Source organism: Hemitrygon akajei, unplaced genomic scaffold, assembly GCF_048418815.1.
Source record: "Hemitrygon akajei unplaced genomic scaffold, sHemAka1.3 Scf000095, whole genome shotgun sequence".
Taxonomy (NCBI): domain Eukaryota; kingdom Metazoa; phylum Chordata; class Chondrichthyes; order Myliobatiformes; family Dasyatidae; genus Hemitrygon; species Hemitrygon akajei.
Genome location: NW_027331981.1, coordinates 1636821 through 1708909, shown reverse-complemented (window position 1 = coordinate 1708909; position 72089 = coordinate 1636821). Strand labels below are relative to the sequence as shown.

The 72089-nt window shown below is 42.1% G+C and overlaps 1 protein-coding gene across 1 annotated transcript; it reads right to left on the bottom strand.

Annotated features, from left to right (window-relative positions):
* Positions 1–25486: 25486 nt before the first annotated feature.
* On the bottom strand, positions 25487–49821 carry LOC140722957 (scavenger receptor cysteine-rich type 1 protein M130-like). The gene is made up of 5 exons (XM_073037578.1): positions 49611–49821; positions 46510–46824; positions 28775–28903; positions 26424–26738; positions 25487–25809 (listed from the first exon to the last, which is right to left on the bottom strand). The coding sequence occupies exons 1-5, from the start codon at positions 49819–49821 to the stop codon at positions 25487–25489; spliced, it is 1293 nt and encodes a 430-aa protein (XP_072893679.1).
* Positions 49822–72089: the final 22268 nt, after the last annotated feature.

Sequence of the window (72089 nt, the reverse complement as noted above, 5' to 3'; positions counted from 1 at the left end):
CACCAGACTACTGTAGGAAGCGAGAAGGGGGATTGCTGAGACACTGGCGGCGATTTATCGGCAGCAAGAACGGGACAGGAGCCATTGTATTGAAAGGTTGCAAAAGTTGTTCACGTGTTCAAGAAAGAGAGAAGAGATCGGAAATTATAGATCAATGAGTCTTGCTTCAGTGGTGGGCAAATTATTAAAGAAGATACTGAAAGGCAGGATTTATGAGCATCTGGAGAGACATAATTTGCTCAAGCATAGGCAGCATGGCCTTTTCAAGGGCAGGTGCTTAATGAAACTGACTGAATTATTTTGAGGATGTAACAAAGCAGATTGATAAATGTAGAGCAGTGGATACTCTGAGGATTATAACGATTTCAGTAACGCACTTGCTATGGTCCCCCATGCGAGGCTCATTCAGAAAGTAATGAGGCGTAGGATCAAGGAGACATTGCTTTGTGGATCCAGAATTAGCTTGCCAAAAAAGGGAAGGGACTGTTTTCCATGGTTCATAATCTGCATGGAGGACGGTGACCAGAAGTGTTCTGCAGTGATCTGTTCGGGAACCTCTCCTCCTTGTAATTATTGTAAATGACCTGGATGAGCAAGCTGAAGGGGGAAGCGGGGGTTAGCAAGTTTTCTGAGGATACAGAAGTTGGTGTTGTTGTGGATAGTCTGGAGGTTTGTCAGAGGTTACAGCGGCATATTGATAGGATGCAGAACTGGGCTGGGAAGTGGAAGGCGGAGTTCAGCTAAGATGTGTGAAGCGGTTCATGACGGTAGGCCAAATTTGAAGAAAACATACTATTAATCATAAGAGTCTTGGCAGTGTTGCGGATCAACGAGAGCTTGGGCTCCGTCCCCACAGGACAGGCAAAGCTGCTGCGCATGTTGACAGTGTTAATAGGGCGCATAGCGTGATGGTCCTCATCAGCCGTGGGACTAAGTCAATTGAAGAGCCTTGCGGTAATGTTACAGCAAGGGAAGACCATAGTTAGACTCCACTTGGAGTACGACGTATAGTTCTGATCACCTCGCTACAGGAAAGATGTGTATACTATGGAGAGACAGTAGAGGAAGTTTACAAGGAGATTGCCTGGAGTGGAGTGAATTCCTTATAAGAACAGGTTGAGTTAACTTGGCCTTCTCTCCTTGAAGCGAGGGAGGAGGAGAGGTGACCTGATGGAGGTGTAAAAGACGGTGAGAGGAATTGATCGTGTCGATAGCCAGAGGCTTTTTCTGACCCAGAGCTGAAATGGCTACCATGAGTTCGCATAGTTTTAAGGTGCTTTGAAGAAGGTAGACAGGAAATTTCAGAGGTATATTTTTCACACAGAGAGTGGCGGGTGAATAGAAAGCAGTACCAACAAAGGTGGGAGATGCTGATTAAATAGGTTCCTTTAAGAGAGATAAATAGATGAAGCTTGGAAAATAGAGAGTCATGCGGTAGGGAAATTCTCGGCAGTTTCCAGAGCAGTTTATATGATGGGTGCTACACTCTGTGCCAAAGACACTGTAATGTGCCGTAGATTTCCGAGTTTCTATGTTTTCATCAATACGTCTGTTACTGGCAATAGAGCAATAGAAAATAACAATCTGAAAATCTGCATATTCATCATTCTGGATTGGAGAAAAGGACATGTTGTCAGTGTACTACATTTTATTTGATGTAAAATCAATACTGTTAATAGTAGAAGAAGTTGTGCACTTGTTTATAAATTTGGCCTGCTAAATAAATCGAAGTTATTTCTTGTTGTATAAAAGGGATTGCAATTAAATGCCAATACCGATAGGAATATTGATTTCGTGCATATATTTAAGTGTCTAGGTTTTAAGTGTGCAATGTAATCGCACTGACAGTGACATTAACTTTAAAATGGATTACAAGCATCGCTAAAGTATGCTACCTCAATAGGAATGTGCAATTTAATTCAAAACCATCACATGGAATTCTTCCCTCATTTATTATAGCAGTTCCAGAGCCTGTCGCTAATACTTGACTACGGCACACTTTATTGTGCCTATATTGAACAGCGTACTTCACAGACAATAACATATAGAACGTGCAAGCAAAAGAGGGCACAGTTTGTTTTTCGGTCTTCATCAGGTTGATGAGAAGTATGGGAATGAACCGTCGACGATTCGAGCTGCAAGTTACTTGGAAATCCTGAACTGTTGTCGTTCATTTCATCATTGCTGTCAATCGAAGAGAAAACATGGAAAGCCAGATGCAAGCGAATCTACGACTGGGGCTCTGTTCGAGAGAAAATGAATGGAATCAAACTCAACACAAAAACACATTTTCACTAAAAAAAAAAAGACACACACAGACTGCTGGTGGAACGCAGCAGGCCAGGCAGCACCTAAAAGGAGTAGCACTGTCAACGTTTCGGGCCGAGACCCTTCGTCGGGACTAACTAAAAGGAAAGTTAGTAAGAGATTCGAAAATAGGAGGGGGAAAATGCGAAATGATAGGAGAATACCGGAGGGGTTAGGATGAAGCTGAGAGCCGTGAAGGTGATTGACAAAAGGTATACAGAGCTGGAGAAGGGAAAGGATCATGGGACGGGAGGCCTCAAGAGAAAGAAGGGGGAGGTGAGCACCAGAGGGAGATGGAGAACAGGCGGAGTGATGGGCAGTAAGAGAGAAAAAAAGCGGGGAATCTAAATATGTCACGAATAGGGTACGAAGGGGAGGAGGGGCATTAACTGAAGTTAGAGGGCAATGTTCATGCCATCAGTTTGGAGGCTACCCAGTGGTATATAAAGATTGGGATTTGTCTATCTGATATCTGATATATCTATCCATGGCCTCCTCTACTGTCAAGATGAAGCCACACTCAGCTTGGCGGAACAACACCTTATATACCAGCTGGGTAGCCTCCAACCCGATGGTGTGAACATTGACTTTTCCAACTTCCGTTAATGCCCCTCCTTCCCTTCGTACCCCATCCCTGACATATTTAGTTTTTTCCTCGCCTCCTTTTTTTTTTCTCTCTTTTTGCCCATCACTCTACCTGTTCTCTGTCTTCCTCTGGTGTTTCCCTCCCCCTTTCTTTCTCCCTAGGCCTCCCGTCCCATGATCCTTTCCCTTCTCCAGCTCTGTATACCCTTTGCCAATCAACTTTACGTCTCTCCGCTTCACCACACCCCCTCTGGTCTTCTCCTATCATTTCGCAATTTCCCCTCCTACTTTCGAATCTCTTACTATCTTTCTTTTCAGTCCTGACGAAGGGTTTCGGCCCGAAACGTCGACAGTGCCTCTCCCTATAGATGCTGCCTGGCCTGCTGCGTTCCACCAGCATTTCGTGTGTGTTGTTTGAATTTCCAACATCTGCAGATTTCCTCGTGTTCACCAAACAAAGTAATCTTTGACGAAGAGCACATTGGGAGAATGTTCAATGTGGAGGGAAAACAAATAATTTCTTTGAAATAGCCATTGTTGGCAGCAGACGGTCTTCAATATTTCTGCTTTGCACAACCAGTTCGCTTTGACTTTTAATAAATAGTACATTAAAAGAATATGTGAAGTGTGCAAAGCCACATAGTTCGCTTTAAGCTTGGTGATCATGTTTTGCACGCATAAAAACAGAGCTTCTCGTAGGCCTCTGACGGAAACAATATATTTGTGGAAACAGAGTGTGAAGCAGACACAAAAATGCATCAGTAAATACAAGGCAATCAATGAATATATATGTCTGGTTACTGTGGATAGGCTAGAAGGAAAGAAAGAACTCGTCTTGTTTGTTCTGAACAACATCGGCAATAGAGGGTTGCAGAATATCAGGACAACCGCTGTCCGTCACATTCACACAGTCTAAGGAATAAATTAAGGCACCCACAGCATCATTGCGATCGTCAGGAACCAGATCAGGGAGCGATTATATATAAAACATTATTTCTGCCGATTGCCGTTGTGCAGCAAATTACTTGGGATAATGGCCGATTTTGTCATACTCCAAACATGCTCATTTATTTCATATTTAAAGGACTAAAACTCGAAGTGATTTAAAAGGGGTAAATCAGTCATTTATTAAATTGACTACAGGCTTTAATAACTTGCTTCTTGTAATCCAAGATCCTAACAAAACCACGAGATTGTTCAATCACATCAATACGCACAAGTTACGACAATTTTCTTTGCCGGTTTATGATCACAGACAGATTGAACTAAAGTACGGCAAAATGAAAATAAGTGTACCGACCGTGAATACTGGAAAACAAACCTTCAGGGTCTTGTGGAGCATGACATGTACTGTATAGATCGTCGTCGGTGTGACATTCGACTTCATTAATGGAATGAGTGGATCCAGTAACTAAAATTCAATGAAATAGATATTCAGATATTTGGTATTTTTCTTGTTTTTGTAATGAACACCTCATTCAATCATCGCGTCAATGACAGTATCATCTCTACCATACATGGCATAATCGTTGAATACTGTTCATAGAAGGTTAAAGGAAGATGTGTGCTCCGCCTTGAATTGATAATAAAACAATCGATACGTGTACATGGAATCGATTTTATAGCTAACTCGTGTGTGCAGTCATTTTTGAAACGCTATCGTTGACGGATGAAGGTAATTACGGCAATCCTGCTGGAGGAGAATGAGGAAATATATAGAAAGAAATATAGATAGATTGACAAAGTAATATGATGAAAGGGTGCGTATCATGGCTTTCCTTTAAGCGGGGACAGTTAACGTTATCGGTTACAGTTCGGTCGATATATTAAGTAGAAATAAAGTAAGCTAAATTGACTGAAGTAGTCATCCAGTTAGCAGAACATGTTTAGAGAGATAATGGGTTCACGTTTCTATTTAATGTCTTCGTACTAGAATGTGAGAAGGTATGACCTTAGAAAGTTTGGAAGAGTGAGCCATAGTTCGTGGTGGGTAAATTATTCGAGACGATAGTCTGTGAAATAATTTACCTGCTTAAATCACGTTTAGAATATCACATTCACTTCTGGTCAGCTCATTTTTAGAAAGCTATGAATGCTCAGAGACGGTGTAGAAGAGATTTTACAGAATGATGTCTGAAGTAGGGGGTGCAATCTATAATTATAGATTGTTCGGGCTAGACCATTTCTCCTTAGAGCCTTTTCCAAGATCGCAAATGGCTAACATGAGGGAGCTACCTTTAATCTGGTTCGAAGAAAAAATGCAGCATTGTCAGTGGTAATTTTGCTAGAGAGATAGGGGTGAAAGCGTGGAACGCCCTTTCGAGTCTGGTATTGGAGATAGATATATTAGGGCCACTTAGGAAACTTTTTATGTGGCCACATGTGGTCAATTGCTTTATGTGAAAACAACTAAAGAATGTGTAGGATGGGAGAGCAAAATTGAACCTGTGTCAGTTAACAGGTCGGCACAACATCGTGAGCGTAATGAACTATGTTGCTCTATGTTCAATGTCCTCTGTTCTACATTCTGTTGCCGAACCGAGAAAAGTTTAGAAAGAAAGCACTTCGAAGTTGCTGAAAAAAGTGCTAGTTGTTTCATGAAAGAAGAAAGGGAATGTCTCTAATAGTCTGAAGTATTGGAGACTATATCAGCAGATGCTAGCAGAGTATGCTTCAGATTTGTATTATTCATTGATGTTCCGTACAATGATCGTGAGTGATATCATACCACTCCCTACTCCCTAATTGCTTGGTAAAAGTCAACAGGTAATCCTTGGCCACTCATTAGTGTACCTAATGAAGAGGGAGTTGAGATGAACATCGGCAACAACGAATTTGTACAAGAGCATTATGAATAGGTTAAAATTAATAAAAATGATCTTAGTCAAGGTGAAGAGTCAGTGAACGTGATCGTTGAATCGGACTCATGTCTGCATCATGTCCCTAGCCAATCAACCGAATAAATTTGACATCAGAAGGACAAAGGGAAAGGGACACAAGAACGAGTATATTTCCGATCATTGTTTCATAATGAATACACATCACATTTGAATCGATGACGAGTTTAATATTATTATTAGATAGATGTAGATGCCATCATATGGTAGCGGATGAAGACAGGATGGAAATTCAAACGTCACTCCAGCACATGACAGAGAAAGTTTGGCTGTGTGAAATAAATTTAAAAGCATCGTGAATATAGAATGATAAAATGATAAAAAGATGAAGAATGGGAGGATGAATTCTTTTACTTCGATTGGGAGAACCGAATCAGGATATTCGAGGATACACAGCAGATACTTGAAACTTATATGTCCTATAGTTCAGCGCGTGGATGTATTACAGTGAAATAAACAGTAAAGCAGTCACTTACCAAATCAGATTTAACCTTCAATTTCCATTACTACATAATGAAAATTTATCATAAATCCACGAACAATAAGGGACAGTGAAAGCCACCATTATAAATGTCTCACGGAAGTCAAATTAATTTCGAACTAAAGCGGTGAAAACATATTTAATTTAGTCATTCTTGCACAAAAATAATTTTTTGGGAATACTCCAGCAAACTGAAAACGTCACAATAAAAAGTCGATATAAAGATTGGTCCTCACCACTGATTGCTGATCGTCTCCATGCTATCGTGAACAGTATTAATAACTCAATGATGAATATAATTCCAAGAGATATGCAGACAGTAACCATGATGGATGGGGTCCAGCTTCCAAAATCTTAAAACAAAAAGTAAAAAATACATTTCGATAAACAGAAAGCAAACACTATAGATCCAATGCAACGGAATTTTGAGCAATGTTTAATGAATTTAATCATATATTCAGTTATCACCATTTTTGAAAGTTATATCCCTATACATTTCATGAGAGAAAGAGCGGAGCGGAGACACAAAGACCATTTCACAATAAAGCCTGATCTGTCAGAAGTATTCCCCAGAGCAATAATCGTTCTCTACAGCCACCTGGTATCAGATCAGGATAAACACCCCAAGAAACAACATGTTCAAATTCCATTTTCCCGCACATTGCTGGATCGGAACAGCAAGAAGAAAAGTGAGTTCAATTTTATGAAGACAATTCCAGAAAGAAATTATTTCAACGTACTTATCCTTGTATTTTTTTTTCTTATCCGCCTCTAATCAGCAAACAGAGATTTAGCTAATAATTAGCTAATAATTTAAAAAGAGTCATTCTTGGACCTTCACACCTTTCCTTTCTTCCACCACCCTCCACATTCCCCTCAGCTGTGGCGAGGAGGGAGGGCCACAGGGGTTAGGAGGGAACTGTGGGAGGGGAGTGAGGTGGGACATTGTGGGACGGGGTGAGGAGGGAATGCTGTAGGAGGGGAGTGAGCTAACACGATTAACTCAACCAATACGAAACGCAATGGATCCCGATAATGTTGGTAAGCTGCCGATTATTACCGCTGGCAGTCTGTATGTAACTAGCAGCTGTGGATTTTTTTTTTCGTTCCAGATATGCATTTATAGGCCAGGCCCACATAGCGATGTTGGTCTTTATGAAATCAGGGCAATACAGAGGAAATGGGATCTCATAGCTGTAATATATTTTTTCCTCAAAGGGTTAATGGAGGGTTCAAAAATAAGCATTTGCACTCTCACAGATCTTCACCAATTCTGGGATATTATTTCGGGTCCAAAATATTACTCAACTATACTGCCGTTGAGTACACATTACATGTTGCGCCGTCACAGGATGACTGAATACTCATCAGGCCATGCACTCTTAGCGCTGATGTCATCAAGAAGTATATACCGGAGCCTTGGGTCCACACAATTGGGCTCAGGAATAGTTATTACCTCTCAACCACCATGCTCCTGATAGTGTGCGTAACTTCAATTACTCCAGTGGTGAACAGATTCCACAACCTATATTTTCTTTCAAGGGTTACATAACTCTTGTGCTCAGAATTAATTTTTCCTCATCCATTTGTTGAAATTTTGTTCTGATTTTGCATTTGTGTACAGCGTTGCCTATTATTTTTCTGCGCTTGTTTTTGAGAATTTCTTTACAGATTCTGTTACGTTTCTATGTATGTACACTGAATGCCGTAAGTAAATGAACCTCGAGGCAGTATATGACTATTTATGGATATCTAATAACAAATTGCCTTTTAACTTTATTCTTTACTATCTGCAAACATCAAAACTTTCTCAAGAGTATCGAATGTGCAACTAGTTGAGTCACAAAATAATGCCTGAACGGGAGTGGAGTTCATGTTTTTAAGAATTCTGCATATTCCTGCTTAAAATAATTGGCGAGACGATCAGGGTCCCAAACAGTTTCTAAAGCATCCATTGTGAACTTAGCAATTAGGAAATACGAATAATCAATTCTTGATATCTGCAGCATTAATGCGATATTTAAGCGTCAAAATCCGTACCTGAATTGCTGCGTTCAGTAGGAGTCACTCTGGAACCTGTGTACATATTGAAAAGAAGTTTACACAGACGCATCTCTATTGGTGTTTATGTTTGATATTTCTAATTACGAAATTAACAAATCAGGTGGAGAGAAATTGGAAATGTCAGACAAAGCACAAAGCATACCAGAACAAAGAACGATGACATCTTCTTTGTGATCACAGTCGTGTTGACCAAATGATGAGGATCGACATCTGGACAGAGAAGATTCACTTCCGGTGCATTTTACTTCATCAAGCCAGACAGCACCGGCTACCTGGGTCATTTTAACATCTTCTGGAGGCCAGAGAGCAAGGCCACACCCTAGCTGTCTGCAGACCACATTGGCATCGGCCAGATCCCAAGAGTCGTCACACACCGTGCCCCAAATGTTACTAAACCGTATCTCAAGCTTTCCGGAGCATCTGTGACTGCCGCCAACAAGACGCAATGGAACATCTAGGTATGAAACAATAAAATGAATATTTTTTAATAATTAGTCTGGGAATCCGATGTTCGTCAGAGAGAAGTTAGAGCTAATTATAGAACGAAAGGACAGGCACCTCGGCCCATCATTTCTCAATCCAATACTATGCAAATTATACCACCAACAACATACACAAAATACTGGTGGAACACAGCAGGCCAGGCAGCATCTATAGGGAGAAACGCTGTCGACGTTTCGGGCCGATACCCTTCGTCAGGACTATCCGAAAGGAAAGATAGTAAGAGATTTGAAAGTAGTGGGGAGAGGGGGAAATGCGAAATGATAGGAGAAGACCGGAGGGGGTGGGATGAAGCTAAGAGCTGGAAAGGTCATTGTCGAATGTGATACAGCGCTGGAGAATGGAAAGGATCATGGGACGGGAGGTCTCAGGAGAAAGAAAGGAGGGGGAGGGAGCACCAGACGAAATGGAGAACAGGCAAACAACTAAATATGTCAGGGATGGGGTAGGAAGAGGAGGAGGGGTATTAACGGAAGTTAGAGAAGTCAATTTTCATGCCATCAGGTTGGCGGCCACCCAGCAGGTATATAAGGTGTTGCTCCTCCAACCTGAGTTTGGATTCATTTTGACAATACAGGAGGTCATGGATAGACATATCAGAATGGGAATCGGACGTGGAATTAAAATGTGTGGCCACTGGGAGATCCTGCTTCTTCTGGCGGACCGAGCGTAGGTGTTCAGCGAAACGATCTCCCAGTCTGCGTCGCGTCTCACCAATGTATAAAAGGCCACACCGGGAGCACCGGACGCAGTATACCACACCAGCCAAATCACAGGTGAAGTGTCACCTCACATGGAAGGACTGTCTGGGGCCCTGAACGGTGGTGAGGGAGGAAATGTAAGGGCAGGAGTAGCACTTGTTCCGTTTACAAGGATAAGTGCCAGGAGGGAGTTCGGTGGGCAGGGATGTGGGGGGGGGGGGACGAGTAGATAGGGGAGTCGTGTAGGGAGCGATGCCTGCGCAAAGCAGAAAGGCGGGGAGGGAAAAATGTGTTTGGTAGTGGGATACCGTTGGAGGTGGCGGAAGTTACTGAGAATTATACATTGGACTTGGAGGCTGGTAGGGTATTAAGTAAGGACAAGGAGAACCCTATCCCGAGTGGGGTGGCGGGTGGATGGGGTGAGGGCAGATGTGCGGGAAATGGGAGAAATGCGTTTGAGAGCAGAGCAGATGGTGGAATAAGGGAAGCCCCTTTGTTTAAAAAAGGAAGACATCTCCTTCGTCCTGGAATGAAAAGCCTCATCCTGAGAGCAGATGCGGCGGAGACGGAGAGATTGTGAGAAGGGGATAGCCTCTTCGCAAGAGACAGTGTGAGAAGAGGAATAGTCCAGGTAGCTGTGAGAGTCTGTAGGCTTATAGTAAATATCAGTAGATAGGCCGTCTCCAGAGACGGAGACAGAAAGATCAAGAAAGGGGAGGGAGTTGTCGGAAATGGACCAGGTAAATTTGAGGGCAGAGTGAAAGTTGGAGGCAAAGTTAATGAATTCGACGAGCTCAGCATGCGTGCAAGAGGCAGCGCCAATGCAGTCGTCGATGTAGCGAAGGAAAAGAGGGGGATGGGTACCGGTATAGACTGGGAACATGGACTGTTGCACAAAGCCAACAAAAATGCAGGCATAACTGGGACCCATCGAAGTCCATCTAGGTGTCACCTTAAATGCGTCCGTTAATATTTGGTATTTTTTTTACAATGATTCAGACTCTCTACCTGACCTGTCTCACCTAATGTTATGCATCTGTTAGGACTAATTTTAGGTCCGCAGAATGAGTCTGAAGTGTTTCCGTCCTTTCTTATCCAGGCAGACTCTGAGTAAGTCTCTTTTATAGCCCCCAGATGCTTCTTGAAATGCGACGAATGGCAATATAAATAATGTGAAACCATTGCCTTACATATCCACAAACACTTTTTGCAGTCAATTCACTGTTAAACGAACACGCAACATATCTTATTCTTACCATCAGTGTCCGATTAATGAAGGCAAGTCACAAACCTTCCTCTTCAACTAATAATTCATCAGGAAATGCTCAAACACACGATGAAGACACTATCAGTCACTGTTTTTCTGTCCTCAGTTCATACCGGCGAAAAAAATTAGTCGAATACAGCTCATGCATTTCTTTCAATTCCATCCATAAATTGCGACTTTGAACATACGTCGTCCTATGTTCTGTCTAGTTAACCACTCGTGTTAGTTTGGTAATGTAACACATAATGGCTTGATGTTTCCTTTCCTCATATTTTCAATTAAATAACTATCTTTATCTATGGATCGCAGCCTTTATTCATCTTTCTGTACTGCCCAATAGACCGACCGCATTTATGTATCCTGCGGTTTCCATATATTTACTTCATGTATTTTGATCAAACCATCAATGACTTTCTCCTTTGAATATCCCCATACTTTCCATCGTTCACTTCCCTCCTTCCCAGGTAATAGCGATTCCCAAGTCTGTCCAGCTGGTCATAAGACAATTACTGCATATCATTTATAATCTTGCCAGATAACAAATGCTCCCAATTAATTCCAATTAACTCCCTCTATGTTCTGTCTGGGAATGGAATTTTTCCCAAGACACTCCCATTTGGCAGTGCTCAACAGAGTCACGGAAAACCAGGATTCTAGTCAATGTGGACACAATTTCGTAGAGGGCAAAAGGAACGAAATTCATTTTTCTAATAGCGACATTTATACAAGGTTTTCTGATTTCAGCAAAGGCTTTTTCGAATTCGTTACCTTCTGAAGGGAAAGAGGAGAATGTGTTTTCTTGCAAGCAGGCTTTTTCAGTGAATCCTTCCGTCATTTTGGTTTCTGTTGGCAAAATAAACATTTTGACGATTTTATGCATAAAGATGTAAAACGTAAATAGTCTCTCTTATTTACCTTCACATGCAACTCCTCCGTCACGCGAATGATCACACTGGTGTTTTCCCCACGGTTGTGACTGACACTGCCAAAGGGTCGATTTGTGTGTAGTACATTCAATCTCATCCAACCATATAGGTCCATGACCCTTTCCGAATTGATAAATATACATTGTTGGCCCACATCTCATTTGTTTGCAAATCACTTCCGCAGATTTGGCATCAAGTTTCGTGGAGCACACTGTTCCCCAGGTCCCGTTGTACCACACTTCAATTCTTCCTTCGCATCGACTACCTCCGTCCTGCAGGCGCAACTTTTTGTGCTCTGATAAGGATGCATTTGAAACAAAGGTTATTGAAACTTAGAATACAATGTTAATTGCGTTTTTTGTACTTCTGCAACAGAAATTAGCCCCGTATGTGTGTGTGTGCGTGTCTGTCTGTGTACGGGCGTGCGTGCGTGTGTCTGTCTGCCTGTCGATATGTGGCGTGCAGAGCTAGGGTAAACATATAAAATGAGCACATTCAATAGGAAGTGATAGATTAGCAAAATTAACTGAAACCAGAAGCACGGAGTGATATATTGAGCTGAATTACTGAAAGGAGGGAAGGCGTTAGTGAAAACGGTACATAGTTAAATGTTTTGACTGTACCTCAGTACCTTATTCTTAAGACCGCACCTATTAAATCCGGACTAACAACAGACTGTGATGAAATAAAGGCGAAATTACAATATTATTTTCATGTATTCTATCCCCCGATTCGATAACAGTATTGGAAACTGATTTCTGTATTGTATTTTTAAAACCATTATATATATATATATATATATATATATATATATATATACATATATATATATATATATTCTAATGTGATCACCTGCACTATTTAATGGCATGCAAAATATCCGTGCTTTGAATTCGGAAAAGCTGACCTCACAAGAGCTTCTGGCTCTTTCCCACTTCACTTCATTATGCCACAAGTACTCTGATTGTGTTATCTGACGTTTATTCTTTTATGCAACATTAAAACTCAATAGAATATTCGTCTTCCCGGTACACATTACAACCTTGTAGTCTCAGTGTCAAATTTCTAACGTTGGCTCTTCTGGATGATTTTGTTTCGAGAGATTATTTACTTCAGATTTTTTTTCACCAGTTGCCCTAATAAGTGAGAAGGAGAGGTAAAGAAACATGGGGAGAAAGAAACAATGGCAATCGGGGTGGGGGGCACCGAATGCATGTTTTTGAATCTAATTGTTTTTTTTTTTATTTTATTACGTGGAATTTAGATCGATCCAGTTTGATAAATCGTATTGTTCTGTCTCTCCTGGTTTGGTTTGCTATGTTACGTCTCGTAACCAGCTGGACCTGCTTACTTGTATGTTCACAGCTACTTACTACTGCTTTGCTCAGTAATTGAATTTCCTCAGGATATCGGGCATTTAAGAATCGATCGAATATTTTAGTCAGAAGCACTTTCCTACGGGTCGAAAGAAATTGGATCAACATTTGGATTCAACAGTTGAATCTATCTTTTGTGAGAACACCTAGCAGCGCAGTTTTTTTCACAGCTCCTTGAGTGGTGTAAAGAGTCGGTGAACAATCAGTCAACCATCAAACTGTATCGACGCAGAGACTGGTGATTATTTGCTTGCCTAGCTTTAGTGAAGAAAACGGGGAAACACTGGAGCGAGGGCAGAAGAGTTCTTAGGCAGAATCAATACTGAACTCAGGATGATTAATGTTATGACATTAGTAATGGGAAATATGAGCATTCCATATACGTAGGGAATAAGTTGATTGTTTCTGCGTAGGTGTGCTCTCATGCATTATCAACATTTAGACAGTTCATCCTGGCCCAATGGTCTCCTTTCCTGCTTTACATTATTTATTACATCTCCTTAGTCACTGCGTGCTGCAAAGACAAAGACAAAGAAAAACAAATTTTAAAAAACTGTAATTTTCTTTACCAGAGCATGTTAATGTCACAGCTTCTTTTTGACTGCAGTCATGTTCGCCCCGTGGTGCTGATGGACATTCCCAGAGAAACGTTTCGTTACCCGAGCATCTCACTTCATCTAACAAAACTGGGAGAGAGCGTCTTCCGCAGTAAACGTGAGTTTTATCCTCCAAAGCATATCCACAACCCAGTTGTCTGCAGACCACGTTAGCATCAACCAGATCCCAGGAGTCATCGCAAACCACGCCCCAAGATCCACGGTAATAAACCTCTAGCTGACCAGCACATGGATCTTCACGTCCGGAGAGCCGTAACTGCAAGTGGCCTATCGATCAGTAACATGGAACGTAAATCAATATATTCTGGAATTAGTATTATTACTCTTAGAAAGAATTGTGCTGTGATGTAACAATTATTCCGGAATTCTAAAAAAAATGTTTGAAATTTAAGCACAAAATGTAAAAGTTTGGAAGAATAGAACATATCGAGAAGTGGAGAATTGCTTCTCTCATTAAGGACGGAACTCAGCGGCTGGTATTTGGACGTTTTATCACATCCGCTGCCTTTCCATTTCCCTGCCTTTTGCACAAACGAGGAAGCTACTCGCCAGTTAACTGATCTCAGCGTATGGAAATATATTGAAATCTATTATCAATGAGAATGCAGAAGATAAACAAATGCCTGACAAATCTGTTGTAATTATTTTGAAGAAATAATAAGCAGGATAGACAGAGGAGAATCGGTTAATTTTGAGGAACTTCGATCTTCAAACGGCCATCATCAACTTGCCACACATGTGGCTGCCTACCGAGTTAGAGCCCATGGTATAAAAGAAATATTCTAGGATGGATAGAGCAGTCGATGATTGGCAGTAGGCAAAGATCGGGAATGAAGGGAATGTTTTCTCGTTGGCCGCCGGTGACACGTGTTATTTTTAGTGATCTGTGTGTTACGGATTCAGGCAACAATAAATATATGAGTTACGCAAGGGTTTTTATAACAAGTAACACGTTTATTAAACACCGAAAGCAAACCCCCCAAAAGTAAACAAATCACTAACGTAACCGGAAATCAGCTGCTGTGCGGAAGCTTAAACAGTTCTTAAAGCAATGAAGCTTACAGTCCTTAAAGCGATGTTGCAAGAACAGTTCTTTAAAGTAGTATTGCCAAAAGTTCAAAATGCTCACAGTCCATTTAAAAGGAGAGATTTTTTAAGACGATTTAAGTTCTCTTTCACGTCTTTTTGTTTCAGTTTCCAAAGTCGAACTTTTCCCACGAAGAATTTCACGAAATGAAACGGCTTAAAGGCACTGACCTTTCCTTTAACACACTGTCCTCAATCTTTTCTGCTATTTCGCAGAGATTAACACGAGAACAGTCAGCGAATTCCTTCCGAATAAGGATCAAATAAAGTCGAACCCGTTTCACCGTCGAAATCGATTCTCCTCGATCTTTAACTCCCGAACTCCTATCTTCACTCTCCATTGAATCTTAACTAGCAGTATTGTAAAGAAACTGCTGGCCATGACCTTTTAAACTTTAGGCAATAGATAAAACTTCATCTTTCAACTGAACTGCGTCATTACATTAAATCACGCAGTGGCATGAAGTCAACATGACAAAACCAGCCACGAACTGCCCCTCCTCACAGGGAGGGGTCCTCCTTTTATACCCTGTAAAAAAAACCTGTTACATGATCTCCACTGGCGGGAAAATGACGTCACTCCACCATCACAAGACCATTACCTCATGTCCAGTATAACTTCAACCCCAATCACGTAACAAGGGTACCAGTGTCACGTGTCACGAGTACGTAACATGTGCTTGGACCAATTCCACTTAAGTTGTGTGTCAATGACTTGGATCGATTTGTTGAAGACTTTGTTCAGAGATTTGCAGACAATATGAAGGTCGCTGGAGGGTGAGTTAGATTTGTGGTGGTGATAGGCCACAGAATTACAAATATAGCTTAGGAGAGTGGACAAAAAATGGCAGATGCATTACAGTTTTGGTTAGTATGTGGTCATGCCCTTTGGTAGAAAAAAAGGAAATGTTTGTTTCCTAACTGGAGAGAAAATTGAAAATCAATCAATCAATCAATCAATCAATCAATCAATCAATAGATGGATGGATGGATGGATGGACGGATGGATGAATAAATAAATTAATATATGAAGCGCAAAGGTTCTTGGGAGCCCTTGCGCAGGTTTTTCCAATCGATAGTTCACGGGTGCAAGTCGATGGATAATAAGGCAAATGCAATAGATGTAATTTTGAAATTATATGAAGCTCTAGTGAGACCTCACTAGTAATACTCTGCGCAGTTTTGAACCACTTATCTCAGAATGGATCTGCTGAAAATGGAGTGGGTCAAAGGAGGTTCACTAGAAGGTATTTTCATAAGAAGAGCGTTTGATGGCTCCGGGTTGTGTTCACCAGAATTCTGAAGAATGAGGGTTGACCTAATCGAAACCCATCGGATGATGAAAGGTTTTGACAGAGTGGATATGCAGAGCATGTTTCCCATGTTGTTCGAGTCTGAGACCAAAGGATACTGCTTGAGAATATAGGACAATACAGTTGTGTCATTGTTGATTATCAGCGAGGAGTAGATTTTTTGTTCATTCTAACTGTGGTCCTCAAAGAGGAAGTCAATAATCCAGTTTCAGAGGGAGGAACAGAGACCCAGGTTATTGATCTTGTTTATTAGTTCTGCGTTTTCAGTGCAAAATAAATCCATTATCAAGGTACGTATATGTTCCCAAAAACGACGCTGAAATTCGCATATTTAGTAAATTGCTTTTCACTTCGTTTTGTAGGATTTCCCTTCAATAGAATTGAAGTTTCCATACTAAGCTGTGATATAGCTTGTTAATATACTTTCTAACTTTCTTTCGAAGTTTGCTAAATACCATACCGAATCTTCGAAATCACCTAAGTAACTCGGGACTCTGCTGCAGTTTCACTGTAATTGCAGTTATGTGTTGCACCTACGACAGGTTCGCCGAAATTAGAACAGGAGGTAATTGAAATTGCTGACCTTCTCCGCATCTGCTGCTCCGTTCAGGCCTGACTCATGGACTGGTGGTTTCCTCCTCCTGAACTCAATACCTACTATTTGTCATGCTGATTTGAGAAGGAGGTTGGTGCTGTGGCATCACTCCTCCTGATTTTTAATATCCATTCACAATGCAGTTGTGTCACCAACTTTGATTCGGCTTTCGTCAGTGGTGTGGTCAGCAAATTTGAGTATGGCAGAGGTGTCGTTTAAAGCGAATCACCAGTGCTGACGGAGATTTTAGGGTAGACCGTGTTGTCATTCAGAACATATTGCCGGGGTCTGCAGTGCAGGATACAATTGTATAAATAGTTATTGGGGTACCGACTTCAACTTTCTGATCAGTTGTAAGGGGATGGTGGCATTTTATGCTGAGCTGCAGTGAGGAAGCAACCCTGTAATGTGTGTATCTTTGCTGTCCAGATGTCCCTGGATAGTATGAAGAGCCAATGAAATGATATCTTTAGTGGAACTATTGCTCTGGTAGGCAAATTTGAGATGCCATGGTCCCTTCTGTCAATTCCCCACGTAGCTATTTACCTCCGGAATTGGGCCTCAGTCCCCTCGTTTAACTTCCAATCATTCCCAGGTTTCACTAACAACACACTCCTACTGTCCATCAGAAAATGCAGGATAAAGACAACGAAAGCGCTTGCAATTCGTTGGTCGACTCCGGTGTGACCTCGTTTTGCTGTTCATAGGACTGACAGTTCTAAGCCTAACATCGCTCCTGGATTCTCTCCAAGCCCTGGACTCCGGGTAAAGACTCTCTTGGATACTGAATTCACGCTCGCTACGTCAATAACGCCTCCCAAATCTGCCTCTGCGCCCGTGTTCTGCACTTGGTTTCGTCCACCGCCACGCCTGTGTAACACGGACTTGTCTCCTCTGAGGCAGAGGTTGATATGTTCCATTAACAAATTCTCAAAACACTTCCTCATTGTTGTTGCCATTGTAACTGACCGATAGATCTTCAGGCAGATCATCAGGTTCTCATAAGAAATCGGTATGTGAAGTTTACTTGTGGCTCTATCAGACTGCAGAAGCAAGATGCTGACGATCCCCCTGAGCACGCCAGGCAGTTGATCAGCTCAGGTCTGAACTACTTGGCCAGATATCCCTTCTAGTCCGGATGCTTTTGGTGACTTTGCCCTCATGAATGCTAATTGCATGTCAGCCTCTCAGACTCAAATCACAGAATTAAGGGGGGTTTCGGGAATTCTTGATTTCTCGTCCAGATTTTGACAGTCAAAGCGGGCATAAAATGGATTGAGACCATCTGGAAGCGAAGCTTTTTGTCCCCTACGTCGCTTGATTTTACTTTGTTCAAACCCTGCCTAACTTGTCAAGCTTCCTTCATGGATTTCAGCAAGGCATTTAGAAAGGTACACTAAGCAAGGCTTAATGAGAAAATAAGGAGACAGGAAATCCAAGGGGACATTGCTTTGTGGATTCAGAACTGGCTTGCCCACAGAAGGCAAAGACCGGCTGTGGACGAGACCTATTCTGCATGGAGGTCGGTGACCAGTGGTGTGGCCGAAGGAACTGTTCTTGGACCTATACTCTTCGTGATTTTTATAAATGCTCTGGGGAGGAAGTGGAGAGATGGGTTAATAGTTTGCTGATGGCACAAAGGTTGGGAGTGTTGTAGATAGTGTGGAGGGCTGTCAGAGGGCACAGCCCGACACTGATAGGATGCAAAATTGGGCTGAGGATTGGCAGATGGGGTTCAATCTAGATAAATATGAGATGGTTCATTTCGGTACGTAGATCAAATACAATAGCAGGATATAGTATTAATGGTAAGACTCTTGGCAGGGCAGAGGATTGCAGGGATCTTCGGGTCCATATCCATTCAACAATCAAGCTGCTGGACAGTTTGACTCTGTGGTTAAGTAAGATTACGGTGCATTTGGCGTTCATAAATCGTGGGACTGAGTTTAGGAGCCGGCAGGTAATGTTGCATCTACATAGGAAGCTGGTCATACCCCACTTGGAGGACATTTCTCAGCTCTGGTCGCCTCGCTACAGGAAGGATGTGAAAGCCATAGATGTTGCCTGGATTGGGGAGCATCCCTTATGAGAACAGGTTGACTGTTCTCGGTCTTTTTCCGTTGAAGAGCCGAAGGATGAGTGGTCACATGATTGAGGTGTATAAGATTATGAGAGGCTTTTTTTCCCAGAACTGAAATGGCTAGCACGGGAGGGCACACTTTTAAGGGACTTCTAAGTCGGTAAGAGGAGATGACATGTGTATTTCTTTTTAACGGAGAGAGTGCTGAGTGTGTGGAATGGGCTGCCGGTGACGGTGGTAGAGGAGGATACGTTAGCGTCTTTCAACAGACTACTGGACAGGTACATGGAGCTCAGAGAATTAGAGAGCTATAGGTAGCCCTAGGTAATTTCTAGGGCACTGCTTTGTGGGCCGAAGAGGCTGCATTATGCCCTAGCTTTTCGATGTTTCTGTGATTCGTGCTTAATATCCTGCTCACCGGTCTTGTTTTCCTCTTATCTGGCCCTCGCCAAATTGCGAATCTCATCTTTCATCTAATGTTTCGTTTTGCGAAAGATTCTGTGTGATCTTGTACGTCCACACTGGTCTATAATTAATTATATGAAGTATGTAAGAACCATGGTGTTATCATTCAGATCCACAGATAAGTTCCTGAACTCAGCTCAGTCCTCCGAAGAGAAGCATCCCGTAGCCGTCGCTCCTGCCTCCCTCGACGTCCCCTTTGCTGTCCAATTAGATAGCGCTTATCTACTTGTCTGAAAGTAGGAGAAGGGCGACCACTAAATCAGATTTACCGAAATCCGGTCTGGTCATGGAAAGATATTTTCCACAGTTATATATGCGAATATACAAGCTACACGTACGACACATTAGGAATTGCTCAGGTAGATCGCAGGAAGATTCTGGCAGCAGACCGCAGATGAGTAAAGGCTGAAATTTCTGGGCAGTATAGGTAGGATAGATATGTCCCTCAAATGAAGAAATACTCAAATGGCAGGGGTAGGCAACTGTGCCTGACTAAAGAAGTGATGGACTGCGTAAAATCCAAGAAAGTGATATATGATGTAGCAAGATTGAGTCAGAAATTGGATGATTGGGAAGATCTTAAATTCCAACAATAGGCATCCAACAAAAGCTCTAACGGAAACATGAAATATGAGAGTAGACTAGACAATAATATAAAAAAGGATACCGAAAGTTGCTGTTTTCTTTCAGTTGTCTGAAGAGGGAAAGGGAGATGAACACTTGTATTGGACCACGGGAAAATGACGCCGATGAGGTAGGAATTTGAGACAAAAAATGGCAGATGAGTTTAATCTGTATTTTGCATCTGGAGTGTATTATGAAGGCACCAGGACTGTACTAGCAACCAGTGGGTGTCAGGTCGCAGGAGAGAGTGATATTTCAAAGGAACAATACTTGGCAAACTCAAAGGTCTGAAAGTAGATGTCAACTGACGAAATGGACTAAATCCCGGAATTCTGAGAGAGTTTACAGAAGAGATAACAGATGCATTGGTCGTGACCTTACAAGAATCAGTTCATTCTGGCATGGTTTTGGAGGACGGGATGATTGTAAATATCACTCTAAGAAAGAAGGATGGGAAAGGAGAGAGAATTATAGTCCAGTTTACCGATCCACAGTGGTTTGGAAAGTGTTGGATTCTATTACATATGATGATGTTCCAAGGTATTTGGAGAATAATGATAACATAAGCCAATGTTAGTATGTTTTCTGCTGAGGGAAATCTTGTTAGATTTCTTCGAAGAAGTAATAAGCAGAGTAGACAAAGGTGAGGCAGTGGATGTCATTTACCTGGACTTTCGACGTCGTTTAATAAGGTGCCACACATAAGGTTGCTTAACAAGATTAAATCCTATGGCGTTTAGGAAAGGATCGGAGATGGATAACGGAATGGCTGATAGGCAAGAAGCATGGAGTGGGAATGAAAGCGGCCCTTTCTGCTTAGTTGCCAGTGACACACGGTGCTCCTCAGGGGTCAGTATTGGGACCGCTGCTTTTCACATTGCTTTCAGTGATTCAGACTATGAATTTGATGGTCAAAGCTTGCTGATATTACGAAGAAATGTGTAGTGGTAGGTAGTGCTGAGAGTGTAAAGTGCTGGCAGCAGGAGTTAGGCAAATGCGAAGAATGGGCAGAAATAATAGCAGATGGATTACAATGTAGAGAAATGTATGATAACACATTTCGATAAAAAGCAGCAATATGCGTACAATTATCTAACTGGGGAGAACTTGCAAACATTAGAGGTGCAGAGGGACATAAGAATATACGTGAAAGTCTACCAGAAATTAATTTAAAGGTTCAGTCTTTGGAAGCAAAAGACCAATGTATTGTTGACATTTCTCTCGTGGAATAGATTATAAAAGCAAGGAGATAATATTGTACCTTTATAAGACACTTGGAGTATCCTCAGCAGTTTTAGCCCTATCTCTCTGAAAGGGTGTGCTCTTATTGCAGAGAGTGCGGAGGAGATTGACGATGATGATTCCGGGAAGGAAGGTGTTAACATAAGAGGTGTGTCCGGCAGGTGGATCTATACTCACAGGTATTTCATTGAAATTTACTGAATGTTGACGGGACAAGATAGGGTGGGTGTGGAGAGGGTGCTTTCTATGGTGTGGGTATCCAGAAGTAGATGACGCAGCCTCATCTTTGAGGTGCGCCCGTTTAAAAGAAGGGTACAGAGGAATATGTTCAGCCATCTAGAAGTAAATATTTGTAATGATATGCCACAGACGTCGGTGGAGGCCAAGTCGGTACGGAGAGTTAGGGTGGAAGCTCATCGTTACTTGATCAGACAGAATATCAAACGATATGGTCAGAAGGCAGGTGCATGTTTTAGATTGGAATCGGAGGTGAACCTTGCGTAGCAGATTTGATGGCCTGAATAGCCTAATTATGTTCCTGTGTCTTTTTTAATGCGATAGCATCAAATTTGCTCACAACCTGCTGCAACTTTCAGGCTTAACCTATCAAAACTCAATGTGCAGCAAAATATCACTGATGGAACAAATGATGCATTCAAAAGTCAGTGTAGTGACGGCGACAAGTTATAAGTGAGTTAAACAGGAAGAAATCTATCGATCACACTACATGAAAATCAGCTAGAAGGTAAGACACACTTTCGCTAGATTCAACCCATGAAGACGTAAAGGACAGCATTTCTGTTACAATGGTGTTGAACGATGAAATGCAATCGCCAAACGTCAGCTGACCTGGGTATTGCTACCACTTGATGTGCGGACCTCGGTAAGTCTGATGCAATTTGCATACTGAGTGACGTCGCTTGTGATTGAACTATGTCACATCTCCAGTCAGGTTGATATTAAAAAGGGTTCTCAATTTAATTGTACAATTGGCAGATTGCGTCCTGCATTGCCAATGGGTAGCATATATCTGGGCATGGAGAATATCAGTAATACAACTGCATTTGTCACACAAGCTGCACTGAGCTACAAGCCAGTTAAGAGTCTATGCATTGTAGCGATGTATTTCGTCTCCTCTTTCTGTCACTCCCACGCCCTGTCTACCGCAATGAAATAAAATTGATTTTGCAAGGACGTATCGTTTAGGTAGCTGAGTGCGTAAAAAAGACAATACCTGCATTTATCATGATATTTATAACGGATTGTCCTATTAAAGTGTCATTCGTTCATAGTTCATTTTCCCTTTGTATACCAATTGATATTCATCACATTTATGCCTAGGGCAAGTATCACTTTTATATAAAAGAATAGCACTGAATGCACCAGTATACAAACAACCAATTTCATTCCATACATTGACACAATTAATGTTGGTTCATAATGAATATCACAAAATTGATCTCTTTCATACACTCCTGGTGACAATCTGACGCTCAAAATAATAATAATTCCATGAAAATTGTTATTAGTGCATGGACAAAAATATCACCAAATTACTCCATTAAAAGTTGTAGCGAAAAATATTAGAAGTAAAAGACAATTACTTCCGTCGTACTTAAATGTTTATTTGAGTCCTTATCTCTAATGGTTCCGATCAGAAATAATGTCAGACGTCAGTACCATCGCTTTGTTTTGCACTTTCCTGCAAATTTCTTCTTTCAAATTCCCCCTCCAGAATCTCTTCCTTGCGCAACTGAATGCTCAATTTCCATTTTTTGGAACATAGACCAAAGAACATAGATGTGCCCAGCGTGTAACCCACTCTATAAACTGCATATAAGTGCCCTAACACATAGCACTCTACTTTTCTAAACTCAAAGTATCTATTTAAGTCTCTTCAAAGACCCTATTGTATCCGCTTCCAACACTGACAGTGCATTTCATGCACCCACCACACTTTGTAAATACATCCCCTCTATATCTACTTCCAAGAACATTAAAACAATGCCCCGTTATAGTACCATATCACTCCTATGAAATGACCAAAGTACAATTCCTATAATCCTTGTATGCACCTCTATCAGGTAGAGTCATAGAACCGTAGGACCATAGAACAGTACGGCACAGTACAGGCCCTTCAGCCTTCCATGTTATGCTGACCCATATAATCTATAAAAAAGCACTAAACCCACACTAACCCATAACCCTCCATTTTTCTTTCTTCCATGTGCCTGTCCAAGAGGCTCTTAAATACCCCTAATGTTTTAGCCTCCACCACCATCCCTAGCAAGTCATTCCAGGCATTCACAACCCTCTGTGTAAAAAAACTTACCCCTGATGTCCCAACTAAACTTCCCTCTCTTAATTTTGTACCTCTGCCCACTGGCATTTGCTAGTTCTGCCCTGGGAAACAGGTGCAGAGTATCCACCCTATCTATGCCTCTCAAAATCTTGTACACCTCTTTCAAGTCCCCTCTGATTCTACGCTCCAGAGACAAAAGTCCTAGCTCTGCTAATCTTGTTTCATGTGAGTTGTTCTCCAATCCAGACAACATCCTGGTAATCTCCTCTGCACACTCTCCATAGCTTCCACATCCTTCCTATAATGAGGTGACTAGAATTGAACACAATACTCTAAGTGTGGTCTCACCAGAGATTTGTAGAATTGCAAAATGACCTCTCTACTCTTGAACTCAATCCCCCTGTTAATGAAACCTAGCAACCCATAGGCATTCTTAACTGCCCTACCAAACTGTGCAGTGTCCTTGAGGGATGTATGAGTTAGAACCCCAAGGTCCCTTTGTTGATCCACACTCTTAAGTAACTGACCATTAATCCTGTACTCAGTTTTCTGTTTTGTCGTTCTAAAATGCATCACCTCACACTTGTCCGGATTGAAATCCATCTGACATTTTTCTGCCCATCTCTGCAGCCTATCTATATCCTCTTGTAACATTCGACCACCTACAGCGCTATCTACAATTCTTCCAATCTTCGTGTCATCCGCAAACTTACTCATCCATCCTTCCGCTTCTACATCCAGGTCATTTATAAAAATCACAAATAGCAGGGGTCCCAGGACAGACCCCTGCGGCACAACACTAGTCACCGACCTCCAGGCAGCATACTTTCCATCCACAACTACCCTCTGCTTTCTTCCTTTAAGCCATGTTTTTATCCAAACAGCCTAGGTTCCACTTATCCTGAGCCTCATGACTTTCTGGATGAGTCTCTCATGAGGGCCCTTGTCAAATGTATTGCTAAAGTCGATGTAGACCCCATCCACTGCCCTACCCTCATCAATTTCTTTTGTTACCTCTTCAGAAAACTCAATCTGGCTTGTGAGGCACGATCTTCCCTTTACAAAGCCATCTTGACTATACGGTAACCTCTTATGCTCCGTCACTCCAAGAAGAAAAATCCGAGTTCACTCAACCCACTCTCATAAGGCACGCTCTGCAATCTAGGCAAAATCGTTGTAAATCTCCTTTGCACCCTGCCTACAGTACCCGCATTTTCTCTGTAGTAAGCTGACAAGAGCTTAACGCAGTACTCCAAGTGGGGTCTGACCAAGCTGTAACACTACCTCACGGCTCTCGATTGTGCCATTGCTATAACTTAAATCATCATGTATTGAGACCTGAATGGAAGTCTGAATTTGGAAAGGATAAACAAGGAGACTGGCAATAACACAGAGGGAATAAGCAAGGGTTGTGGGTGGGGGGGTGAGGGGAAGAGAGAGAGAGAGAGAGAGAGAGAGAGAGAGAGAGAGAGAGAGAGAGAGAGAGAGAGAGAGAGAGAGAGAGAGAGAGAGAGGGGGGGGGGAGAGAGAAAGAGAGAGAGAGAGAGAGAGAGAGAGATAGAATGCAGGTAGAACCCTTGATATTTAATTGTAATCAATAGCAAAATTGTCGAACTGCCAGGACGATGCCGTTCTGTACATATGCCAAATTATGGATAAATCGTTGAAAACATCTGCACAAATTTCGTAGTCCTAGCCAAGCACAATTGGTGAACTTCTATGCGAAGTTTGCACATTTAGTACAGATAAATACATTTTTATTCATTCGTGCTCAGTTTTCTATGCACCTTCCCAACTTGTACTAGCCACTAAGTTAATTGAGTGCAATAAATTCGTTCGTATGTTTTAGGAGCTGGGCTGCCGTAAGACTTGGGCTGCCGTAGGAGCTGTGGGTGGGTATATAATTGGAAACCCTGCAAGAGGGGATATGATTATTAACGCCGATTTGATTAAACAAATGGAGATTTAAATATCGTCAAGTCTCAGTGTTTCTAAATTTATCTGTATATAATTAATAGCAACACGATATTAGAAATTAAAATTTCCACTTCTCCATGCTATTCACCTGAACACAGGACGCCGACGCCGATGATGTCGGAGGAAGACTGATTCAGTATCGATGTCCTGCAATTTTGGAGATGCGATTCGCTTCCTTCACACTGAATGTCGGTCACCCACACGGGCCCTTCTTTCCCTCTGTGCCCCGAGGCGATGTAGGAGGATGTGGCCACACCGCAACGCAATTGATTACAGACAACGTTGGTTTCATTGATATTCCAGAAGTTATCCTGAATTCTGCTCCATCTGCCGTTATCATAAACCTCCACCTGGCCGTCGCAGCGGCTTCCCCCGTCGGTCAGCCGCAGAGACCATATTTCATCTACAATATGGATGGGATTGTGTAAAACAGTTAATAATTAGCTAATGTATCCCAGATATGTTCAGCTATTAGCGGGAAAGATTAATTTATCTACTGATTTCCTACAAGGTAAACACCCAAGAAGCCATTTAACCTCTCTTCTCAATCCGCAGAATTAAAAAAAACACACACATAGCGGTCCCAGGTATTATTCTTACTCGCCGAACATAAAGGAAACCATTTATTTTTTTTAATACCAGTCTTCGCTTTTTTTTTTACAACAGTTTATAATATGAGTTAACTCACCTGCAATTATTACATCTTTATTTCTACAGATTTTAAAATGTTACTAAAAATTTCTATCTTGACACCAATTGACATAATTCTCTGCACTTGCAAGTATTTTCTCCTCACATTTTATTTTTATTCACTGTGTACTCAGGGTCTAGATAATGACAATAAAACAGTTCAAATTGCAAACACAGATAGTTGCCTCAAAAATTTAGATTCGTGACATAGTTTTGTCGGAAAATTTTGGATACATTCATTTGTTATTTTTGCTTATTTTTGTCTTTGTTTGGATATCTTTACGACCAAAGAAAGGTTTGATTCAGACAAACGCTTCAACAACTCACCGGTGCAGATCAAGCTGGCGTCATCTCCATGCGAACAGCTGATCTGACTCCACGCTGTGACTTGACAATCAGCTAATCGGGACTCATTTCCCAAACAAATGTAGTCATCCTTCCACATTGGCCCGTTTCCTGAGCCAAAGTATGCATCTCTGGGAGTTGCCTTTACTGCACCACACTGTAGCTGTTCACAGACCACGGCAGCATCTTCCAAGCTGAAGTACTCATCACAAAGTGTTCCCCACTGGTCCCCGTGCCGAACTTCCACCCGGCCGGAACATCTGTTGTCCCCATCAACGAGTCGTGCTTCATGATTCCCTGTTTTATTCATAAAAGAAGTCAGTTAATTAATCGCAACATAAACTAATTGAAAGAATTTGCACAGGATAGGACCGCCATCCAGTGCGTCTGCTCGGCAGAGCGTCGCGAAAATAACACTGTATAGCACTATGCAAACATGTTATTTTTTTAAATCTGATTGACCCGCAATTATTTTTCCAATGTATATTTAAAGTCTTGTGAATAATCTGCATATACCACAGCAGGAATCTCGCATTTTTGATGGATATTTAACAAAATGAATACCATTGTTTCAAACATTGGGCCATGCAGGTGAAGAAGGGTTTCCTTGTCTGATTTCTATACAGTACTCCTGATTCTGTTGATCGTTCAGTTTCATGCCCATCACTCTAAATGTTATATTCTGTCCAAGTTGAAAATACCATTATTCAGCACCATATTCGACCCATGCAGTTCTTTCCCACTCAATGGTCGATAGGCATATGTATTATATTTATTTATTTTCGTATTTATATGTAATATTTGAGGATGCTTCATGCATTCAAATATTGTGCACTCACATGGGACATTTTCGAATTTCTTTTCCGTTATTGGTGATTAAATTGATGTTTGTCTTTACTTGTGATGTATATTTTCTTTGCACTTTTCCATTATATATTTCCATGTTTGTTTATTTCACTGACGACTCGTTTCATCGGTTCATAAGCAACTTTCGAACTGTTAATCATGTTATGTCCCAGCAAGTGTCCGCTGATGATTATAAACTGTGTGAATTCCAGGCTATCTTTCGTTCAACTAACAGCTATATAGTTGATATTTTATTTATTCTTCTGCTTTTTTATCATTTTACAGTCGTTATGTCTACATTTCTAGCAGCAAAATCCGAGGCTGTTGGAACAAGTTATCTCGCTGTAATCATGTATTTTCTATACTGGTGCAGATGCATGCTTGAAGTTCTGCGGCAAAATCAATGGTTTGTATTAATCTACAGGTCCGCACCAATTCATCTGTGTGGTTCCGTTCAGAAGAAAGGAGAATTGTTTCGGGCAATATTCAATAATCCATCAATGATTCAGTACTGAAATAAATTATATTTAATTGCTTTGTGTTATTAGATATAGCCGTTACAGAGCTACAAAACCAGCTACGCATTTTAACGTTTAATCAGTTTTGTGTCTGTATTCAGACATGTGACAAAATCCAGTATCATTAAATTTATTCGAATTATTAATTTTCACGTTCAGGTGTACTGTATACTTTGAAAGGTGTGCTGAAAAAACTTGCGACATGTACTTCACAATAAATTTCTAAAGGAAAACACCAGTTCACATTTTTAATATATTTTGCACTGCGATAATGTATTGTTTAATTTATAATAACGCTGCATGATCAACTGTTGTCCTACAAACATATAAATGCGTATTTCTCTGCATGCTTATCTTTGTGAACTTAACGAATCTTAACCTACACGTTTTTGTGAGATTAGTATCATCGTGCATAACGCCTGCCATTAAGTTCCCCGCTGAAACAAATTCCACGTTATTAAGGACACTCAGTGTCTTGATGCAGAAGTAAATGGGCGAATCTACAAACTTCCTTTGTTCTCTGCTTTGTGGTTTTATCAGCGAAATTGCTGCGCTATTGTTGGTGATTTTTGTTTTCAACTTATTAACAAATATCAAATATCGTAATTTCTTTTGCCGAAACCAAATTCAAGTCAATCATTATTTTATTCTTCCGGCACTTTCACCCTGTTAATCTGCCCGTCGATGTCAGATGAAAATCATATCGAACAGTGCTCTGCTGATGCATTTTGCAAATCGCTAATGGGAGAATTGTCGATAACAGATATCTGGATCCTAGGTACTCACCAGAGCAGATCACACCGACATCATTCTCATGGGTGCAACGATGAGTTCCTGAGGAAAATGGACAGTCCCATAGCCTCGACTCATTACCCTGACATTCAAAGGCATGAGTCGAAACTTGTCCTGTTCCTTCCCCAAAATAAGCTCCTCCCCGCACAGTAACAACGACTCCGCATTGAAGCTGACTGCACACCACGTTGGCATCTTTCATATCCCAGTGCAGATCACAGACCGTTTTCCAGGTTTCTCCAAATTGCACTTCCAGTCTTCCCGAGCATTCATCATTTCCGGACACCAATCTTGGAGCTCGGTGATCTGAGAACGATATGAAGCACAGTTAGGAAAATGAACATTTCAGCAATATGCGTTCATTGCATATAGTTTCAATTGGTTCTCAAACAGATGACATGGTTTTGCACGGCCCAGTTTCATCATGGGATATCGGATCTGAGTATCAAAATTACTTTCTCTCTTTGGTCGATAATTAAGGCCAGATAACAGATTCTTAACACGTTTATTTTTTTTAAATTTTTTATATTCTCTTTTTACTAGAGGAAATTATATTACCACTCTTATGTTATGATAACACAGGCGTGAAAATATCATTATAATTAAGAAAAAAAATAAGAACTTTATTATTGTTGTTTTATTATTATTATTGTTATTATCATCATCATCATCATCATCATCATCAGCAACAGCAGCAGCAACAACATCATCATCATCTTCAACCGTTTGTATCGGAATTCCAAAAGCATCATTCATTTTCCTCAAAGGGAGTACACGGAAATGGAATTTTTAAAAAACTGTAACTTCCCCATCGTCACCCTATTTTGGAGCCAAGTATTCACTGAAAAACATGTGTATAATAAAAAAAAAAATGAAGTAAGAATTATATATAGGAGACAGAAACTTCAAACATGAAATCTGATGAAATTTAGTCAGGATTTTCGACTAAGAAACCTTGGCTAAAAATAGCAGTCCACATTCAATATTTTTTCATTCAGTATTCTATAAAGGTGAGGAATGCACACACGGTGATTAAGTTAAGTCAAGACTGACGGCATTGTGTCCTGGATTTGATGGGAAGAAGAATCTCCTGTTTATCCGACTGCACTGTAATTCAAAGAAATAATGGTTGGTGAATTTTGTCAGTTTGTTTACATTTATTCTATGTTCCACAAACTTTTCTACAAAAACGCCATTCCAAGAGATTCTCGAACTTCGTCCATCTGTACATTTTTGCTAGTCCCTATGTCATCTTATAGGTAGGTTCCATATTTACGGTGGCCCCTACCTTGGAAAGAAAATGCAGTGATGCTGTTCCCAACAGATGAAAGTAGGTAGCGCAGAGGCTTCACATCCAACTTATGATTTTCGTAACTTCTGCCATCTCTAAATGGACCCTACCACTAAATTCATTTTTATGCTTCCCGTCCTAAGCATGCACACGACGCTTTCCACAGGCATCACTCCGTCCGTAGTTCCCTTCTCCAATTATGCCTCCCCTCTAATCTCTCTCTCTGGGCATTTATTCCTACAAGCAGCCAAAATTCTGCACTTGTTCATTCACTTCCTTCCTGCCCTCCATGACAGGCTGCACCGAGTCCTTCCAGGTATTTAACATTTCCACTACGAAATGCTAATTTCGTCTACTGTAACTATTGTTTCTATGCTGCCTCCACTACATTAGTGAGACCTCATCAATCTGCAGCTCATATTTCTCACTCAGAAGCGGAACTTCCCCATAGGTCAACAATTTACTTTCGACTCCTCTTGCAACATGACTGTCCATAGCTCCACTTGTGCCACGATGTGGACACACTCGGGTTCAATTAACAACACCTCATTTACTATACTTGTAGATTTTATGCCAATGGCATAAATATGGTTTTATCCTTGAAGTTAAAAAACAGTCACTTCCCTCCCCTCGTCTTCAATTCCCCACTCTATCCTCTTATGGCGCCTCACCTACCTAGGACATCCCTTGCTATCCCTCCTCTTTCCATTTCTCTGAAGTGACACTACCCTCTTGTGGCAGATTCCTTCTACGCATCTCTATTGTTTTCCCACCCACTTGCTTTCACCTACCAACTTCTAGCTATATTTCCTCACCACCTCCCACTTTTCATTCAGAGGACTGCCCCTTTCCAGACTGTTCTAAGAAGTGTTCGCCGAATCGTTTACGCATTTGCATGGAAGCTGAAACCATGAGCTGTGTTCCAGCAGTGTTTTTGTTGGCTGCTGTAGACTTCCGGTGTCTTAATAGTTACATTTAATGCCACAGAAATGTCGACAATATACATCTTGAAATTATTTTTCTTCGCAAAATCGACGAAAACAGAGGAGTGTCCTAAAGTCTGAATAACAGTTAAAACGTTGGAACCCCGAAACACAACCAGCTCCCCCTCCCCCGCACAAGCAGCTGCAACGCAGCGATAACCCCACCCACCAACAAAAAAAATCAGCAACCTCTATCGACCACTCAAACGTGCAGCAAACTATCAATAAAGACCCAGACTTGCCGTATCCCAAAAACGACGTGCACCCGATAATGTGTCATATCACAGGCTCGCTCACTCCCTAATTAGGGAACAAGAGGTGTCCCCGTTTCACAGTGAGAGGGGGCATAACAAACAAATCGCTGACTGACGATTTTAGAAGTTTGTTGTGTCTCTTTTCCCGAGCACTCCGGCCACTGAGTTGGCAGCAGAAAGGTGTTGCTTTCCGGACAGACAATCCACGGCAGTTAACCCGCTGCCGAACTTGTTGTCTATGCAACGAGTCATGCTTTTATTTTTATATGCCTTATAAGGTAACATCTCACTCTGCCGTAGTGAAAAATAGCTTTATCTATTGTTAAAAGATCTCAGGCTGTCCATGCAATATCATTCAGATGCTTTTCTACAATCTGTCAAGATTAATAGTAGCATTCACATATCACGTCGATTATAATTATCTTAAAATTTTAAAAGTGCATTGGCATGAAGATAGCGTACAGCCTTACCTCAGCAGAATCACGCTCAAATCTTCGGCCAATGATGCAAATAAATTATATTTATTGCCGGTAAGCAAAGTACTCACCCCGAGTTCTCTATGTTTAGCAAAATACCTCAATAATTCAATATTATCACATCTCTTCTAATTTCGTAAAATATAACAATATGCATCATTTCCGCACATTACCATTTGATCTAATGCCAACTGTAAATGCAGGCAATATTCTTAACCAAACAATGTATCAGTAACTGGATGTCATCAACAGAGCTATTAATTATTATATTTGGATAGTAACACAACTTGTTAAGCGGTACGACAGACGTAAGGATAATGATTTTCCTCGGTCGCGAAACTAAAAGATAAAAACAATACCTCAGTGTGTCTCTCTGTGTCCTATCAACAATAAAGCTTGGTATTGAAATAGCTGCCCCAGCAGCGATACCACGTGAGTTAACTTTATGGACCAAACTTCCATAAATTTCATGGAGGAAACATTTACCGCCTTGCCTCGTCGGTTCTCTTGTTTAGCTTTTCGAAAACCTCGTTTCATGACAGATGACACCTCAAGGAAAATCGTCAAAGCGCATAATACGAAATTTATACAAACACTCACATAGATTCCACTTCCAATATTGCACACTCTGTATGGCTTCACTACTAAGGCTAATGTAATGGCTTCAGAGTAATATTCTACTGTTAAGGTAATGGCTTGTCTGTAGCAGCAATGTTTGTGTTATGACTAGAGATAACGGGTCTTTGGAATTCAGGGGCTAGCCAATAAGAGATTGTTGCTGTGTCTTGTGATTCTGGAAGCAGTTGTTTTCGCGGGCTTTTGCCAAAGGGCGAGAAAGGGATGAACAGAGAAGACGCGATTGGGAAGATTCGGTAGGCCGCCAGACGGAGTGGACTCCGAGCGGGCGTCCGTAGGTGGGTGACGCTCGGAGTAGATCGGATGGTGGAAGGAAGACTACTGACTGAGCTCCAACGATTGTGCACAGAGTGTTTAATAAGATTGGCACACTTTTTTTCTATATATTTTCGCTCTACTAACCACATAGTTAAAGTAAAAGTTATAAACTTAATCATTTAATCGCATATTGTATACTGCTTGTTATTCGGGATACTGATTTGTAACAGAGGACACACTTCTCAGCATCCACCCAAACGAGATTTCCGAAGTTTGGCTGGACCGGGCAGTTATCACCCCCCTTGGCGAAGAGAGTGTTACACAACTTTCATACAGTTTACTGTTCTCAATACGCGTTTGTCATTGCAGTCAACATAAATAAAGTCTTTGCATTAAACTCCCCGAATCTTCAGCTGCATCTACTGTAACTAACGAAAATGCATTTATCTTTGCCAGAGTTTGATATCTCTGCGTTTGTTTACCACGCGTTTAGGGATAGCATTCCGAAATTGACCAAAAGAAAAATGGTTTGCAAGATATAACCAGATCAGAAGAGGTAGATTTTTTTTTTCCTACAGGGAATAGAGGTTATCGGGAAGAGGCTTTCACGGGTTTGCATATTTTCGCTTTGTCAGTACATTCAAGAGGTCATTCAGAGTCTGTCAGCAAAACATGTCCCCATATTCACATAAGATTAAATATTTGTTGTTGTGTGTTTTATAGCATTGTGAAGTCCAACTATCTTGCCCTCTTTTAATATATATGCATTAATCTAACCACGTTTCATCTTGGGTCACACGTTGGCGTAGCATTTACTGTAACTCTGTACAGCGCCAGTGATCAAGATCCAATTCCCTCCACGGTCTGTACGGTGTTTCTCCGTTCTGCCAAAGACCGCGCAGGCTTCTTCAGGATGTTCCGGCTTACTCACATTCAAAATATGTTCAAGTTATTCAGGGTTGGTGAGTGGTGAACAAGCTGTGTTGTATCATGGCCGAAGTTCGACTTCAACTTATAAGACGCGTTTCACTGAATGTTTCTATGATTCAATCTACAGATGATCAACAGAGAAACTTTTTTTTAGAATTACTTAATTTGCTGAATATAACGTTTTCCCAGGTTATCCAATCTGTCTCCATTAAGTTACTCAATTCCCAGCAATATTTCTGTATCACAAGTGTGGATCAAGCACAGCTGTATAAAGTTCTGATTAGTGACAATATTCTCGTTTTATCCATATCCTGTTGTACTATATATTAGATATCGATCAATTTCGTTTCCTCTGTACAGTTGATCATCTTACGACAAGCATTTATTTCCTAGTTATTGATACAAATCGTATACACGGAAGTTCAAGCACCACCCTTTGGATGCAACATTGGTCACAGATTAACAATAAGACAAACATTGTTCTATCATTGGATTCTGTCTCCTGCAGCGCAGCACAATATCAAAATCATTCAGCTTGCCTTGCAACCCGTGTGCCTCACCTTTACGAAAGCCTGTTATGCAAATCCCTGTGCAAAATATTTTTAAAGTGTACTGCGGACTTCCGGTAAGATGGCGATTGTTTAGCTGCTCCGAACTTTTGTTCCGTTACTGTAGCTATCTTTACACTAAATGTCTCCATTTTTTAAACCTTAGTTAGGATTCTTTTCGGTATCTCTTACTTGCCTGTGAACATATCTAACTTACAATGTCCAGCAAGAGTTCTAAATCCAGGAGAAAGGAAGCTATCGCTCCCTCAGACGAGACCCTGGTTGCGCTCGGAAAGCTCCGAGACGAAATTTTAAAGGAATTTAAAACCGCTTTCAAACAGTTGGAAGACAAACTGGATCGGATCAACGATAAAGTGGACAAGCATGCCGAACACATATCTCGCATCGATTCGACTTCTGAGGATTTAGAAAGTCGTGTTCGATACTTGGAGACTCTCTTTTCCAGCTTAGAGGAAAAATCTAACAAACTTCTTTCCAAAATGGTGGATCTCGAAAATCGCAGCAGACGCTGCAATCTCAGAATTCTTGGATTGCCAGAGGCGACCGAACAGAGATCAACCGTGAAGTTTTTCGCCAAGTTTCTCTGTGAGATATTCGGGAAAGATTTGCTTCAGAACCCGCCCGAGCTCGAACGGGCACACAGAGTCTACGTTCCCCCCGGAATTCTGGGCTCCCGTCAGCGACCAGTAATCTTGTGTTTCCATCAATACCAGGTAAAACACAGTCTGATTGTAGAGGCACGTCGCAGGGGGTCTTTTTCTTTCCAGGATACAACCATTCGCTTTGTTGAAGATTTTGCACACCAGACCATAAAGATGCGCGCTGAGTTTAAAGGCGCAATGAAAGTGCTTTTTGATAGTAGTTTTAAACCCTCTCTTCGCAATCCTGCCGATCTACGAATCAAGCTTAATACCGGAAAATACAAGTGGATCAAATCAGTGAAGGAAGCTGAAGCATTTGTGGCAAGTGTTCCGGCTATCCAGTCATCTTCGTAATCTGATCGGATCTCCTAAAATGGTGGATAAATACTCCTCGTAGTAAAATTAATTTTTCTGGACTCAGACTTGACTTGAATCACTCAGACATTATTCATTGAAACTCTAAGGGCTGTTGACAATCTCTCCCGGGATTTGGTGTGTGTGTAATCTATTTTCATTCTTGTATAACTTTATCTACAGAGTTCTACAACTGACTCTAACTTGTTTTGGAGGTTCGAAGTCTTTAGTGAAGGCCTCCCTGTTTGTTGGTTCACAGTTTAATTGCTGATTTATTTTTCCTGTTTTTATATTTATTTATTTTATCTTTTTTTTCTTTTCTTCACCCTTTTTTTCTAATCTCTGAATTTTTTTTTCTCTCCTCTCTGAAAATGGTTGATAAATACTCGTCTTGAATGTATAATTTTCCCCTTCCTCTCTTTTTTTTTTTTTTTACCTTTTTTCCCCCTTTCTCTTACTTTATTCTTCTACAATTTTTCGCGGGTAGGTTAGTTTTGGTTTTCTTCCGATTTTCTCTGTATTAAGTTTTATATTTCTGCAGAAGGTGTTCTAATCTGTAGTTATGTTTTCTAGTGCATAAACTAGTTACTATTTGCTATAGTATTTATACGGAACTGTTGTTAATGACACAGATCTGGAAGTTGTATTTGGGTTAATTTTTTTGGTAGAGCTAGCTACTTGTTTTGGTAGCCGTCTAGTTTTGGGTTGTGTGGGTGGGGTGAGTTTTCCAGTTCCAACATCACTCACTGTATTTATTGTTTCTCTTTATTGCTCAGGACATGTATATGTTTTGATTTTACGAATCTATGTTTACATCTCTGCTCCCAGACTGCTATTGTACTGCTTGACTTTTTATATGCCTGCTGCCTTTTATGTATTAGTAATTGATAATGGCTTGTGCACTTAAATTCGTGAGCTGGAATGTAAAGGGATTGAATCACCCTGTTAAAAGGAGGAAGGTATTCTCACATATCAAACAACTCAAAGCTGACATTGCATTCCTTCAAGAAACTCATATTCATTGTTTTGATAACTCCTGGCTTCTGTCAAAGTGGGCGGGTCAGCATTTTCATTCATCCTTTGCCGCTAAAGCTCGGGGAGTTTCCATTCTTATTAACTCAAATATTTCTTTTGAACTCCATAATAAATATCTGATACAAATGGCCGCTTTATTATTGTTTCTGGTAAACTATATAACACTAAAGTTGCACTAGCAAACCTGTATGCCCCCAACTTTGATTATGTTAACTTTTTTGAACGGTTTTTTCTCTCACTACCAGACTTAAACTCATACTCTCTTATACTGGGTGGTGACTTCAACTGTTGGTTGGATCCTAAATTGGACCGATCGTCCTCTGTTACCAGATCACCTACTAAATCTGCGTTAGCTATCCTCCATCCTACGGAGCGAGATTATTCTTTTTTCTCACTTGTTCACCATACCTTCACTAGAATTGACTATTTCCTACTCGATAACCAACTTATCCCAATTGCCCACACTTGTGACTATCAGAGTATACTGATTTCTGACCATGCCCCAATTATAATCTCTCTCTGAACTTTCCTGGTCTCCCTCAGAGGAAGAAACACTGGCGGTTTGATTCAACTTTATTATCGGATGATGATTTTGTAAAATTCATTAAGGATCAGATAACCTTTTATTTTAACACTAATACATCACCTGAAATGCCATCCCAGATTGTCTGGGATGCCATGAAAGCATGTCTGAGGGGTCAAATAATCTCTTACACAGCAAATCTCAACAGAAAATCCCGTGCAGATCGATCAGACCTCATTAACCAGATTAAAGATTTGGATCAAATATATGCCCAAACTAAGAACCCTGAATTATACAAGAAGCGCGTTGAACTCCAAACTAAATTTAACCTTCTGTCCACTCAACCTGTCAAACGCCAACTTCTCTAAAGCAAGAGTCGCTTTTACATTCATGGGGATAAGTCTGGTAAATTCCTAGCCAATCAGCTGAGGCGTTCCAAAGCCAAACAACATATTACAAAGATCCGGAAGCAGAACGGAGACTTTACATCGGATCATTTAGAAATTAATGACGTATTAAAAATTTTTTATTCTCGGCTTTATTCCTCTGAATCTCTGAATGACAATATTTCTGTTGATCAATTTTTACAGAATCTGAATATCCCCTCACTTTCATCTGATTTCAAAGCCAAACTCAATGCGCCTATATCATCAGAAGAAATATCTTTTGCAATTTCTGCACTGTCCTCAGGGAAATCTCCTGGACCTGATGGGTTCCCTGTAGAATTTTATAAATCATTCTCTTCACTTCTTTCTCCTCAGTTACTTTCAGTATTATCTGACTCGTTTAATTACGGCGAATTGCCACCCTCTTTCAATGAGGCAACTATGATTCTTCTTTTAAAAAAGGGCAAAGACCCAACTGAGTGTTACTCGTACAGGCCGATCTCTCTGCTCAATGTTGATGTAAAGATCTTAGCTAAAGTGTTGGCTCACAGATTAGAAACCGTTCTTCCCTCCATTATCTCTGATGACCAAACAGGCTTTATTAACAACTGTCTCCCTGTTTTTTAACATTCGGCGTCTATTTAATATTTTATACTCAGCTCCAACTGGGCCTCCTGAATGTATTATTTCCCTCGATGCGGAGAAAGCATTTGATCGTATAGAGTGGAACTACCTTTTTGCAATCTTAGAAAAATTTGACATCGGCCAAAGTTTCATCTCTTGGATCCAATTGCTGTACCTGTGTCCTACTGCTTCTGTTTTAACTAATTTTCAGAAATCCCAAGTATTTAATCTCAAACGTGGCACCCGTCAGGGATGCCCCTTAAGTCCCTTTCTCTTTGATTTGGCTATAGAACCTCTGGCGATAGCATTTCGAAACTGTCCTGAATTGACCGGGATTTGGAGAGGGGGTGTTGAGCATAAAGTTTCTCTCTAAGCTGATGACTTATTACTCTTTCTCTCAAATCCGTCTACATCCTTACCTCTAATGTTTTCACTTCTTGACCAGTTTAGCCAGATCTCTGGCTATAAACTCAATTTACATAAGAGTGAACTTTTCCCAATTAATAAAGAAGCGCAAGAACTAATATTTCGTGATCTCCCTTTTAAAGTAGTCCATAATCAATTTACTTATCTTGGAATTACAGTCACGAGGAAGTTTAAAGATCTCTTTCGTGAAAACTTTGTCAATCTTTCATATGCTATAAAACAGAGTCTGGTACAATGGTCACCTCTATCTATGTCTTTGGTAGGTCGTATTAATGTTGATAAAATGTATGTTCTCACAAATGTTTATACTTATTTCAATCTATCCCAATTTCTATTCTTAAATCTTTTTTTTTGATTCCTTAGACTCTATTATTTTGTCATATCTGTGGCAGAATAAGCGCTCTAGAATTAATAAAATCCACCTCCAAAAATCTAAAAAAGAGGGTGGCATGGCTTTACCTAACTTTCGCTTATATTATTGGGCAGCTAATATACGTTGTGCTACCTTCTGGTCTTTCTTCCATGGTCAATCCGAGTGCCCTAACTGGGTTGCAATGGAGTTGAGCTCCACTAAAGAATTATCTATATCTGCACTTCTTGGCTCTGCACTGCCTAGTAGTCTGCCCAGATCAATAGCTAATCCTCTTGTTAGACACACTTTGCGTATATGGGCTCAGTTCAGGAAATGCTATGGTTTCCAGGGGTTTTCCGTTTCTAGGCCTGTCGCACATAATCACCTTTGTTTACCTACCACGTACGATTCAGCATTCCATGTTTGGTACAGGAAGGGCATTAGACATTTTGAAGATCTCTTCATTGATAATCGCTTCGCTTCTTTTCAGCAGCTCTCTGTTAAGTTCAACCTGCCTAACGCTCTCTTTTTCAGATATCTCCAAATCCGACACTTTATTGCTCCTTTAATTCCTAATTTTCCTGAAATGCCTGCGAAAAACGCTATGGGCCTATTTCTTTCTATTAATCCACTAGGTAAAGGTTTAATATCAATTATCCGAGGTAAACTAGCAGCCTTACGACGGGCCCCTGTGGATAAAATTAAATTGGCCTGGGAGCAGGATTTAAATATCTCCTTATCCGAGGAGAGCTGGGACTCAGTTCTCAAATCGGTTAACTCAACCTCTCTTTGTGCTCGCCATTGCCTTTTACAGTTTAAGATTGTTCATAGAGCCCATATGTCTAAATCTAAACTATCTCGATTCTACCCTGGCATTAGTCCGCTCTGTGAAAAATGCAAGAGGGGTGTGGCCTCTCTCATCCATATGTACTGGCTTTGTCCTAGCTTGGAGAAATTCTGGAAAGATGTCTTCACTACATTATCGGGTATTCTGAATCAGCACCTAGAACCAAACCCTTTAATTGCTCTGTTCGGTTTTTGGGGCGAGACAGATTTATGTCTGGGTCCGACCAAATGCCGAATACTATCCTTTGCCTCTCTCCTGGCTAGAGGCTTGATCCTCCTTAGATGGAGAGATGCTTCCCCGCCCACTCATGCGCAATGGCTTAACGACATTATGGCCTGCTTGGACCTCGAAAAAATTCATTATTCAGTTCTTAATTCGGATCTAAAGTTCCATAAGGTCTGGGGACCTTTTATCGAGTACTTTCATAACCTTCCTCTTGACTAGGGTTTTTTTTTTCTTTTTTTCTTCTTTTCGGTCCCTTGCTTTCAGCTCCCTTTTTTTTTCTTGTAGTAGGCATTATTATCCTCTGTTGCTAAGTGTATTCACAGTCTGGGAGTTTGACTGTCCTGACCTATACTCTTTATATTGTGTTGTGGTCGGTCTGGAGTTGTTGTTGTTTTTTTTTCTTGTGTTGTGGGGCTGGGGGAGGACACTAAGCTTACTTGTCTTTAATTTAGGTGCTTTTTTGTTAAATTCTCTTCTTTTGTAGCATATTGTTATTGTATGCTTAATTTTGCACTGTATTAATGCTCCTCATTGGGATTTGGGGTTTTTCATTTGTAAAATATTTTGAAAAACTAATTAAAAAAACTTTTTTAAAAAAGTGTACTGCTGTGCCATGAAGAATATTCCCAATTACTTGAACAATTAATCAGGTATATTAGAAACACGGGGTTACCCCATCACAGCGTTATGCAGAATATGCAGAATCAGACCCTGCCTTTCCAACAATCTGTTTGCCCCAGTGAATACAAATATCGTCCTGCGGAGTTCCTGTCGGTTGACGACGTTAAGAGAAGGCAGAAACGGTTCCAGACGATGGAAGCCCAGAAGCCAATGAAATTATCAGTTTCAGTAAAAGTTTCTTAATAACTAAGGACCGCTCAAATTAACCAAATAGAGGCTAGTAATACCGAAGAATCATGTTAAAAAATAATCGCTAGGCGGTATATTAATATATATCAGGTATGCTGTCCGGATTTTATGAGACCAGATTCCCTTGACAAAGACGGAGAAATCACAGCTGAAGATGAGTATGTAAACCATAGTAAGGCTCGGTTGTAGAAATTGCTACTGCGTAAACCGAGTTTGCTTCATGGGATTTGATGGAGAGAACATTGCTTGACCGCAGTCATGAAGAATTGATTTGAATATCTTTCAATCCATTACAATACACACAAAGTGCTGGTGGAACACAGCAGGCCAGGCAGCATCTATAAGGAGAAGCACTGTCGACGTTGCGGGCCGAGACCCTTCCTCAGGACTCCAGACGAAGTGTGTGTGTTGTTGAATTTCCAGCATCTGCAGATTTCCTCGTGTTTGCTTTTCAAACCATTAAGTCCTTCTCACCGTCTGCTACAGAAAGGATCTCGTAAGCTGCAAAAATATGTAAATTTTGTCAGTCCCATCATGAGAACTGGTCTCTGTAATATCCAAGATATCGTCAAGGAGTGGTGCCTCAAATAGGCGGTGTCAATCATTTAAGAGACTCCCTTCACGAAGGACATGCCAATTCCCATTGGTAACATCAAGAAGCTGGTACAGAAGCCTGAAAGCTCTCACTCAGCGATTCAAGAGCAGCTTCTTTCCATCTGCCATCCAATTTCTGAATGGTCATTGAACCCATGATCACGACCTCACAATTCTTCTTTTTTCTGTTTTTGCACTCTTTTTAATTTAACTATTTCACACTCACACACACATATCATGTTACATGTGTGTGTGTGTGTGTGTGTGTCTGTGTGTGTGTGTGTGTGTGTGTGTGTGTGTGTGTGTGTGCGCGTGTGTGTATATATACACGCACATACATCCACATGGTTAGACATATGTGGATCAAATGGATCAGCTGTGATGATGTGGTTGTGTGAACTTGATGTGCCGAATTGCATAATGTTGCTCTATATTATATACCTAATGCAATTCATATTTTTTCTATATTTTCTTGTATTGCATTCTACTGCTGCTACAATGTTAACATATTTCAAGACAAACACCGGTAATATTATTTCCGATTCTGATTCCGGATACCCGATAGTCGAAGCAGTATCTCTCTAGAAACGGCAGCATGTACTACAGTGCCATTTTCTTTTCCACTGTTCATAGAAACCCCTTTCAGCCGTATTTCTAGTTTTATGAATTCGAGAACTCCCTGTGAATCCCTTGCTGTTTGTTTCCTGTTCAGGTTATCTACAGTATTGTCCCGAAATGCAACGATGTTTTTCATATATTTTTCTCTGTACAGGATTGGTGATTAATCCATTTCATCCAGCGGTGTAATTTTGTTCAAGTTTCCTACAGTCCCGATAGATTTTGATCCCCTCAAGTTTGACAATATCTGGGAATAATCTTCTATGAAAAAGTAATTTCGGAATGCATTAACCTTATTTTTTCACATTGTTTTCATACACTGTAGGCTTAATTACTGGTTCTGCGAGACAATAGCAGTTGCACAACGGCAAAAAGTGTGTGCATTTGAAACTTGAAATGCAACGTTGCAGTTAACACACATCTGAACCAAATAGAAAAGAACACAGAAGCACACAGACGGCATCATCAACGCAAATAGGAGTACACGCATGTTCTGAGGTCGAAGATACTTCGTTATAACTAAAATGGCAAACGGTTCTTTGTAATGATACCAAGCAATAGCGATGGTCTGAAATCATGTTCATATTTTCTCACAGAATGAATGCGGAATCTAATCCGGAGGGACACTGGCATTCACAATGCCGTGAGTGTGATCATAAGACCATGAGATATAGGAGCAGAAGTAGGCCATTCGGTCCATCAGTCATGGCTGATCCAGTTTTTTCCAGTCATCCCCACTCCCCTGCCTTCCCCCCAAACCCTCTGATGTCCTGATTAATCAAGAACCTACCTATCTCTGCCTTAAATGCACTCAATGACTTGGTGTCCACAGCCACTCGGAGCAACAAATTCCACAGATTTACCATCCTCTGACGAAAGTAGTGTATCCGTATCTCCGTTTGAAATCGCACTTCAATCTGTTCAGGACTTTTAACATTCCGAATGTTTCTATAAGAACCTCCCTCATTCTCTGTATTCCTACGAGATCCAGTGAGCACAGCCTAAGTGCCGCCCTTCAATTTCAGGAATCATTCTCACGAATCTTCTCTGAAACCTCTCCAATGTCAGAATATCGTTTCTAAAATACGGAGGACAAAATTGCGTGCAATACACTGTGTGGTCTGCAACTAACTTATAGAGCCTCAAAATCACATCCCAGCTCTTATATTCTGCACCTCTAGAAACGAATGGCAAAATTGCATTTGCCGTCTTCAGCTCCATCTCAGCCTGAAGGTTAACCTTATGGTATCCAGCACAAGGCCTCCCGAGTCCCTTTACATTTATGCATTTTGAATATTCTCCCCATCCAAATAATAGTCTGCCCGTTTATTTCTTCCCAATGCACTTTCCAACATTGTATTTCATTTGTCACGTATTTGCCCATTCCCGTAAACTATTTGTCTCTAAGCACTACACGCTCTCCACCTATCTTTGTATCATCAGCAAATTTAGCCACAAGTCCAGTAATTCCATAGTTCAAATCATTGACATACATTGTAAGATGCAACGGTGCCAACACCGACTGCTGTGGAACTCCACTGCTAATCGGCAGCCAGCCAGAATAAGATCTGTTTTCTGCCGATCAGCCAATGCTCCACCTATGCTAGTAACTCCCATGTAATTCTATGGCTCTTATCTGGCTAAGCACCCTCATGTGCGGCACCTTGTCAAAGGCATTCTGAAAATCCAAGTACACCATTTCTACGACATCTCCTTTGTCTACCCTGCATCTAAATTCCTAAATAATTGCAATAGGTTCGTCGTGCAGGATTTTTTCTTTCAAGAAACAATGCAGGCTCTGGCCTATCTTGTCAACTGCTTCCAGGTATTCCGTAATCTCATCCCCATCAATCGATTCCAACAACTTCCCAACTACTGATATCAGCTAACTGGTCTCTGCTTTTCTCTCTGCTGCCACCCACCCTTCTTAAATTGCAACGTAACATTTGCAATTTTCCAGTCATGCAGCACAATGACAGAATCGTTCGATTCTTGAAAGATCATTGTTAAAGTTTCCACAATCACTCCAACTAATTCCTTCAGAACCCGAGGGTGCATTATATCAGGTCCAGAAGATTTATAATCATACATTAAGCTTCCTGAGCACCTTCTCAGTCATAATTTTCACTGCACATACTTCACTTCCATAACACTCTCGAATGTCCGATATACTGCAGATGTCTTCCACTGTGAAGAATAATGCAAAATACGCTTTTAGTTCCTCTGCCAACTGTGTGTCTCTCAGTACAATATCTACAGCGTCATTTTATTGGTTCAATATCTACCCTCAACTCTCTATACTTTTCAATACTTAATAATGCTTTTAGTATTTTTTTATATAGTCGCCAGCGTCCTTCCATACTTCATCTTTTCGTTCCTAATGACCTTTTCTTTTTCCTTCTGCAATCCTGATCTCCGCTGCAGCTTTGACCTCTTTGTACGTACTCTCTTTTGTTTTTGATTCGGCTCTCACTTCACTTGTCAGCCTGGGTAGAGTCCTTCTTTCATTTGGATTTTTTTTTTCTTTTTTGCCATATATCTGTCTTGTCCTTCTCTTATTTTTCGCAGAAACTCCAGCCATTGCTGTTCTGCTGTTCTTTCTGCCGTTGTCCATTTCCAGTCACCTTGTTCTGTTCTCTTCTCATGCCATTGTAATTTCATTTACTTCACTCAAATATCAACACATTAGGATTTAGTTGCTCCTTATGAAATTGCAAAGTGAACTCCATCATATTCTGATCACGTTTCTCTAAGGGTTACTGAACCATAAGGTCTCTTATCACCACCAGATCATTGTGCAACACACAATTCATCACAGCCGATCCCACAGTGCGCTCATCAACAAGCTGTTCTAAAAAGCTATCCTTTAGACATTCCACAAATTCCCTCTCTGGAGGTCCAGTACTGACCTGGTTTTCCCAATCCACTTTCATGTTAAAGTACCCAACCAATATCATGACATTACTCTTCTGACACTGCCTTCAGATACCTCCTGCTTCAATTTGTAATCCACATTCTGGATGTTGTTTGCAATTATTTGTAAAACTACCAGTAGGTTCTGTCATACGGGAGGCGTTGGAACGGACCCAAATGCCAGACACAGACACTTAAGTACTAGGGAGAGGACTAGGTGGATCAAGAAAACAAGGGAAGTGTGGTAGAAAAGACGCTGGACAAGACACAGGTTCTGGACGAGACTAGGATACAGGGCCTGGGCTAAAACCAGACTAGGAAAGTGGGACTTGGACGAAGAACTAGGAACGAGGAACCTGGATAAGAACTCCGATCCAGAGACTGGACAGGGACCCCGGACTTGGGTCTTGACTCAGGCTCGGAGGCGAAGACTGGACGTGGTAAGGCAACAGGACTGGACGCCGGGGCAGGACGCGGGACTACCAGGCCTGGACGAGGGCACGAAGCTTAGACTTGGTCTTGGTGGAGGGAGAGCAAAGCAGAAGTGGGGAGAGGCGTAGCTGGACACGGACATTGGCCCTGGACGAGACCAGGGCTCAGGGCCTAGGCTACGACTTGGACTTGGACATGGACTGGAATCTGTTCGGAACCTTGGACAGGGACTGGAACCTACTTGAGCCTGGGACACGGACTGGAATCTGTTCGGAGCCTTGGACAGGGACTGGAACCTACTTGAGCCTGGGACACGGACTGGAATCTGTTCGGAGCCTTGGACAGGGACTGGAACCTACTTGAGCCTGGGACACGGACTGGAATCTCCACGGAGCCATGGTCACGGAGCACAGGAAAACCGAGCTTTGGTCTGGAGCACAGGAACACAGAACACAGAGCCAGGACCCCTCCTTGCGAACAGGACATAGGACCGGGGCTTTACACAGAGTCAGGAAACCCCCTTGGGGCAGGACTTAGGGCCGGGACTCATACACGTGCCCGAAACACAGGGACACAAAGATATAATTCCAAGCTCAACAGAAGCTTCCTTCTGTTGGCGTGGCAAGGCTCCGGTCTCACTCCGACGGCTGAACTTGACGGCGATACAGGCGGGGATGCAGGCGAGTTTGCCGGCAAGGCTTCAGAGAGAAGGAAGACTTCAGGGTAACGGCAAAGACGGCCTGACTTACCCAACCGAGGCAAGTACAGGAATGTACAGATCCAACCGTAAGGTAACGGCAAGGATGGCCTGACTTACCTCACTGAGGCAAGGACAGGAATGATCAGATCCCACCACAGGGTAACGGCAAGAACGTCCTGACCCCACAGAGGCAAGGACGGGATACCAACGAGCTGAACCAGCAAGCACACTCGAGCCCGGGATCGCTTTTATTCCAACCACAATATGAGTGTCAGATGCCTGATTAAGCACAACTGAAACAACGGTCAGCCAGAATACTGGGAGTCCGGTTTCCACGGACCGGACCGTGAATCGGAATGCGGATTTCACGGAACGGACCCTTCTCATTTCTTAACTCACCCCAGAGAGACTATACACCTTCCGATCCTATATCATCCCTTTCTAATGATTTAATATTATTTTATATACACAGAACAACACCACCTGTTCTGTCCACTATCCAATCTTCCCGCTACACCATAGACCCTTGCCAGATGTGAGGGCAGTTTCCTAATCCCTTACTTCCTACAGGACCCATCACATTTTATTCATACTTCTCAATTAGCTGAAGTTTACTGACAACTTCGAAATAAGACGGAACGCAGGGGGACTAACAACAGCTGTGGTGAAGAGAAATTGCCAAAATATCGAGTTTGGTCTATGTTAGTCCTGATGACAACATTTTGCATTTTGTTACCCACAGATGTCGCTTGATCCGCTCAATCGTTCTGGTGGCTGTGCCGGCTGTCACGTATTTACGATTTATGTAGGGGTTTGAAATCAGAATGCTATCTCATCATGACAGTAATAATATCTAAACAGATAGATTTAGTACCCGATCTCTCGCAGCGAGCGGTAAGCTTGTGTTATTTCGATTCTCGGACAGCACGGATCAAGAAAGAGAGGGCGTACCCAGAGAAAAGGGGCTCGATTTACCTGCGCAGATAACTCCGGCATAATCGGGTCGACAATGGGTGTAGTAACTCCATTCTTCTGATTTACATTCCCGCAGAGCAGGCTCAGTCCCGTCGCAGATAACATTATAGGTTATAATGCTGTCAAAAACCTTTCCAAAGTGATATTCGTGTGGGGCTTTCAGCGCGGCGCCGCAGCTCAACTCTCTACACACCACAGCTGCATCCTTCAGATCCCAGCCCAAAGCACCGACAGGTCCCCAGTATCCCCTGAAGTTCACTTCCAGTCTCCCGGTGCATGGACTGTCTCCTTTTTCCAGTCTCACCTTCATACTTTCTGGAATAAAAAAAAAAGATTAACCGTTAAAACAAGAGTTTTTGAATAGGCTAGAAATGTTGAGCAACAGACAGAAAATGCTGGCGGATCTTTGCACATCAGTCAGCAACCATCGAGAGGTGCAAAGTACAGAGAATACGAACATTGATTGTTCATGCTGAGGAATGGCGTCAGTCCGAATCATCGATTGTTTGTTGATTTCCACATATGTTTCACTTAGATACTGTATATATTTGTTAATTAAGTAGGCAAACAAACAAATAAATACATATATAAGCAGTTAAATTGATCAATTGGTATTTCATATAGATATTCATTGGTATGTTAGCATATCTGAAAACAGGTTGAGTGAACTCGGCCTTTTCTCCTTGGAGCGACGTAGGATGAGAGGTGATCTGATAGAGATGTATATGATGATGAGAGGCATTAATCGTGTGGATAGTCAGAGGTTATTTTCCAGGGCTGAAATGGCTGCTACAGGAGGACACAGGTTTAAGGTGCTGGGAAGTACCGAATATGTCAGAGGTAAGTTTTTCACGCAGGGAGTGGTGAGTGCGTGGAATGGACAGCGGTAATGGAGGCGGATACAATAGGGTATTTTGAGAGACTTTTGCTGCTCAGAGAAACAGAGGGCTATGGGTAAGCCTAGTAATTTCTAAGGTAGAGTCATATTCGGTACAACATTGTGGGCCGAATGGCCTGCATTGTGCTGAAGGTTTTCAATGTCTCTATCTGTCCATTTATCTGCCTATTTTGCGTCAGCTATATGATTATTTGTTTATTTACTTGCTTGTTTCCTTATTTCATGCTGTCACCATTATTTATTATCATTTATTTGTTTATTTGATGCGCGCAGTGCTTTTGTAAGGAAAATGAATCAATATTTGAAAGCATAGGTGTATAATTACAGAGGGGAAAAATCAAAAGCACCTGAGAGGCACAACCTCTTAACCCCCATGGCCGTAGGTGCGCCAGCGAACAGCGAGAGAAAGTAGTTGAAACAGTTAAAGACACGCAACTATAAATCCACTTCGACAGCTATAAAGATAGAACATGTTAGCAGAGAAATTGGACACCATGTGTCAAATCAAATCAGATGATCATGTTGGCTCTCTTGTATAGTTTAGGGGAAAGAACTGTTGCGGTGCTGAGTTACACTATAATCACTGGCTGCAAATTATGGAATTTGGGGCAACTGAAAACAAAATGTGGACGAAATAAAGAAACGGTCATCATCTGCTTCACATTGAGTTTGACTTTGATCATCACATTCCAGACATTTCTGGTTCGAGTCTGTGCAGTCCAGACGGCGATAAATTAATGCGCGGCTGAGTTGATGGCGCAGGGGATAGGGCTTCAGGTTCTTTGGTGATTGGGATCACTGCTGGGGGATATATGACTTGTACCAAAGTGCGGGGTTGCGCCTGAACCCGAAGGGTGCCGACATCCTCGCGGTGAGATCATTGGCTGACTGCCAGAAGGCAGCGAGTGGGAAAAGCCAGTTCAGTTGTCTGCCATTGTCTAGATGTGTTTCGCAGGGTTGGGTTTCTGGATTGCTTCTTTTGCGCTGTATGTCAATGATTTAGATGATGAAATAGATGGTTTTGTTGTCAGTTTTGCAGATGATATGAAGATTGGTGGAAGGACAGGTAGAGTTGAGGAAACTTGTAGGCTGCAGAAGGACGTCGACACATTTGGAAAACAGGGAGGAAAGTGGCAAATGAAATCCAATGGTGGAAAATGTATGTTCATAAACTTTAGTAATAGAAATAAAGGTGCAGACTATTAACTAAACGGGGCGAAATACAAAAGAAAATCTCAGCTGTAAAGGGACCTGGGAGCCCTGGTGCAAAACACCCGAAAAGGTTAACTTGCTGGCTGAGTCGGTGGTGAGTAAGGCAAATGTATTATTTTGCTCTAGCGTCTTCATTTCCAGACAACTAGAAAATAAAAGAGCAGGGATGTGATGCTGAGGCTTTATACGCACTGGCGAGGCTTCACCTTCAGCACTGTTAACAGATCTGTGCTCCCATTCTGAGAAAAAGATACGCTGGTATTGAAACATCTTCAGAGGAAGCTGCGACGACGAGTCCACGAATGAAAGGATTCTCACAGAAGAAGGTTTAATCCCACGGATCTGTACGGGCTGTAATTTAGAAGGATGGGGAGGGGATCTCAGTGAAAATTTCGGATATTGAAAGCTTAGTCGGAAAACATGTAAAAAGGACGTTTTTGTCGTGTCGGAGGATTCTTGGACAGGAGGGAACAGCCTCATGAAAGAGGGACGTCCAGATAGAACAGAGATGCTGAGATATTTATTTTGCCAGAGGGAGGTAAATTTGTGAATTCATTACGGAAAACTGCGCAGAAAGCCAGGTCGTTGGGGATATTTAACACAGAACGTGATGGTCACGGCAAGGGAAAGTCCGAGGAGTGGACTGAGGAGAGGGGAAATGATCAGCCGTGACTGAAAGTGTAGCAGACCCGCTGGATGAAATAGTCTAATTCTGCTCCTGTGGCTCAGGGTCTTACGGAGAATTACTATCCCACCACAGATGCTGTTCGACCTGGTCATATGATCGTGTACTTGTGCAAACCGACAAGTTTTCTGCATTCTAGTTAACAACAGTAAAGGATACGATAACACGAATAGTAATTGCAACATGACGAAAATAATCCCGACACAAGTTGGATTTATTTTGTCGCCGAGGACTTTCTGTTCGAGTTAGTGATATGCGGGAGGACATCAAGATCGCGACACCGCAGATATAAAACCGGACTTTTACCTTTACAAACAACACCAGCATCCTGGCTGTGTGAATAACCAGTGTCACCCCATGGCTCTGATTTACACTCCTGAAGAGCGGACTCGCTCCCACCGCACTGAACATCCGTCGTGAAAACAGGTCCGGATCCTTCCCCATAGCGACCATCAGCAAAGACGTTCACTGCAGCGCCGCAGCCCAGCTGCCGACACACCACATTCGCGTCCGGCATATCCCAGGAATTACCATTCACAGTCCCCCAGTTTCCTTTGTAGTGAATCTCCAATCTCCCATCACATCGACTGCCGCCATTCACCAACCTCAACTTCACGCTTTCTGGAAAATATCAGAAAATAACCACCTGCGGTAAACAGTGGTTTAAGCTGGGGGCAATTGACGCTCGGCGCATCGCGTTCGCTACTAAACGACGCCTGAATGTTACAAACACTGCATGCAAAACGTGTGATCAAGCGGGAGGTCAGGATAGAGAAACCCCTTTTGAGCTGCTTAACGTGACAGAAAGACAAGAAACTCGTTGACGACTGAGAGCTAGAGGCAGTCTGTCGTCCCAGGAGAAGAATCGGGTCGCTCCCCAAAAGACAAGGTCATATGCATTCTTCGGAGAGCGGCAGATCTGCTATTCTGTCATTGTCAGACTGCACACAGTCCACATTTATTGGGTAATATAAACCAAAATTTGTTGGAAAGTGTCGAACTGAGACTTCGCGTATCGTCAGCATCAGAGGTAAGAGGATGAATTTAAGAACGAAAGCTTATTTAAACTTGGGGAAAAATAAAGTCAGGGGAAATACTTTTTCTGCTATCTGCCCTGCCTGGAGGTGACTGATTATCATCCCAAGTAAAAATAAAATCCTATTTCCTTGCCGGAAATATACTGGCATGGGCAGAGAAATGACTGAAATGCAGTTGGCAGCGTCTTGGAACAAAGGGTGTCTTTTATTTTGGCTGCCTGTGACCAGTGGTGATAATCGTGTGTCAGTATTGGGGCCGCTACTTTTCACATTGTTTCGCAATGAATTAGAAAATAGAAGTTATGACTTTGCAGCAAAGTCTCACGATGATACGAAGATAGTATGAGGAGCAGTTAGTGCCGAGAAAACAATGCGATTGCAGCAGAACGTAGACAAATTTGAAAATCGGGCAAAAAAGGAAGCGGATGAGACGTCATGTTGGGAATTGTATGAAAATGCATTTTGTTAAAATGAACAATGGTGCAAATTATTACCTAAATGGTGAGAAAACTCAGAACTCAGCGTTTTTACAAGACTAGTGCAAGATACCCAGAAGGTTAATTTACAGATTCAGTCTGCTGTATAGAATGCAAATAGGCCGTTACTTCAAGGGTATTAGAACAAAAATCAATGAGATAATACTGAGATTTTCCAAGACACTAGTGAGGTCGCACATGGGGTATTGTCAACTGTTTGGGCCGCATGTCTCAGAAAATATATATCGTCATTAGGGAGAGTTCAGATAAGGCTCACGAAGTTGATTCCCAACTCATGATGGGCGTTTGTGAGGAGCGTTTGGTAGGTTTCCGTCTGTACTGACTGGAATTGAAAGGAATGCGGAGCGGCAGAATCTCTTTGACTCGTACCGAATGTTGAATGGACGAAGTTGGACGAGCAGAGGATGGTTATTATAGTGGTGTATCCAGAACTAGAGCGCACAGCCTCAAAATTGAGGGACATTGTTTTAAAAGAAAGGTAAGAGGGCATCTATTTAGCCAGACGGTAGTAAATCTCTGCCATACTCTGCCACAGACTTCGGCAGAGGCCGTTCTTGGTTATATTTAAAGAGGAATATGATAGTTTTCTGATGAGACAGGGCATCAAAGGTTATGGCGAGGCAGGTGTATGGGGTCGAGTGTGATGCAGAATCAGATGTGATGGAATGGCAGAGCTGACTCGATGGGTTTCATGAACTAATTGTGCTCTAGTGCAATGGTGCAGTCACCTATCAGCTGGAGTTTCCATAGCAATTAGTTATAATTGCCCAGCCCTCCGCGCAGTGAAAAGTTAGCAAAGTTACCTGACGGTTCTGGCTGACAATCCCCGAAGCGGCCTGAAATGAGAGATGCAGAATTAGATGTGTTTGTGAAGTAGTGGGATTAGACTGTGTGGTCCTAGGATGTTGGGCGGGGAATTCAACAGAAGAAAAATAAAGACAGAAACTCAAGACAGATTAAGCTGTATCTGCGGACCAGATTTATCTGGATTTCTTTTCTTATCAACACTGCGTAATCATAACGTTATTTCTGTGCTTTTCTTTCCATTCCACCCAATATTCAGCAAGATTGCTATAAACCTGCACATGTGAACAGATTATTAATAATAATAATATATATCTCTACATTACCCAATAACTTCCATATTCTTAATATACTCACTAGTCCAGATATGCATCATCGTCAGTGCCACGACAGTGTGCAGCATTATAGCGGTGGTCATTTAGAAAGGTTTCTGCAGAATATTAAAGGAGCCGGAACTGCAGACAGCTGAGAATCTCTCCAAAACCTTCTCACGCTTCACTTGATCTGAACGGTGTACTCAGTATTTCTCTCTGTACTGTCAAATTTCACATACTGAGTTGTGAACTGCAATTTGCTGAAACGCACCAATGAGATAAATCTTGCCCTTTAATGGACATGATGGGGCCATCTTCTTTCATTGGCTGTGAGAAACCAATGAGCTGTGAGAAACTGAAAAGGCCATGAATCACCGACCCGATGTGTGCATCGAAACATATTCTGTCCTGTAACTTTGTTTCAGATCTGGTGAGCTTTCTCTGAGACCAGATTACTGAACTCCTATTTTCCCAACACCATGTTGATGGGCACATTGACAATTTGCTCAGCATTGCTGTCCCGACTCACACTATCATTCGTTGCATGACAGTATCACACCTTGGTGAATGCTTCTTTAATTCATGTTCCTTGCTGATCAGCTTCCGGTGCGGAGATGGGGGTGGGGGTTGCAATACAAAAATACTTCATTCTGTCGTCAATTTGTCCATTTATGTCTCTCGAATTCAGGCGGAATATTTTATGTTATCTCCATGCAAAGTCCCAAAGAAATAATAAAGGAGTGTTGTATACCATTTTCTGATGATAAGTGGAATTATCTGAAACAGATGTCTCCAAAACGAAGATTCTTTCGCAGTAATTCATAAATCTCTAGGAATATTAGAACGGATTCCAGAACTTAGTATGTTTTCTTTTCGCGTCTTAAAATGATTGTGAGTCTATAACACTGAGTTCTCAGTTTCCCTCTTTTTTTTTGCTCGATGCTTTATTTCCAGGCAGTTTACTCCATGGAGATGCTCTCTCTCAATCAGTCTCTCACCCGAATCAAGTTTCTCATATGCCCCAGTTCACTGACTTAGTACTTCGCCATCGTTTAGCGTGAGCGGCAAGCTGATGCACAGAAGAATTTTGAAACAGGCTGACGACAGGCATTTTTTTCAGTGAGAGAATTCAGAAAGCGAGGAAACAAAGAGGCACCAATGCGATTGAAAATGATGAATGCAGCAGGTATAATTGACATTATATAATTATAATGTAAGTAAGACTTGCTGGTAATCAAAACAAAAGGGAAGGTCCGCGGTATAGTGGCAGCTATTTTGATGAAGTTCCGATAGATATGCGGCTAGTAGGTTAAACTGCGGCCGTTGATCAATACCAGGCGTCACTAATGACATCAAGGTTTCAACTGTTTTCATTCCAGCTACATCGTGCTGCCTCTGAAGAGCTGCAACTGGACATATTTCATCAGGCATCACCTTCAGGGACACCAGGAAACCAGATATCTGTTATCAGATACCAGACTTCATTGTAATGGGCAAGGTGCAACAACCAAACAGCAAAATAAGTTGGGTTTTTTTTCTATTTATTTGTTCATTTAGTTGAATTTTATTTTGTTGGATGAACAGTAATTACACTCTGTATAGTGATATGATTCTTCTGTCGGGTTTGGGAGAAGACGGAGCATTCAAGCGTCCCTGAAGATTATGTCTGAAGATGTATCTTCAGATGCAGCTCTTCGGAGGCTTGATGCGGTGGATGGAATGAAAGCTGGAGCCATTGACCAGCTGGAAGCAGAGACAATTGTAGTTAGTCAGTTCAGGTATGTAACAGGCCAGTATAGATTTGTGTCTGCCGGGGCATGTGTGCGGCTTGCATGCATTGTTGGGGTGTCCTGGGGATATGCAGATCAAACAAATATACCATTTATATGTTGTTGAGTTACAGGTCACCTCAGGAATACTAGCAGGGAATTGTGCAGGGAAAATGGGCTGCAGCTAAACAGGAAGGGTTCTAAGTTTCACTGATTGTATTTGTAAGTACAGTCGGCCTGACAAATAAATCTGAAATGAAAGGCAGGCAGGGAGCACTTAATGAATATAGTGAGCATTATAGATTGACGTAAGTTTATCTCTAATCAACGAGTATCATAGGTTAGGCTGATGATTCAGAACCGAGATAAATGCTTTCAAATATAGCGTTCACTCCATAATACAGCCATGATGATATTGGGACTAAACTGCCAACTCAACGTCCCATAATGTTTATATGTTAGAAGTGATAGGATGGGAAATAAAAATATTAGAGAAGTTTTACGGGTAATTAGAGAAAATGTTACTGCTCTACTCAGAGAAGACATTCATCCCCTGAGGCAAAGTGAGTAAATCTGAAATGAGTTACACTGGTGTGATTATTTTATTAATTCCCAATATCCAGTAGAAGCATGGGAGCAGATCTGCAGACAGATTATGACTGATTTAAATGAGTCAAATGTGTTGTCGTGATTAATTTTACTTTACCAATATTGGTGAGTACCGCATTGCTGCAAAACCAAACAGCAAACAAATCAAGAAACAAACTTTTTTTGAGGCAGAGTTTTTCAGCTACATCCAGGAGTGTTTTATTTTTTTAAGCGTGTGACAGTACTGGAGTTTCCATTTGGGAAATGAATGTGTAAGGGTGACTAATATTTCTGTGGAAGAACACATCAAAATAGGCGGTCATAATTCATTATATTTTAATGCAGTAAGAAATAAGCGCCAGTTTGGTACCAACCAGAAGAACTGAATTGGCTCAAGGTAAATTACAGCAGTGGCTGAGGATTCTGGAAATGTAAATTGCGAGCAGGTGACATTGGAAAGTCAACATTTGACTTATGGGAAACCATTGAAGACGATATTACCAGCAGTCAGGTAAGGCACGTTCAGTGAGATTGAATGATACAGATGGTAAAGTAAAAGGCCTTAGGTGACAAAAGAAGTTGTGGTTTTAGTCACTAAGGGGGATAAAAAGAAAAACATAGCTCATGAAATCGGACAAGGTATTCGGAGATATAAAGAGAACTTAATCAAGTAAGAGAACCACCAAGAGTTTCGGAACGATCTTAACATCTTGCTCAAGAAGAATACTAACTACATATGTTGCAGATTCAGTACAAGAGACTGACTATGGAGAGGGTATTACTGCTGAAGGAGCATGGAGGTAATTTGTGCTAGGAGTCAGAGGATGTCGGCAAAGTACAAAATCAATTATTTGCATTTATATTCACTAAGGGAAGATACAGGGAAAGTGAGATCGGAGTGTGCTATTAGAATAAGCTACTGAATTGTGAAACAAAGAGGTAGATGCTATTAAGAGTTTGAAGGACATTAACATGGACACATTCCCGTGGCCTATTAGGACGTATCCTACCTTATGGAGATGCACGTGGGAAGAATGTTGTGGAATCGATGAAGATTTCTGTATTTACTGTCTATTCAGCAGAGCTGGCAGTGAATAGTGGAGATGAAAAGCAGAAAAGATTTTTTTATTAGAAAGTTCAGCATTCTATTTTTAGAAACTAAGACTTCAGGGAAGTCCGGGAATATTGGAAGTATTTGTGCAGAATGGAAGATGAATGTCCAGCTGGATTAGACGCTGCCTCAAGCTGTGTTTTCCCTATGCCAAAGTTCCTTTGATAATGATCTGATCATATTAATTCTGGATTGTATGCAGTGCATCCATATACAGAACAGCGCTAATAGAATGAAGCCTGTGAACATACCGATAAACACGATGGTACTGTATCATAACATAATGAAAAATAAGGACACACAACATATGACAATGGCCTCGTCTTCGACTCATTTCGAAAACTAAATTTCCGCATGTACTATCTATCTTTAACATGTCACCACTGATTCCAATGAATATTGTTTTGCTACTCCAAACCCAGATAACCAAATGCTTTTTCCCCAATTTCAAAACATTATTGGTGTTATATGCTTAACTATACTCTTGGTATTTCTCGCACCAGTCATTCCTGAGTACAGCTTTGAGACGACAGCAAGCTATATAAAAATTTAACATAATTCAGCCGCTGTTTACGTCTTCAATCAGATCTTTAATGTTAAACTGTTCGTTCTGTTAATTTACAATAGCAATTTGAAAAATTCTGCTGCATTCAGATTGAGCTAGTTATTTATTATCAGATCCTGCACTCGAGTTATTTTTCTGTTCCGGCTGTTAGAAGAGATTGCATTGATTCCAAAATTTGCCAATGCAATCAATTTCTCCTCTCCCTCCCCCAACACTGTTGACACTACGAACATCTGTGTTTTCTTTCAGTTTTCGTGGCATCTTGCCACGAAATGTAGTCACTCCTACTTTAAAATAGCATTTCAAAATGTGTCTTGCATTTCTTGCCCCGAGGAATCTCCAGAAAGAATATTTGCACAGTAATAATTGAATATAGTGCCTAATATTTATTCATTCATTCTCTGTATATATAAACTATCCTGTCACATTCTGCAGCAATGTCGCTAAAAACTGTTTTTCTGTTGAGCTCACAGGAAACACCTGTTGTTGCACATATCTCTAATACATCTTCTCCTCTGAAAAACTGATACGCGGTTTCTACATTTATTTTGTAATTACATTCTGACATACGTTTATGGGCCTACTTTTTATTCCAGACTCTTTATCCAATTCGTCGCTGTGCGAATGTTTAGTTTGAGTTTCTGAATAGTTATTGAGGAGAACTTACTGAGTTGCTGGAGGAGCAACATTACATTTATCGACAATTTAATTCTGAAATGGGATGAATCTTGGAATGAAAGTCATTTGCAGCCGTATTGTTTCAAGAGTTAAATTATACGACCAGTGTCCAACGGCCTGGAGCATTGTTCTATTGGTGCAACTGGGCAATGTTATTTCACGTAATCACATAATTATTGAATGAAAACCTAACTGTATTCATGAAAATTTTGAAACAAATTTACTGTTGATGAAACCCACCTCACTACAGAAAAGGATCTTGGCGACTGCAGGGATGACAAAAAGCGGACTGAAAAGCCTGAGCGTATGGATATTAAGTATATTAAGAAACAGGATATGCTGGACCCTCATGTGACTCTGTGCTATGACCCTTCAGGGTACTCAGCTGAGGAAAGCCAATATTATGCACCCCTCGAGGGACAGAGGGTCCCACTCTCGGTGCTTGGAGAGGTTAAAGGAAGAGAGGGCAGTGCATTACTGACCGAATTTCCGAATTTCCTTTGGTGACAGTCAGGACAGGTGGTTCCCCATACCACCGGGAGGCTTTACTCTGGGTTCAAGCCAAAGAGCCTAGGGTTCCATGCCTACACCCGGACGAAACAAGCCTCCAGCCGAGGGAGACTGGCAAGACCTGGCCGGGGGCCAACTCCGATACTGGAAGGAGTCAAAGGTGAAGACAGGACATCTGGCAAGACACTCTTTAATATTGACCGTACCCAAGACGTTGTACTACATCTCTGTGAAATTTCAGGCCATGGAGTCGACCGCAACAACAGCCCACCCCCCCAACCCTCGTCCGGATCACCGTGAGAGAAGGACATACTCTCCCATCCCTTCCGCAATACCCCTTCCAGCCCGAGGCAACGTTTCATGAGGCTGTAAGCTATTTTGTGGATCCAGCAAGAAAACGATGTTCTGGCTATGCGATAAGTGACGACAGTGAAGTAATTGAGCAAGTCTTCTTTGCAGCAGCTGTCTCCGCCCAGAAAGCTGAGCGACTTGCTCCGACTCGTGCCTGTATCCTAGCAACAGACTAAAGTGCAGTCTAACCGCGTACTCAGTTCTGACTTTGAGAATCCACCACAGAACCAGTTCTTGCTAGAAGACCGTCAACAAACAACGCAAAGCCATAAATGAAGATGACTTTCAGGAGGGAGTTCACAAGTATTTGGAACAAAGTAAACAGAGCCTGAATGAGGGTTTCAGTAGAGGAGCCAAAAGTGCAAGCCGAAGCTGGATTCCTCTTTGATTAACGTTTCGAATTTTAAAATGTAAAAGCCTGTGGAAAAGAAATCACAAACAGATTAAAATGCGAACGTTTACATAGACCCGTACCCCACATTTTCAGTTCCCTCGGGAAACGAGCAAGCTCTTATTAGACAAATTCTAAATACAGGTATGACAGACATGGGGGGAAAACGTAACTGACATTGGGGGAATATATAAGTTCCGGGCGATGTCCCTGAAGGAGAGCACAAACTACCATCCCAAATGGATTACCACCTTCAACCTCAGACAAATTTCTGGGTGACCCCTGCATGACAGGTTTGTGTTCCCTCTGTGTTCTTATCTACCTTGATAGATTAGGAAATAATTCTACACACTTGGGCAAGGAGGGAATGGTTAATATCTTGGTGGCGCCCTGATTTCCAGGAAGCAGCTGGAAAGCGAGTCACAGCATGAAAAAACACACGAATGCTGGAAAGGGAATGTCTTGTGTTTCCGGAACGGGGGGACCTTTTTCTTCTCTACAACTTGATTTTATAGAACTACCTAGACTACATTGTTCTAAACATTGCTTGGTAATAGTATATGTATTTAGCAGATAGATAGACGCTATACCCACCAGTGATAATGCCGTTGTAAAAATATTACTAACAGAAGTGATTCCCTGTTTGGGATTACCTGAATCAATAAGCTCAGACAATGGGCCTCATTTTATTGCTAATATAAATGAAAAACATCTGTAAAGAACTGGCAATAATACAGCAATTTGACTGTGCACACCATCCAAGAGCAGCTGCTATAGTGGAAAGATCTTAATCTTAAAGAATAAGCTAACGAAACTTATGCAAGAAACTGGACTAACCTGGCTTAAGGTTTTACCTTTGGAATTGTTCAATATGAGAGTTGAACCCTAGACTAAAACTGGATTATCCCCAGCAGAAATCATCCATTGAAAGCCTATGCGCACACCATGGACACCGGGGTTAACTCGACCCCTCCCTGATAAAATAGAGATGCATACTCTAGGGGAGGAAATGGGAAAGTATTTGTGTAAACTAACCAAATATTTTCCAAAGTTTGCACTTGCAGATTCGCCAGACCCACCAAGAGTACGAGCATTAAGCTAAAGGGGATTGTCCCACTGTTAATCCTTGACTCTTTGTCTTGATAAAGAATTGGGACAGAAATAAATTGGACACTCGGTGGAAAGGACCCTACCAGGTGCTGCTGACCACACCCACGGCCGTGAGGGTGGAGGGGCACCCAAGGTAGATTCATCGCTCCGACTGTAAACCCGTCTTTAATGAAGTAGAATAAACAAAGGGGGAATAATATCATGATGGCTGTACTAATGTTACTTTTTGTACTATGTGCCCCAAGTCTCCAAACAAATACTCCCCTTTCTCTGTGCCACACATATGCAGAACGAAAAAGACAGTCGCCCTTTTGGGAATGTGCCAGGTTATCCCAGCATGCGGAACCAGGATTGCCCTTGGAAGAAGTACCTTTGAATAGTAGTGAGATGTTATCTGTGAGAATTATGAATTCTTTGAGTAAATCCTGAGATTATTGGATCGATGGTGGATATCAGGATGTAGAACAACCCAGAATTGTGGGTGTCTCTGTTTTAAGGGATGCCATTTACGAATATCTACAGAAGTGACCTGAGAGATCTCTGTAGAACTTACCCATACTCTGAATAAGGTAAGTGGGACCTGTTATTGTCGTACTGGAAGAATAGAGGAAACGTTTTTGGGAAGTAGCTCTTGTACAGAAATTAGGACTGATCCCCCTCCGTACAATGTTAATGGAACTTATTGTGCATGTGGTAAGAAGGCACATCCGTGGCTCTCAGGGCCTTATGATGACAAGGGAACTATCATGGTGAGAAATTGGACGGGATGTTGCTACTCAGCTTATGCAGTACCCTCTCTATATTCATTAGCCAACATTTCTCATCGTACTCAGCTAGAATGAAATAGGAGAGGAATTCCAGAAAGTGAGAAATTTTGTATGATATATTTTCCTTTCTATGGGATAGACCAAAATTCGTGACGTATACAAGTTGGCAGCTGCACTAGAACAGTTGGCGAATAGCTCTGCGAAGGTGTTAACTGATATCCAGACCCAGATTAAGGATTTAACTACTGAAATAGTAGCTCTGGAGATGGTAGATTTACAGAAAAGGATGCCATTTGATTTATTGCCAACAGAGAAAGGGGTGATATTTGCTGTCATAGGAAAGGAATATTCCAGATGAGGCGTCTAATGTTACAGATCTACCTCAGCATATCACTCAGGAAATCCAGAAAATTAAGGGAATTAGAGAAAAGATGCATGGGTTCACCGATAGTAAGAGAACCTGGCCATGGACTTTCAACATTTCTGGAGACTTCTGGGGAATGCTTCTGCATGCAGCTATGATAATAGTGTTAATTATAACCATAGTAATTCTTATAAGATAAATAACGGCACTTTGGAATTTAGTCCCTTAGACATTCGACAAATTCTCTCTTTTGAGGTCCAGTAGTGGCTTGTTTTTCCAAATCTACCAGCATGTTAACATTTGTAATGATTATCATGATATTGCCCCCTGACACACCTTTTCCACACCCCGGCTGCCGTTTGGAAGCCAGTATACAGATACCATTAGAGTATTTTTACCCTTGCCATTTCTTAACTCAAACCATAGAGAACTCTACAGCTTCCGATCCTATGTCATCCCTTTCTAATGATTTAATATCATTTCTTAAACACAGGGCTGCACACCACTCCCCTGTCTACTAACCTATCTTTCCGATACACCGTATATCCTTGGACATTCAGCTCCCAATGGCAGCCATCCTTTAGCCATGTTTCGGAGATGGCCACAACGTCATACTTGCCAATGTGTATCTGGATTTCAAGATCGTCCATTTTATTTCTCATGCTGCTGTATTCAAATGCAACACTTTCAGTCCAGGATTTACTGTTTTTACTGCACCACGCCTCTATTACCCTGTAACTCACCCCACTGGCTGTGATTAAGCTTCATCTCCTGCCTTTGCTTTCTATCATCTCTGTTGCACGTTATCTCTGATTTATTTCTGTTTTCCACTTCCTCAGTCCTATCACTCCGGATTCCAAACTGAATTCAAATTAGTTTAATCTCTCCCTAACAGCTCTATTAGAGCTCCCCGCTAGGATTTTGGACCGCTTTGGGTTCAGCTGTAATCCGTCGTTTCTGAACAGGCCGCACCTCCCCGAAGATGCCCCAAGGATCCAGGAAAACAAAACACTGTCCCCTACACTGGTCTATTAGTCACGCAATGATATACCTGATCATGCTATTCTTGCTCTCGTAATCCTGAGATTACTACCCTGGAGGTCCTGCTTTCCAGTTTCCTACCTAACTCCTGAATTCTCTCTTCAGGACCTCCTCTCTTTTTTCTACCTATGTCATTGGTACCGACGTGTACCAAGACTTCTAGCTGTTCACCCTTTCCCTTCAGAATACACTGCACCCGATCCGAGACATCCCGAACCCCGGCACCTGGGATGCAACACTATCTCTATCAGGCTGACAGAACCGCCTGTCTGTTCCCCTCACGATGCGATCCCCTATGACTACCGTATTCCTCATCTTACTCCCTCCCTTCTGCTTCACGGAACCGGGCTCAGTGCCAGAGACCTGCAGGAGTTGAGTGAGTGATTGTCATGGAAAGAATGGGAAGAGCTGAGATACTAGAGAGCACCCCTGTGGCCATCCCCCTCAGTAATCGTTATCTTGTGTTGGATGCTGTTGAGGGGATGACCACAGGGGGGCTCTCTGGTATCTGAGCTCTTCCCATTCTTTCCATGACAGTCACCCACTTATATAACTCCTGCAGCCTCGGGGTGACTAACTCCTTGTATCTCCGATCTATCTCCTGCTCACGTTCCATTACAAGCTGTAGGTCATCAAGCCGCAGCTGCAGATCCCTAACACGTTCTCTCAGAAGCTGCACCTCGGTGCACCTGGCGCAGATATGGCCATCTGGGAGACTGGAAGATTCCCGTGATTCCCATATCTTACACCCACAGCGAAGTACTAACTCAACAGACATGCTATCGTCCATGCTTATATGCTCAGTAAATTTGTTCACTGCTTAATCGCCTAGAGGAGGAAATGGGATATGAGATGTCCAATCTGCTGAGAACACAGAAACAGAGGAAGGAAATCTAATGACGACGAGGTGATTCTGCATCAAGTAGTTCAAAATGCAGATTTCAAGTAGTAGTTCAAATGGCATTATCTCTAATCCCCGCACAAGGAGTAACATTATGTAATGGGTCGGTGTAGGTACCATCGTACAGGGTACTAATGAGGCTACACATCGAATTCTATGCACGGTTTTAATCCCCAAGCAGAAAGAAATCTTAAGGGTAGCTATGGAGCCAGTCAGAGCGGTTTTACCAGGGTAATACATGGGATGGTTTATCAGCAGAGGTGAGCTAATTTGACCCTGAATTTAGAACACTTTCACAAACAATAGGGTATTTGTGCAGCTTCCTGATAAAGTATCTCTCCTTGTCAGTTAGAGAGGCACAGAAAGGGTTCATTTCAAATGGAGATGTGTGAAAATTCCTGGAATTTTATATTTTCTCTTTAATTTCGCTTTGTGATGAATGAGGTATCTGTCTATTTGAGCGTACAATCTTTGGGATTCACTGCCCTGAGAGTGTGAAGGCCGGTTGGCTGGGTATTTTTGAGGTGGAGATAGATAATTAATTAAGGGCAACGAGGGGAATGGTCACAGGAGCTTTGATCATACACGGTCACAATGAATAATCCTAAAATCATAAAACGCAGCAGGAGAATTTTTCCTGTTGTCTGTTCTAAATGGAGGTCCCGCTAATCTGTCGGCGTGTTCCCCTGGTCCTCAACTACAGGAAAAATACTCTCGACATGCACTCTTTCTCGGCTTTTCAGTACTCGAGAGCCTCCCTCATTTTTTTTCTAAACGCTATCGGATACAGGCCCAGAGACATCGAATGCTCCTCATGCGTTAACCCTGTCAGTCTCGGAATCATTTTGATGAGCCTCCTCTGGACTCAGTCCAATTCCAGCACATTTTTCCTGAGATGAGTCCCTACACTGGTCATGATAGTCCGTGTGGTTTATCCAATGCCTGATAACGTCTCAACATTGTATCATTATGAATAGTCCTCTGGTAATGAACCCTAATGATGTATCTTGTTGTACTTTCCCCTCTCGAGGATGGTCCCAAAGAGGGTGCCAAGCCTGCTTCACCAGAAAGGGGAAAAGCCCGCGCGCCGGACGGGACTGTGAATGCGCGCCCCCTACAACATTCCCGCCCGGGGAGGGCGGGATCAGGAAGGCTTTAAAGCGAAGCCGCAAAGTTTGAATAAATGTCTTTTGCAACTGCAGCTCACCGACTACGTGTCGTTATTTCAGCGCAGCGTGTAGCACACCGCTACATCCTTATGAATAGTCCTCTCGTACTGAATGGTGACATCACATTTACATAACTCTAAAGGTGCATGGCCAGAGTGGAGAGTAGGAGAGGCGATGGGCAGTGATTTTTTTTTTACTGGACGGAGAAATCAATATTCATGCCTTCAGGTTGAAGCTGCGCAGGTGGAATCTGATGTGTTTCTCTTCAACCCTGAGGCTGTCAATTTGAGCAACTCCAGCCATTGCTATTCTGCCATCATCCCTGATAGTGTTCTCCCATACCTCCGCAGTTCCCCTCACTCCACTAATAATGATGACTTGTTGAGCCTTTCCCATCTCAAAGTGCAGGGTGAATTCTAACATGTTATGATCACTGCGTTCACATGATTCCTTTACCATAAGCTCCCTAATCAAATTTGGTTCATTACACAGCACTCAATACAGAATTAACTTTTCCTTAGTTAGCACAATTACAAGCTGTTCTAAAAGGCATCGATTAGGTATTTTCCAAATTTCCTCTCTTGAGATCAAGCACCAACCTGATTTTCATAATGTAGCTCCACCCATCCCGCTCATGGACTGTTTGTCCTACTCCCATCGGGGGTAGACTAGGCAGCATCCTCACCAGGACTACCAGACTCTAAACAGCTACTTTTCCTAAGCAGTAAGGCTGATAAATATCTTTACCCACTAACCCACCATTCCACACGACCTCTATTTTATAATTTCCTGTCTGTCATCTTATCTTCAGGCATTCTGTGCCGAGTGTCACTTTATGGATATACAATCCATCCGTGCACAGTATATAAGCTGTGGGTATATGCTGTTACATTTTTGGTTTTGTGTTGCATTGGAGCCGGAATAATAATTATTTCGACCTCATTTACACGTGTTTGCTAAAAGGGAATTAAACAACCTTGAATCTTGAATAAACATTTCAGCAGGATGCAGCGCCACATTTCTGTCTCTCAGCTTTATTGCGGGAGAGCGCCACCTGGTGACAATGGAGTGAACAAATCAGGGGGTCCTGTTATTGTGGCAAATCACCACCAAGTATAAGAGTTGTCCACGAAAGAGAGAGTTTTACAGCGATAAGGAGAGGTGTAGGGGCTGGAAGCCAACTCTGCAAGTGGATGAAGTGCTAGATCTGCCCCAGACCACTCTCCTCACCACTAGTCAGGGTCACAAACAGTCCTTCCATATGAGGCAACTTTTCAACATCGTGCCTGTCGGGTCATTTACTGTTTCCAGTTTTCCAGGTGTGGCCTCCTCGACATTAGTGAGACCCGATGTAGTCTCTGCATTCTGCACTCTGTCCCGATGAGATGCTGCAGATGTTGGAGATGCAGAGTAACATACACAAAATGTTGGAGGAAGTCAGGAGGTCAGGTAGCTTCTATAGAGGGGATAAAGCAAAACAGAGATTTCCTGCCGAGACCCTTCATCGGGACTGGAAGTGGGGAGAAGCCGGAATAAGACGGTGCGGGGAGTGGAAAGAGTCCAAGCTGGTAGATGATAGGTGAAGCCAGATATGACTGAAGCTGAGTGGGTGGGAGATGAAGTGAGACGCTGTGAGGTGGTAGGCGGAAAATGCAAAGGGATGAAAAGAAGGAATCTGATAGGATAGGACCATGGGGAAAAAAGAAGTAAAAGATGAAGCAGAGGGAGACGATCCGCAGTGGAGAAGAGAGAAGTGGGGAGACAGAATGGAGGAGACGGGCGTGTGAGCTGATGAAAAGAAAAGGTGGAAGTAGAAGTTAAAGACATCGATGTTCATGCCATCGGGGAGTAAACTACCCGGATGTAATATGAGGTGCTGCTCCTCCAACCTGAGAGTGAACTCATCGTGTTAGTTAAACAATGAACCGGAAAGGACAGTGGATTAATAATTTTACCCTGGAATCCCCATTAAATCCATCCTCTCTCACCTTAAACCGGTGCCGTCTGGTTGTTGATTCCACAAAAGTGGGAAAAGGACTGCACACATTCCCCATTTCTGTACACTCAAAGTTTGGAACAAGGTCAGCCTCAATCTCCTGCACTTCAAGGTGTGAATTCCCAAACTGCCCAAATTCTCTCCAGAACCCAGCCCCTCGAGTACCGGCAACATTCTCGTAAATCTCCACTGTACTCAGTCCAGCTTGACGTCCTCTCTCCTGTAGCAGAACGACCAAAACTGAATACACTAATCCAGACATGGATACCCTAACAATACTCTAATCCTAATGTAACCTCACTAGCCTCTTCTTCAGACCATGAGACATGAGATATGAGACAGTGGCTGCTCAGGCAATCGAGTCTGTTCCGCCATTCCTTCATGTCCAATTGATTATCCCCCTTAACCCCATTATCCCGTCTTCTCCCCACAATCTTTTAAAATGCACTCAATGACTTGACCTTTACTCCGTCCGTGGCAATGAATTCCAAATATTTACCAGTCCCTAACTGAAGAAATTCCTCCTCATCTCTGCTCTCAGTGGATGCCCTGTATATTGAGGCCGTGGCCTCTGCTCCCAGACTCACACAGTGTGGGGTGAATCTTCTTCACAGCTACTCTGTCGAGGCTTTTCAGTATTTAATAGGTTTCAATGAGATCCCCTCTCTTTCTTCTGGACCAGCGAGTACAGGGTCAAAGACGTCTAATTGTCCTCATACATTACCCCTTTCATTCCTGGAATCATTCTGGTGAACCTTCTCGGGATTCGCTCCAATACGAGCACATCTTTTCTCAGATAAGAGGTCGGAAACGGCTCACAATACACCAAGAGCGATCTGACCAATACGTTATAAATCTGCAGTATCACATCCTTGCTCTTACATGCTAACGTTACAGTTGTCATTCTTAAACAACTCAATCTGCAAGCAAACTTTTAGGGTCACCAGCTCAAGCACTCCCAAGTACTTATGAACCTCTGATTTTTGATTTTTCTCCCATTTACTTTTTTTTTCTACGCCCATGAATGTACACTTGCATACACTGTATTTCTTCTGCACCTTCGTTGCCTGTTCTCCAAAACTATCGAAGTCCTTCTACATAATCTCGATTTGCTCTAAAGGACCTGTCCTGTACCTATTTTTGTATCAACTGCAAAGTTCGTCACCAAGATATCAATTCCGTCCTCCATATCATTCAGATTTAACAGGAAAAGATGCGGTCTCAATACTGACCCCTACGGAACACCATTAGTTAACGACAGCAAAACAAAATTGCCCACATTATTCTGACTCTTTCTCCCTTGTCAGTCAGCCGGTCTTCGATCCAGACAAGTATCTTTCCCGTAATTCCATGAGCTGTGATCTTGTTAAGCAGTCTCACGTGCAGCACCTTAGAAACATAGAAAATCTGCAACACAATACAGGCCCTTCGGCCCACAAAGCTGTGTCGAACATGTCCTTAACCTAGAGCTACCTAGACTTAGCCATAGCCCTCGATTTTTCTAAGCTCCATGTACATATCCCGGAGACTCTTAGAAGACCCTATCGTTTCCGCTTCAACCACCGACGCTGGCAGCCCATTCCACGCACTCACTACTCTCTGCCTAAAAAAAAATCTTACTCCTGATATCTCCTTGGATCAATGCCTCTCATCATCTACACTCCAAGGAGAAAAGGACGAGTTTACTCAACCTATTCTCATAAGAAATTTTCCCCAATCCAGGGAGCATCTTTGCTTATACTCTCTGCACAAGTTATGTGGTTTCCATATCCTTCCTGTAGTGAGGTGATCAAAATTTAGCAAATTACTCCAAGTGGGGTCTGGTCAGGGTCCAAAATAGCTGCAGCATTACCTCTCGGCTCTTAAACTGAATCCCACGGAAGGCCAAAACACCGAACGCCTCCTTAACCACTGAGTCAACCTGCGTGGAAGTTTTGCGTGTCCTATGGACTCGGACCCGGAGATCCCTCTGATCCTCCACACTGCCAAGACCGCCAAGACAAGATCCCATGGCTGCTTATGTTCCATATCGGTAGGGGTGTGGGGGGTGGCGGTTTTGCTACAACTAGGTGGAGTATTCAAGGGCATTTTTAACGTCTCACTGCTGTGGGCAGAAGTTGTCACTTGCTTTAAAAAGGCAACAATGCGGGCTGCCTCATTGACTGTCGCCGGTAGCACTCACATCGACGGTGATGAAAAGCTTTGAGAGGTTGGTTATAACGGAACTGAACTCCGCCTCAGGACCTGGACCCATTGCAATTTGCCTTTCGTCACAATAGGTCAACGGCAGACGCAATCTCCATGGCTCTCCACACGGCTTTTTCCCACCTGGACACCTACGTCAGGATGCTGTTCATCGACTACAGCTTCGCATTTAATACCATCGTTCCCACAATCCTAATTGAGAACTTGCAAAACCTGAGCCTCTGTACCTCTCTCTGTAATTGAATCCCCGACTTCCTAACCGGAACACCACAGTCTGTACGGATTGGTAATAACATATACCCTTTGCTGATGATCAACACTGGAGTACCTCAGGGGTATGTGCTTAGCTCACTGCACTTCTCTCTGTATACACATGACCGTGTGGCCAGGCATGGCTCAAACATTGATACAAACATTGTTGTTCGAATCTCAGGTGGTGACGTGGGGGCGTGCAGGAGTGAGATATGCCAGCTAGTGGAAAGGTGCCGCAGCAATAGCTTGGCACTCAACGTCAGTAAGAAAGAAGAGCTGATTATAGTCTTCAGGAAGAGGAAGACGAGGGAACACATACCAATCCTCATAGAGGGATCAGAGGTAGAGAGTGCAAGCAGCTTAAGTTCCTGGGTGTCAAGATCTCTGAGGATCTAACCTGGTCCCAGTACATTGATGTCGTCATCAAGGGCAAGATAACAGATATACTTTATTAGGACTTTGAAGCGGTTTGGCATGTCAACAAATACGCTCAAAAACTGATATAGTTGCACCGTGGAGAGCATTCTGACAGGTGCATCAATGGCTGGTATGTAGCGGCTACTGCAAAGGACCGAAGGAAACTGCAAAGGGTTGTAAATCTAGTCAGCTCCATCCTGGGCACTAGCCTACAAAGTATTCAAGACATCTTTAGGAGGCGGTGTCTGAAAAAGGCAGCGTCCATTATTAAAGACCTCCAGCACCAAGGGTATGCCCTTTACTCTCTGTTAGCATCAGGTAGGGGATACACAAGAGTCAAGGCACACACTCGTTGTTTAGCAACAGCTTTTCCCCCACTGCTATCTGATTCCTAAATGGACGTTTAAGCTCTGGACACTATCTCACTTTTTAATCTACAATATTACTGATTTGTCATATTTTTAATAATCTATTCATTGCACATAATACATTTACTTGTTTAATTATAATGTTTTTATCTATTTATTATTATCTATGCTAGATTGTGTATTGCATTGTACTGCTGCTGCAGTAATCCTGATTCTGAGCGGGGGATATGGCATGCTCCAGTATAACATGTAGCCCAGCGGAAGGAAGGAGCGCTTACATCATAATCATATGGTCAATCAGCACAAAATTAATTCTTGACATTTTTCAGTGGATTAGCGGATAAGGAACCTAAAATATGAAAAGAGGTGCAGCTTGTGTTCAATGGGTGCAAATAATGGAACACAACAAGGAACCTAAAAATATCGAGGCTGCATCACTGACAGCTTTATACAGCTGCTTTTTTCTCTGATCTCGCATACTGGCAATGACATAGGTAAATCTAATTGTTAAAATATCTTGTATACAGTACATGTAAACATACGTTTAACATATTTAAACACATTAACACATTGTGAAGAATGCTGCAAATAAATGTTCAGCTTTGTGTTGTTTCATCCAGGCAATGTACAAAAACAAAGTGAATTATTACACATCACAAGGCAGATTAATTTCAATCAGAAATTGTTGTAGTTAACCCGTTGTAGTTCAGCACATGCATAAATACGGAATACTCTACATGTTTGTGTAAGATAAAAATAGGACACGTTTAAACACACAAGATGCCTTTAGGGGGACATTTCGCCAAAAAGAAAACAGTACACAAGATTATGAAGGAATTTTACTGGCCTAACATGAGGAAAGATATTGTCAATTACTGCAGAGGGTGCCACACGTGTGTGGTGGTGGAAAAACCTAATCAGTCCATCCCAAAAGCGCCACTTCGGCCGATAGCTGCTTTCGGTGAACCATTTTCCCGAGTCATAGTGGACTGTGTGGGCCCGTTACCAAAGAATGCAGCAGGGTGTCAGTATGTGCTAACTGTTATATGCGCTGCATCTGGGTTCCCGGAGGTTGTACCTCTCAGGAGCATCAAAGCAAAAGTTGTGGTTAAGGACCTCGTCAAGTTTTTCACACTGTTATCCACATTTCAGCAGATAGTTTCTGAGCTGGGGGCTAAACAAATTGTAACATCTGCCTACCACCCGGAGTCTCAAGGGGTTTGGAGCGGTTTCATTCAACTTTAACAACCATTTTTCAGTGAGGGACACTATTCAGGAATCACTGGGGTTTAGTCCATTTCAGCTCGTTTTCGGCCATAGGCCGAAGGGAACCCGACAGTGCGTGTCAGTGTGATAGATTATGCCCTGAAATTCCGCGAGAGACTTAGTAAGGTATGCGACCTTGCAAGGAAGAATTTACAAGATTTCCAAGTCAAAATGAAGCATTGGTATGACAGGAGAGCTGGAGAACAGATGTTTGAAGTTGGAGATAAGGTCCTGGCTTTGTTTCCCTTGGTGATCAACCTCCTCCATGCGTGATTCCAGGGACCCTACGAGGTGATTAATAAGATTGACTCTTTGAACTATGTTATTAAAACTCCTGATAGGAGAAGGACTAATCAGCTAGTTCACCTAAATATGCTCAAACCATATCATGACTCCCAGATAGTACCAGTTAGTACAGTCATGGAACCAGCTGAGGGGGTGGAATCTGATAACGAGGAGCAAGAGCGTTTGAATAAGTTAAATATAGTGTCAATCAGACTGGACAATTCCATTATTTTGACCGACTTTACTGATAAAGTCTGTCACTTGGAGACTGCTCAGAGAACACAAGTGACAGAGCTAATTAACAGGTATAAGGATTTATTTCCCGATGTTCCGAGACGGCGCACGAGTACAGTGTATGATGTCATTGTAAGTTCAGCCCAGCCCATTATACAGCATCCCTATACAATAAATTTGAGAAAAGTAAGCTGGTGGAAAAAGAAATTGAATATATGCGAGCAGCCGGTATCATTAGGCGATCTAGCTCAGACTGGGCGGCGCCTTGTGTTCTTATTCCCAAATTGGACTGTAGCATGAGGTTTTGTACGGACTACAGGAAAATCAATGCCATCACAAAGTCAGATGCTTATCCTATCCCAAGAGTAGATGATTGTATTGATAAAGTGGGAAAGGCTAGGTACGTGACCAAGATTGACTTGCTGAAAGGATATTGGTGTGTTCCTTTGAATGAAAGGGCTAGAGAAATCTCAGCACTTGTCACACCTCCAGGGCTGTATGAAAATAATGCTTTACCTTTCGAAATGAAAAATGCTACAGGAACATTTCAAAGGAAGATTGACTCGGTAATTAGAGGTACAGAAAACACAGGGTCTCACATCAATGATTTAGTGGTCTGGAGTGACATGTGGGAAGAGCACATTGTGGTTGTGTAAAAACTGTTCAAACGGCTGCCTGAGGCCAATCTAACAGTGAACCTCACTATCAGTGAGTGCGGCGACGCTACCGTCACGTATCTGGGGTATGTAGTAGGTCAGTGGCAACTGGCTCCTATACAAGCCAAGGTACAGGCTAAAGCTGAGGTTCCCGTTCCGACTAACAAGAAAGCTCTGAGAAGGTTTTTAGGTTTGGTGGGGTATTACCGAAAGTTCTACAAAACGTTTGCAGATATCGCTCTCACCCTTACAAAACTCCTCGGGAAGAGTGAGAGATTTGTATGGACTGACCTTTGTCAGGCGGCAATTGAACGACTAAAAACTGTACTGTGTTGTCATCCCGTCCTCAGAGCACCTGACTTTTCAAAACCATTCTCGATAGCAGCAGACGCCAGTGACGAAGCTGCTGGGGCAGTTTTGTTACAAAAGGGTGCGGATGACTTTGAACACCCAGTGGCTTATTTCTCCAAGAAGTTTAATGTGCACCAGTCAAACTATTCCACTGTGGAAAAAGAGTTACTATCAATTATACTGGATTTGCAACATTTCGAAGTTTATAGTTGTCCTGCCCAGAAGAGGGACAGCAGAGGGAATCCGCGAATGTGGACGGTGACCCATGGACCGAGGGTGTTTTCTTCGCGCCTTAGACAGAGCAACTGTATCACTCATTGAATTGGGAGATCGCCTATATTGATCGTGTAAGGTTCCACTTTATTTTATGATTGGCTGTTCCCTGAATAGGGGTGATCCCCTGAAGTGCCCCTAATAGAGCAACGTACCATAGCAGCGCTCCAGCCATCGGTCTGTGATACACAAGAAAACATTAGTTGTACTTCTGAGCTGTTAGGTGTTCGGAATTTAAACATTGCAATTCTCCCTGTCCTTCTAAAGCGACCCACCGGGTGGTGCCTGTACGGGGGCCACTATTTCCCCATTCTGCCGTTACCCTCTTGGCCCTGTCACCCATATTTACTAGCTACCACACATATCTCACTCAAGGGAGTGCCCTCTGAAAGACCTTCTAAAGCCAGAGGATAAGTCCGAATCAAACGGGAAACTGGGGAGCCCCGTTTGTGGTCGATTGTTCAGAACGTTCACCGGCTGTTGCAGCGCTGATTGCCATCACTTCATAGCGTGGG

What these genes read in the sequence shown, in the direction of transcription:
- LOC140722957 (XM_073037578.1), bottom strand. Translation starts at nt 49,821, where the DNA reads ATGCCGGACGCGAATGTGGTGTGTCGGCAGCTGGGCTGCGGCGCTGCA. An exon ending in TGCTGGTGTTGTTTGTAAAG is followed by an intron (nt 46,825 to 49,610) that starts GTAAAAGTCCGG and finishes TTTTTATTCCAG; the next exon opens with AAAGTATGAAGGTGAGACTG. An exon ending in CGCCAGCTTGATCTGCACCG is followed by an intron (nt 25,810 to 26,423) that starts GTGAGTTGTTGA and finishes TCCATATTGTAG; the next exon opens with ATGAAATATGGTCTCTGCGG.